The 72089-nt window shown below is 36.1% G+C and overlaps 1 protein-coding gene across 1 annotated transcript; it reads right to left on the bottom strand.

The window, feature by feature from the left end:
* Positions 1–7713: 7713 nt before the first annotated feature.
* On the bottom strand, positions 7714–53138 carry LOC138698279 (cytochrome P450 4C1-like). The gene is made up of 11 exons (XM_069824068.1): positions 52935–53138; positions 48654–48760; positions 46310–46400; positions 41982–42167; positions 31388–31457; positions 26847–26973; positions 23633–23705; positions 20851–20960; positions 18923–18991; positions 10292–10460; positions 7714–8602 (listed from the first exon to the last, which is right to left on the bottom strand). Exons 1-11 carry the CDS (start codon positions 53104–53106, stop codon positions 8247–8249), a joined length of 1530 nt encoding a protein of 509 aa, XP_069680169.1. The 5' UTR covers positions 53107–53138; the 3' UTR covers positions 7714–8246.
* Between the last annotated feature and the right edge of the window lie 18951 nt (positions 53139–72089).

A 72089-nucleotide genomic window follows, 5' to 3' on the forward strand; every position in this document is an offset into this window, starting at 1 on the left:
CAGACTTTACAGATCGCCATCTGTTGCTACGACGTTCAAGTTATACCGTACACGTTCTCAAGTTCAGGTTGAACGCCTTGATTAATAGGCAACTTCTCTGACATAAAAGCTGAAGCTCGCTTCAAACCGCTGACTCACAACAGTGACGTCATGACACACTTTGAAATGGACACCCAGTACACGTTGCATGGCTTACGTCAGTGATATGAAAGCATGCGCATTTTTCTGACCTTGACGTCGTGCGCGGGCAGCAAGCGCTAAGTATGGAAAGAAGAAGGGTTGTGTATATGAATAAGCAACCTTTTGGATTAAGAAAACAGTGGTGCACAAACTTCAAACGGAACGAGAAATTTTATGTCGTTATTTTTATATGGCTTCTTTCTGTTTAATATTATCTATATTGTTTGTAAAACAAAAGTACTAACACTGATTTCTTAATATTGCACTTGTGTTTTAAATCTTAATAACATAATAGTGTTAAGAAGGAATATTCACTTAAATTCCATAGTAGTATAATATTATACCGTATTAAGTGAATGAAACACATCATTCATAAAGAAAGTGATATTCCAAAGAAAGAGATTGAGTATGACATGATAAGTTGGAATTTATATTGATGGTATCTTTAGCCTTACAAAAGTAATCAATAAACTAATCAAAACAATATTACCGTACGAAGCGAAGTTACCTAGGTATTGTATCTGTCTGAAGTGTAACTAATATTACATAACAAAACTCTTATCGCATTATGCTTTTAAGGTGATATTTGAGAGCAACTTCCTATCATCAGAATATTAAATTATTTTCTCGAAATCTGCTGAAGCTATAGAGCTGAAATTTTTACAACACATTGGGCAAGTATCTTTTCCTTATGATGTAACAGTAGTTGCTTTGTTAATTCATTTCCTTACAAACAATTTCCATGCGAATATTTTCAAAATTTTCAATACACTATCTTAAGTAATACGTATATACGGTATATTAGATTTACGAAAACATTCTGTAAGGCTACTAAATAAATAGGCCTATACCTGAAAATTTCACTTTTCTATACGAAAAACTGAGAAAATATTTCTTTTGAATAAAAAAATCAAACTTGTGAAAAATGAGCATTAAAATTAAAACTTACATTCTTATAATGCACTTATACTTCTCAGGCAAATCTAAAAATTAACATGGATACAGTTTTAATAAGTTCTCTTCCCTTTATCCATTGAATCAGTGCTGGCCATCCCTGAATATAGCTCGACCATGTGACATATACCACCTCTTTCGTCTGTCTCCTTTCCGCTGTGAAGCGATCAGGCTCTCCTGGGCTCTAAAGCGCGCGCTTGCTCCTGTGGACATCAATTGCATGACTGGCTTATGTTATTTGTTATGTAGATTTATTAACCTCTTTCTTGTACTGATCTATCAATTTCTTTTTATTTCTAGGTGCTTCCAGTGACATAGTGAGTACAGTCCATCCTTTTCAAGAGTGAAACGTAATGTGCTACTGTTATTTCTACATTAATCTTTAAGGATATTAGCGTTTATCGTCCATACAAATTATGTCTATTTTTAATTTGATTTTAAGAACACGTGTTTTAATCTAATGCTACGTAAAATATTAAATTGCTACAGAGATGGAAACATCTGTTTTAAACGTTTTTAATTGTATGCAAAGCAAAATATTAATATTCAGAGCTTTAATTCTGTGGCGTTGATCAGAACATTATAACTTCGACCTTTTTTAGCTGAAAGCGCAGCTCTATATATCTAAAAAAAATAGTTCTCTTTCGTTTGGTATACCCATCGAATTTTATATTATTTTCACTTAAATTTGTTGTAAACTAGAATTATGATTTGTATAGGAAAAGTGAAAATAAAAATGCTTGTATCTCAAAACAGGCTTTTGGAGTTATCTTGTATATAGGCCTATTATAAATGTTAGAGAATAAATTTTCAAATGCGACTTTATTCAAATCTATATTTTATTCCTTTTTCCAACATAGAAGACTAATTTGAGACGATACTCATAACCTGTGTTGTGATTATTTTTTTAATTATTTGCATTATAAAATATTAATAGGCTATTCAGATTTAATTATGTACTTATATAATAGTAATGGGAAAGAACAAATTTTCGAATGTGACTTTATTCAGATATGTTTTACTGTTTGCTTACAACATACTACAAACACAAGGCTTATACGAGGCCAGTAAAATACTCAAGGCCTGTGTTGTGCTCAATTTTTTTTTTTCATTTTTTAAAATATACAATTATACGATTATTTAATATGTATATATAATAAAATTAAAAGGGAATAAATGTTCAAATGTGACTTTATTCATTTATCTTTTTCTTTCGATTTACTGAGTAAGCAATCCTTCGCGCGTCCGCGCTTTCACGGCTTACGGCTAGTCGGCGGAACCAGCTGTTAAGTCTCCTGCCTCAATCGCGCAGAAGGTCGTGTCAGGCGTCAGTGTGAGTTATACTCTTGCAAGACAGGCACTTGTTTTTTTACGCGACATAGTACAGTGTCTGTAATAGACATGTCTTAGACTTTTTTCATGGAATTTTTCAAAATAGGATGATTTCTAACAAAATGTCCTGCAGTACTTCATAGTGGACATTACTGGCTATCATGTAGCCCAGGTTTAAACACTTGCGACTATTTCCTGCAGGGATTGCTTGAGAGCAAAATTTTCAGTCAACAAATCACAGGATATGTAAGAATATCAACAAAGAATATTGGAAGTTTGCTGATCTATTGCTGAGGACATATGGTGTAGATTTGTTTCTAATTTAGCTCGCCCTCTGTAAGTAGTGCAGCAGTGTAATGGTGGTCACATCGAACATTTTGCAAAGTTCAAGTTGTCTTAATACAGTGGTTCCCAAGTGTGCTCCGCGGATCCCTGGGGATCAGCCAACACTTATGAGGGGTTCCGCGGTTGGTAATATATATTTTGAAATAAATAACATCGATGGCTTAGTGCACACATGTGAAGGGTACACGGGAAAAACGAACAATGTCACAATGCTGTTAAGGGTGATGTCTTTATCTAATTCACTGTATTACTACAAACTTTAGTGTTATTTTTACCAAAAGTGGTAAAGGAGAATTAAATCCACGGATACAATCATCATTTCCTTCGTTTCAAGTAGAAACATCAATAAATTTTGCAGTAATATACTGAAATAGATCACTATCTCACCTTTAATGGAAATGTGACAGTGTTCGTTTTTCCCGTGTACCCTTCAAGTGTTAAGTACACTTTTTGGTCAAATTGAGTTAAGTACAAAATCGGAGTCCTCTGAGGTGATCTTTATTGTGTACAAATGTGGGAAGTGAATTCTAAGAGTGTCCTATATTTCTGTGTTGGCAAGATGTTGGATTTACTCTAGCTCACGTGCACAAATGCGATAAATGCGCTTGCCACTTCTGTACATTTAAGAACCAATAGACAAAAGTGTTAAGTGCACAGTTACAGCATTTGTGTTATTAAGGTTAAACCATTGTACACTTTTTCAACATTTGTGATTTGATTGGTGTCATTTTCATTCATTGTTGATTTAACTTCAGATGATTATTTTCAGTTCTAAGCTTTATTTGTAGTGCAGTGTTACTGAATTTAATACAGAGACAAACAGCACACAATCCAACCCCTGAAGAACAAAATCTTCGTGTAAAAACTGTCATTGATTCATTTCCTCGTTTAGAGTCCCATTACTGTCGTAAAGATTCTTGAAAGCTGTATTTAGCACATGGTTTGAATTTGGCACTTATCTACCGCTTATATCGGGACCAATATCATAATGGAAAGATTGTCACACTTGTCTCTGAATTCGTTTATCGAAGTATTTTCAAATCATAGGATCCACCACTGTCCTTTCATATTGCAAAGAAGGACCAATTCTCTAAATGTAACGCACATCAAACAGCCAGTAATAAAGAGTCCTTACAAGAAGAGTGGGACAACCACAAATAAACCAGAAGATCAGTCAATACAAATGAAATCAGAGGACAAGAAAAGAGCCATTAAAGATGGTATACCCTTCAGATCCATCACTTTCGATATGCAAGCTATTCTCAGTGAACCTCATGCAGGTGATTGTGACATTTACTATAAACGTAAACTAAATAAAACACTACCGTTTTTCTCGACACGATTGTACAGTACTGTACGCGACTGTACTTGTGAAAGTTAGTAAATCGGAAAGGTAGAAGACCAGATCTCACCCTTGCGTGAGCTGGCCTTCGAACTGTTGTAAAAACCACGACTTTCAGTTAAGGTAGTCAATTCTATTGAAAATTTTTGTCTGCTTGGCGAGGGTGGCGAGTTATTAGTTCTTATCAACTTGGTGTGTGTGAATGTTTGGAGTTTTTTCTCTCGAGACCAACAGTGTAAGAATAAGTTTTTGTAAATGTGCTCGGAGACTTAGGGCCGTATTCATAAACATTTTTAGCGCGGGTTTTGGTGGATGATCAGCGTTTTTCGTATTCATAAACCAGTGTTAGCGATAGGATATGATATGAATTCTGTGCTAGTAACCAGTGGATAGCCGGGGCTAGCTTAGTACGCTCGTAGCGCGTGCTGCGAAATGTCTATGGATAGCACCCTAAAATGTCTTAATTGTAAAATAAATTTGATTAACAATGTTATTTAGTCAGCAATAAATTTTGACACGTATTTTTAAAAATAAATGAATTTCGTCCATTGTTGTGCACGCGTTGTTTCTGCTATTTATATTGTGAAGTCAGTTTTTATTCATTCAGTACGAGCAGGCTTATGTAAGGTGTATGTGTTAAACGGTGTGTTAATAATCACGTATTAATAATAATAATAATAATAATAATAATAATAATAATAATAATAATAATAATAGTCTAATGTGTCCCTTGAAGGGCAAAGGCCTCCTGCTAGAGGGTAGCTCTGTTTCACTAACGCGGTGAGCTACTCCGCGTTAGGTTGTGTCTAGTGTTTCTTTGTCTGGTTGGAGTTGATTTCGCTGTCACTTTGATTAATTTGATTTCACTAACACTTTGATTATATTGAATGCACTTTCACTGAGTCAACTTGGGATGTTGTTTGTGGCTGGCACTGTCTTCGTTTGTAGTCGACTTCCAATTGTTCTCCATGTTCCCCTGCTTCTTGCTATTCTGGACCATTGCTGGCCTGCTTGTGTTGTGTATAAGTCTGCCCACCTCTTCCTTGGTCTGCCTCTGTGCCGGTCTCCTGTGCGCGGGTCCCACATGGTGGCTCTGTATGTCCATCTTTCGTCTTTCATCCGCGCGATGTGGCCTCCCCACTTCCACTTCAATTTGTTTGCTCTTTGTGTGACGTTTGTTGTTGATGCCATTTGGGACAGCGAATCATTGGAAATTCTGTCTCTCATAGTTATTCCCAATATCTTTCGTTCCATTTTCCTTTGGCATATTTCTAGCGCATTCATCTGTCTGTTTGTTGTCGACCATGTTTGGCATCCATAAAGTAGTGTTGGGTAGACGCAGGTTTGTAGTACTTCGAATTTGAGTCTTCTGCTGATTGTCTTATCCAGAAGTATGAAGTGGAGGGACCAGAAGGATTTCCAAGCTAAGGATATTCTTCTTCTTATTTCTTTTCCAGTCTTGTCTTTAAAGGAAATTAGTTGGCCTAGGTATGTGTATTCCGTTGCATATGGTAGCGTTGTTCCGTCAGTTGAGATGGGGATTTCATGTCTGTTTGTCATCAGCTGTGTTTTTGTCATGTTCATTGATAGACCTGCGGTTTTGCTTTGTGTACAGAGTTGTTGGAGCATTGACTGTAGTTCTTCTGGTGTTTTTGCGAACAGGACTACGTCGTCCGCGAATCTTAGGTCTGTTAGGTGTCTTCCGTTTATGTTTATTCCCTGTTAACATATTAATATTATTAGAATTATATTAATAACATATTAATTTAATATTACGAATAATTTTAATTTTCATATTATATAGTGTCATCTCAATGGATCAGTGGCTAATAAAATACAATAAAAATAACAGTTCTGCAAATTCAGAAACCAGTCGATCATCTTGTGATATAACACACCTGAGTAGGCCTACTGCTAATTTAAAAACGGGTGAATCAACCAAAAAATGAAAATATGATAAATCATATTTGGCTCTTGGATTTACGTATACAGGCAATAAAATTGCTCCGGACGCCCTTTGTGTGGTATGTATCAAAGTGTTAAGTATTGCATCAAAATTTCGTCATCGCCTGTTTGCCACATCGCCCCCAACTTGAAAGAAATTTGTGAGACGATGTAGTAACACCATTCTTCCACAACAATTTCTATCAGGGACTGGAATGCTTTACCTGCGGACTTACTAATGGGTTTACCAATAACCAAAAATGTATTTAAAAATAGGCTTAAGGACTTTACTAATAGACGGCAGTATAGTATATACACTATTTGTAATTTATATTTTGTTATTTGAAGTGTTGTATCAGTGAAGAAGTGTGTTGTGCCAGTGAAGTGTGAAATGTGTAGTGTCAATGAAGTCTTGTGTAAGTGTAGTGTGAAATGTGTAGTGTCAGTAAAGTGTGTTGTGTAAGTGAAGTGTGTTTGTGTCAGTGAAGTTCTATAGTTCATAGTGGCTATGCAAAGTATTTGAACAGTGAAATGGTTTTGAAGTGTTAGTGAAATCAGGATAGAATCAGTGCAGTGAGTGAGTTGACAGCGAAATAAGTGTAGTGCCGAAAGGTACTTGTGCAGGTACCTATCATACTCGTGGCTCTTGTTCGAACTTAGGGTTAAGATATAAATAAGATTTACTTTAAATATTATTTTAAGTGATCGTGCTTCATTTAATTTAGGCTGCTCATTATTATTATATTATTATTATTATTATTATTATTATATTATTACTATTATTTATTTATTTATTTATTTATTTATTTTATTTATTTAACCTGGTAGAGATAAGGCCATCAGGCCTTCTCTTCCCCTCTACCAGGGGATTACAACTACAATATAAAGAATACAATTACAATTATAATTACAATCAATATTAAATTTACAAATACAATAAAAATCAAGGCACTAAAAGATTAACTGATTAATAAAAGCTTAAGAAGAGAGAAACACTTTTTTATATTAATTAAGTAAAAATTAAACATACTCTACGCAGTAAGAAAATGCTTAATAAGCTTGCTTTTGAACACTACTAAATTCCGACAGTCTCTGATGTCACTGGATAGGGTATTCCACAAGCGCGAGAGCGAGATTGTGTATGATGATGAATAAGATGATGTCTTATGTGTTGGTATGGCTAGTATGCGGCTATTTTGCGTGCGTGTGAAGAGATTATGATATGATGACAGGTAACTGAAACGGGAGGCAAGGTAGGTAGGTATAGAAGTGTGAAGGACTTGAAAAAGGAGAACAAGAGAATGAAAATTTCTACGTTCGTTAAGCCGTAGCCAGTTTAGAGTTTGGAAGGATGGGGTAATGTGGTCGCGGACATCGCAGACGAAGCGAACACAAGAATTATGAACACGTAATTTTTTCGATGATGATGATGATGATGATTATTATTATTATTATCATCATCATTGGTATTAATTATTATTATTAGTAGTATTAATTATTGTTATTAATATTAATTATTATTATTAATTACTATTAATATTGATTATTATTGGTATATTATTATTAACTTATTATTAATTGTTTTTTATTAGTTGTGTTTATTATTAATTGTCATTATTGAGTGTAATTATTACCACTGCCATCGGGTAATATACCCATTTGCAGTGTGAATAAATACTGTACATACATACACATTAGTCATTTTAAAGTATTTTTTAATAATTATGCATGTAATTACTGAAAAAGTACACGCAGTTTATAACCTCATGACTGTGCCTGGTAATTAATGTAGCCTAGTTGTAAACATATTGTCGACGTTAAATACGTATAGAATATAAATAAAGAGTTATATTAAATTGACATCTATATTAATGTAGTGATTAATTTAATTTAATTTAATTTGAGGTACCGTGAATATTTTTTTCGAGTCGAGAGGGATCGGCGATCAAAAAAGTTTGAGAACCACTGTTTAAATTTAATTAAAATGAGTAAGTTACGCTAAAATGTGTTTCTAAATTTTAAAAGCAAATTTATCATAATTTCATGGACCACTGTGTATAAAAGTTACCATTTGAAAAACTTGTTGCATATATATATAGCTACAGAATTTTCCTTTATATTATCTGCAGTGAGTCTGACGATATGATGTTCATTCAACCTTCTTGTTTTCTCTTGGCGTTAGGGATATTCTGAACCCATACTTTGAATTCAGTATAATCTCAAGCAAAAGCACCAAGTCCTCCATTTTGTCAACAGAACGTACTTCATAATGACGTAGAATACTCGACAGAACCGCTTTCACTTCCAGCATAGCAAACCTCTGACCGACGCAGTTTCTGGGACCAGCACTGAATGGAATATGTGCATAAGGATGTCTGTTGGCAACTCTGTCCGGAAGAAAATTGTCTGGATCGAATTTTGTGGGATTAGGAAAAGTATCAGGATCATAATGCACGACAAATGTTGGTATGCATACGGTAACGCCAGCTGGGATCGTGTAGGGTCCTGTAACGAACAGAACATAAAATGATGTTAATTTTATTGTCAAGTGAATATGATTTTCACTAGCAAGTAAGTTGTTTAATTTAATAATTATTATTTAAGTATTTAAGTAGGATATATTCAGAAAATATTAAGGCGTTAGGTACAGCTTAGAGCAGTAAAATTTTAGAATTATTCTACATTTTTTCATCCATTACTGTACCTTGTACAATAATAAAAATTAGTATGTTTAAAACACTCTCCTTCTGCTATATGAAAAAAATATATTTTCACAATTAAAAAAAATTACATTTTTTTTTTTTTCAAAATTCAGTTCACTGTGTAGTGATGAAGCGTTTCCTACATAACTAAAAACTATCCAACATTCTGTGATGAAATTTTTGTGTGTATTTATGCAGTCATATCTACAATATGCTGCAAGATCACTTCTCTCCCTTTGATAGGTTGTCTGATAAAAATAAATTCATTTAAAAAATGATCAAGTATCAGTATTTTCTTTTAACACAAAATAAAAAAAAATATATTTATTAAGGAATGTAGTTGAAAGAGCATGATATTGTAAACATGAGTTTCAGCAATAAAATAAAAGAGAGAGAACATGGAAAAGTTAACAAGTTTATGAGTTATGAGGGAAACGCTTCATCACTACGCAGTGAACTGCCACCATTTTGAATTTTGAAAACAATATATATATATATATATATATATATTTTTTTTTAAATCGTAAAAATATTTCTTATATAGCAAAAGGACAGTGTTTTACACATACCAATTTTCATTATTGTACAAGATACAGTAATGGAAGAAACAAACGTTGAATATTTCCAAAAATTTTACTGCTGTAAGCTATACCTAACCCCTTAACCAAAGAGAAACTTGAACCAGAAAGTTTCCCACTGTTACCAAACCCACTAGATTTAGAGGAAGTAAATCACTGTATACAACTCCTTAAGAACATACGAAATAGAGAAACTAAACCAACTGAAATAAAATTGTCAACTCTAGAAACAATGAAAAATAGGAGGGCCGGATTTAGGTATAGTGCAGCTCCTAGGCAGTGCTAAAATTTGCTGCCCCCCAACTCCCACAAACAGTTTATGAGCAGCTATTATATAGGTCATATTTAATTTAAAATGGTTTTAAATGAAATGTTACAATAATTAAAAAAATAATGAATTACTGGAATCAAAATACATGCATCTTCCTGTAATTTTCAGCAAAGTGTTCATTGACTTTCAGGCTGAAATTGGGGAGCCGATCTTGCTACCAAAAGTGAACTAAATCCATAACACATTTCTTAGACCTATGCCAGATACAATCAAAAGAACACGAGGAAAACAGAAGAAAGAATTTTTAATATCACATCAACAAATCTATTTGTTTTTTGCATAAAAATTTTAGCATCTTTATTTACATATTCATGTTTAAATCTAGAATTAGCCTTTCCATACGTAAAATCGATGTTCTGCTGAAACCACTACATGATAAATCCATATTTTTTAAAAATAATATTTGTGATTTTATAGCGCTCTGAATGAAAATTAAAATTAAGATTGAATTATATTTCATTTAGACAGTGTCATGACACTGGGGCATTATCCCTAAAGCCGCCCCTGTTCCGAAGTACTATCGGTATAATTTGGCATCCTATATAAACAGGATAAATTAAAATTAATAATATTAAAATATTACCTAGTTGCAAATCGCGAGTAGTCTGTCTTCCGATTATCGGGGCACTTGGGTATAACCTGAGCACTTCTTTGATAACCATCTTCAAGTATTGCATGTCCTGCAAATCCTTCATATTCGGTGAACGATCAGAGTCCTGGAAAATATCTCTGAGTTCCTCGTATACTCTGTCCTGCGAAAAATGAAACTGTCAGTAATATATGTTCACATAACAGCAAACTTTACCGGCAAGGCATTCAGTAGGTGCAAATTGAGTCTGTTAAATTAAAATTGAGATAACACAATGCAAGAACTGTGAAATGTTCTCTTGAGAAGAAAGAAGCAAGAGTGGATGGAGAATAAAGGAAGAAAATAAATATTACATACAAATAGTGAATAAAGAAAGGCATATGAGAATAAGAATAGAAGAGAATTGAATCATTAAGGAGGACGAAAAATTACTAGGCAGAAAGAAGATAATTTCATCATCATCATCATCATCATCAACAACAAGATAGGCCATTTGGCCTGTTTCGTCTCAGAAGTTGTCTTCCCAACGACGCCTAGGTCTGCCGATATCACGGACCCCTGTTGGGCGATATTGCAGAACCTGTTTTACTAATCTTTCATCCGGCATCCGGGATATATGTTCCTTCCACTGAACTTGATTTTCTTCAATTCTCTTATTCAAACAAAAAATATTCAGATGTGCTCTTATATCTTCACTTCTAATATGATCTCTAAGAGTACAGCCAGCGACATATCTTAAGAATCTCATTTCAGCTGTCTCTATTATTCTTTTATCACTTCTGTTCATGGCCCAAGTCTCAACTCCATAAGCCAATACTGGTACTGCCATTGTTTTATAAAATTTTAAAACCGTGTCTCTTCGTGTTTTGTTTTTTAATGTTCGTTTTATGGTGCCACATATACTTTGAAATTTATGCACCTTTTGTTTGAGATCTCGCTCCTCATCGAAAGATATATCACACCCCAAATAATTAAAATGTCGCACCTGTTCTAATATATTATTGAGGATAATTTTGGAACGTATCTGATATTTCCCAATAAAGGCCATGACCTTCGTTTTTTCATGAGAGACAGTTAGATTGTACTTGGACATTGTTTTGTTTAGCTGAAAGAGAGCTAGCTGCAGTTTGTCCTCCTTGTCAGCAAAGACTACTTGGTCATTGGCAAATAGAATAGTATTTAAAATCGTCGATCCTACTTTAAAATCATATTTCAACTGCGCTTGCCATTCGGCTATTGCTGCGTCTAAATAAATATTAAAAAGTGTAGGCGACAATGGGCAGCCCTGTCTTACTCCTAAATTGACAATTTCTTTTTTGACATTTAAAATATTTTTAAGATTTCCTTTATCTATACTGATGACCGTCCCTTCATACATTTGCCTTATCATTTCCACTAGATGTTGTGGATATCCTTTATGTAATAAAATGTCCCATAGCTTTTCTCGTAGTACCTTATCAAAAGCTTTTATATAGTCTATAAATAGCAGGTGTGTCTCTTGATTGAATTCTCTTCTTTTCTGAATTATTTGCTTTACTATGAATATGCAGTCTGTACATGCTCGTCCTCTTCGGAATCCATGTTGTTCGTTATTTAATAGAACTTCCGATATGATATTTAGACGTCTTGTTATAATTTTAGCAAAAATTTTATAACTTGTATTTAGAAGGCTTATACCTCTATAATTTTTGCATTCGACTCTTTTGCCCTTTTTAAATATTGGCCGTATTATAGCTATTTTCCATTCACTTGGAATTTGCAAAGTGGACCAGCATATATTTAAAACATCTAGAAAGCGCATTTTTAATTGAGGCGATGCATATTTAATTAACTCTATATTCATTTCATCGCTGCCTGGAGTTTTATTAGCTTTGAATGTGTTTAATATATCATTTAATTCTTCCATTGTAATATTATCTACTTCATTGTAGGCCTATTCGTTACTTTTTTGTTGTGGCTTGATATCAATAGGGTAGGTCCAAAGCTCCTTAAAATATTTTAGCCAGTCATCTTCAGCGATATTATTTAATTCTACTGTATCCTTTTCCGATTTATTCAATTGTCTCATTATCTTATATGCCGATGTTTGAGCTCCATGAACATCATATTCTAAATTGCTGATATATCTGTCCCAACTCTGTCTATGTAGTTTTCTTGTTTCTCTTTTAGCAAGAGCACTTCGTTTCCGATATTCAGTTAAATCACTTTCAGAGTTCGAATTTAAATATTTTAAATATGCTTCTTTTTTATCTTTGATTAGTGATGCAATTTTTTCATTCCATATACTAAGTCCTCTCTTTGTTAATTTCTTATTTCTTTTTCCAAGAGCTTCTGTTGCAGCTTGTATTATGATTTGTTTAAGGTCTTCCCATTCTGTATTAACGTTTAGGCTAATTCCTCGCTGATCCAAATATTTATCCAAACGTTGACAGTATAATCTCCTTATACTATCTTCTTTTAATAGATATACCTTAAATGTTTGTTTCTTACTTCCATTTTCTTTCTTAGTTCCTAACTTCAGCCATCTTTTCAAAATTTTAATTTTGGTCATTAGCATAAAGTGATCTGAAGAAACATCATAACTTCGGTAAACCCTTGTATCTAGCACTTGGGACGATAATCTTTTATTTACTAAGATGTAATCTATTATACTCTTCTGACCTCTGCTAGTCCACGTGTATCTGTGAATATCTCTATGTCTGAAAAAGGAATTTGTCACTTTTAAGTGATTAAAAACAGCAAAGTTTCTCAAACTTTTGCCATTTTCATTCAAAGTCTGTTCTCCATTATTCCCTATTATATCTTTCACTGGTGACTGGCCAATTCTTGCATTTAGATCTCCTCCCAATATTAATTGATCATTTTTATTGACCGTATCTAAATGTTTTTGTAGGTCTTTGTAGAACTGTATGCTTTCTTCTTTTCTCCCTTCTTCAGGGGCATATACACTTATTACTGTTAAATATCCACGTGCTATTTTTATTCTAATACTGAGTAGTCTTTCATTGATTATTGTATAGCTATGGATTCTATTCCTATACTTCTTTAGAATTAAGATTGCTGTTCCTGCAGCAGCTCGTTTCTCTTGCGGCACACCACTATAAAATAATATATAATTGTCCAATTCCTTCGATCCTTGAAGTTTCTTTTTTGTTTCAGAAATTAAGGCAATGTCTACATTGCCTCTCATTAATTCTTTTTCCAATTCAGCCTCTTTATTACATATCCCCCTCACATTCCAGGAGGCTATGTTTAGCTCTTCGTCAATACCTTTGATCAATCTCCTTTTTCGCGCTTGTGTCGTCATCGTTGGATCCGTCCGGCTATTCCCCTTCTGAGATTTATGAGTAATTAATTTTTCTATGGGTGGGTTACCAGCCCGACCGCAAAACCCCCTTCGAGGAGGGCCAGAGTTTGATTTTGGAGTACTTTCTCCTAGATGATTGCCTTCCTAGGCTTTGGAGTCTTCATCTCCCCCTCTATTGTATATCCCCAATAGGAGGGTTGCCTCTTCCACCAAATTTGTCGTACCGAATTAATATTCTCCGCCAATTTGCTGTTGAGGTCTTCACCCGTATCCCTGGGCAAGGGTTTCGTGTTATACCCCACGAGACTGGGTCCTTGGCAGAACTTAGTCACTCCTAAGAGCGTCCACCCCCGCGACTAGGACGCGCCTGCCAAGAATTACTCGAATATACTCAGTTACAGTTTTAACCCCCTGAGCATTTCGAGCCAGGTTAATAGCCCTGTATGAAACCAGGACTAAAGGCAAGAAGATAATTTAATAATAATAATATTTATTTATTTATTTAATCTGGCAGAGCTAAGGCCAATAGGCCTTCTCTTCCGCCCAGTAATTCTAATTGAATACAATTGGTTACATATTTATTACAATCATATTTAGACAGTAAACTTACTTACTTACTTAGACAGTAAAACAACATGAAAGTGAATAATGAAAGTAAAAGTCAATAATGAAAGTTAGATAAGTAATGTTAGTGAGACAAAAATAAACATTGATAAGAAATAATAATAATAATAATAATAATAATAATAATAATAATAATAATAATAATAATAATAATAATAATAGATGGGATAATTTAAATATTTATTCTGTGATATATGTATATATATATATAAAACCATTAAACATTGAAAAACTTGTAACAGCTACAGTATATTTGTTAACGAAAATTGTTTGAAAAATATTTCCTTAATCTATTCTTAAATTGGTTTGATGTCTCATAGTCTCTGACATTGCTGGGTAGGGAATTCCAAACTTAAGGAAGAGCCATAGAGGAAGAAGATGAATATGAGGATGTTCGGTGGGAGGAATGGATAATATTGAGGAGTGTTGTGATTGTGTGTCTATAACAGTTTTCGCTGTAAGAAAAATCCTAATGTAAACATAATCACGTTGTTATCATACCCGTGTCCACACCTGTGCAGTAACGGTCAGCGCGTCTGGCCGCGAAACCAGGTGGCCCGGGTTCGAATCCCGGTCGGGGCAAGTTACCTGGTTGAGGTTTTTTCCGGGGTTTTCCCTCAACCCAATACGAGCAAATGCTGGGTAACTTTCGGTGCTGGACCCCGGACTCATTTCACCGGCATTATCACCTTCATTTCATTCAGACGCTAAATAACCTAGATGTTGATACAGCGTCATAAAATAAAATAAATAAAAAATTGTCATACCCGTGATTGGCTCCCAGTCGAAACACTCGCATGGCGCAGGAAAATATAGTTCGTATTTGGAAACCACAATCTTGTATTATTTGAAAATAAAACATTGAATTCTAGTTGTTAAATACGATGAAACATTTAACTTTACTCATATGTAAAACGCTATGTAAAAGAAAAGCTACTTTTATATTTTGTTATGTACTATGAACGCGGATGAATACCAATAGTAATACCGAGGTAGTCTGTTCTTGTAACAAGCTGGCGTCATTTGAGCTCGTAGTTGTTCACGTAAGCACGTGGTACTGAACTATGGCTTTTGCATCCTCAACTGTCCATTGTGAAGACATAAGACTTAAAAATAATTTAATTACAGTAATTATAAAATAAATATTTCCTAAGCAAACGATTGCATAGTAGCGAGGTTAGACCTACTTGACGAGTAACGGGAAATGTTTAACATGAAACAGAATGTACAATAGTAGTAAGTGGAAACACGTACTGAGAATATATGGCGCCAAACAGCGGCCAATGAAGCCTCACTTCAGTCACGTGCTATTGTTTACATTAGGATTTTTCTTACAGCGAAAAGATTATAGGTTATGGTGGGTGGATAAATTTTGAAAACGAGACGCAAGATAGGCGGGAGTGGAGAAATGCAATATGTGAAAGAGGAGGAAAAGACAGTGGATTTTCCTACGATCTTCTAGACGGAGCCAGGACAACATTTCGAGGGATGGTGTTACGTGATCAGCCCGGCGAATATTGCAGACGAAAAGAATGCACATATTAAGATGTGAGTGTGGTTGGAAATGAAGGAAGGAAAACGAGGAGGAAGAGATTATGGTTATGAAAAGAAGAACGATAGATCAATGTAAAAGAAATAAAAAAGAGAATTGGAAGAGGGAAGGAGAAATATGTAAATGTGAAGAAAATAATAGGGAAAAAGAGAATACAGTAGGAGAATTATGATAGTGAGAAAGGAAATGGTAAGAAAATAAAGTAGGGCAGGAAAATAAAGTATCTACAGAAGAAAGAGAGAACATGGAAGCAAATAAAATAGAGGAAGAATGAAAATTTAGTTAAATGACGACAAAGGAAAAGTAAGGTTGAATGAAAAAGGAATAATAACAGAGAAGTACGCAGACAAAATTGGACAAGAAAGGGAAGGGTTGGGAAAAATAAAGGGGTGATATGTATAGGTGGAAGAATGAGGGATAGACGTTGTTTATCTTACTTACTGGCTTTTAAGGAACCCGGAGGTTCATTGCCGCCCTCATATAAGCCCGTCATTGTTCACTATCCTGAGCAAAATTAATCCATTCTCTATCATCATATCCCACCTCCCTCAAATCCATTTTAATATTATCTTCCCATCTACGTCTCGGTCTCCCCAAAAGTCTTTTTCCCTCCGGCCTCCCAACTAACACTCTATATGCATTTCTGGATTCGCCCATACGTGCTACATGCCCTGCCCATCTCAAACGTCTGGAATTAATGTTCCTAATTATGTCAGGTGAAGAATACAATGCGTACAGTTCTGCGTTGTGTAACTTTCTCCATTCTCCTGTAACTTCATCCTTCTTAGCCCTGAATATTTTCCTAAGCACCTTATTCTCAAACACCCTTAACCAATGTTCCTCTCTCAAAGCGAGAGTCCAAGTTTCACAACCATAAATAACAACCGATAATATAACTGTTTTATAAATTCTAACTTTCAGATTTTTTGACAGCAGACTGAATGATAAAAGCTTCTCAACCGAATAATAACAGGCATTTCCCATATTTATTCTGTTTTTAATTTCCTCCCGAGTATCATTTATATTTGTTACTGTTGCTCCAAGATATTTGAACTTCTCCACCTCTTCAAAAGATAAATTTCCAATTTTTGTATTTCCATTTTGTACAATACTCTCGTCACGAGACATAATCATATACTTCGGGATTTACTTCCAAACCTATTTACTTGCTTCCAGTAAAATTCCCGTTGTTTATACGGAAGAGAAATACATACACAGTGATGATATAAGGAAGAGAGGAAAAAGTGATACAGATAGGATAGGAAGAAAGAAAATCAGAGCCTAAGGCAGGTAGGAAATCAAATTAAATTGAGAACTTGAGGAGAATGCAGGCGAGGTGCATGTAGTTGAGTAAGATTAAGAGAAAGAAAAGTGTAGCCTGTAGATAAGTAAAATTCATCATAAAATAGAGTGTGATTCATAAAGTAAGGTAACAAGAGTTATCAGGGTGACATATTCCTCTCTTGTTCAATTTTCCGTCAGGGCCGCAGCAGCAGGCCACAGCTTTATCACACAGCCATTAGATGGCACATATGTTGCATCAGACCATCGCAATATCAGTTGTAACATTGATGAACGCACCGGAAATATGGTGGAACGAGGAAGTGCGTAGTGTAATCCGGTTTTGGTGTCTGCTTCTGTTAGACATTCGAGTAAAGGAATCCTGAGCAAGGGAGTCCAGAAAATGGACATGAAAATTTGTCTGTTGGAGTTTTAGAATGTGGGGTTTAGGAAAATGGATTTACCAAATGGTTCGTAACGTTCTTCAGCTACATCGTTAGTCTTATAGCCAACTAAGTGTCTTTGAATAGCTTCAGAAATGTTTTAAACATATGTGTGTGTGTGTGTCTAATGTCTACTAACTTCACTTTGCGTGATTCGGGTTCCGCATACTGCGGATAGATGACAGGACTGTGATTAGAGATGGGATTCGACTGTAACTGTTTCATGAACGAAACTGTTCCAAAATAACAGTTTCAAAGAAACAGTTTCATAAGAATATGTCTACAACATCATTGCCAACTGTTCCAATTGTTCCAGCTGTTTCAACCTCTCATCTGCTTCGGGAACATGTTTCAAGGCCCTTGAATCGCCTTTAAAAGACCTGTTCAATGTATTATGACAACGAAAGATAGTTTTCGTATGTTACTAAGTAAATAACTACAATTCAAAATTAATAGATTTTAGTAAAAATAACGCATATAACCCTAGGAGAATTTAATAACGATTACATTAGCCGATGATGTTTTTCGCGGTATATTAATAATTAACACTATGTCAGGGCACCATGAACATATTCTCCATCAATGGACAGGTAGTAATTTATTAATATCAGATTTATTAGGGAATTTGATTCGTACAATTAAATTGCGCGATCCTACTACTGTTGCACGAAGGCCATGTGGAACATGGATAATATTATATATACTTTCGATTGAAGGTCAATGATAGCGCTACACATGGCCTTTGCAGACAACAAAGAAGAGGAAAACTGTTTAGGAACTGAACTGTTTATCTGTTGGAACCATGTGGAACGCTGAAGTTATCACCGGAGCAGTGTAACACTCTTTGGAACAGTTGGAACAGGTCATATCACGAAACTGTTTCTCTAACTGTGACCCATTTTCAAATTGCACATCACTTCTTCGGACCACGTTATGCATGATGTATATCTGTGAAGAGTTATGTCGTGTACTAGGGTAAGTGTATGTTAAGTGTTCGTGTAAGTTTAGTGTAGGGAATGGGCGAGGATGATGATGATGAAGGTGAGGAAGGGAGAAGGGGAAACAGTGCCGGCACGTAGCCTAATCCTGTGGAATAGCACTAAGGGGCCCGCCAGGCTTAACGTCCCCATCTGACGGACAAATGACTATCAACAGTGACAACAGTGATATATGTACTGTGGAGAGATTTGGGATTTAATCCAGGCATATTGGTGCACAATTTAGTAATTAGAAGCTGTGCACCGCCATCTCTCCTTGTCTCGAGGTAGAAATTTTACAAGAAAATTTCTGACTCCGCCGGGAATCGAACCGGTCGGCTAGTATGGAGGCAGACACGCTACCACAGAGGTAACTCGGCGGACTTGTTTTAAAAATATCATTGTCGTTAAATTTATACACAGACGTCACGACAATCTTACCTGTATTTCTGGATGCAGGCCCAACAGGTAGAGCGCAGCGCTAACTGCAGACGATACTGTGTCATGACCCTGAGGACAGAGAAACAAATGGTAACCTTCTTAGGTAGGCTGTTTTGGGTATCTAGCATTAAAAGGTGATATAATTGTAGTGCAAAAACATCTAGCGCTCGCGACTTGTCTAGCAAATGTTTCAACCGTTCGGTTATAAATTCTCGACTGCATGCGCTCGAGCGAATCATTTCCCGGCTGCCTTCTTCACAAGCGAAGACTGATCGGTGAGCTCCGGTCGGCCGTTTCCGTGAGATTGCAGAGGTCTAATTGCCATGAATTAAAATGAACTGAAAAGAATGGAAATAGGTTGTACATTTATTCCCTAAATGTTGACGGTATTTACTTGAGCAAAACGTGTTTCCTGGAGAACGCTCTGTATTATTACTACTACTTCACATACTAAGTAAACAAAGGTATTACGCATAGATTCGCAGGTGTAGGCACAAAGAAAGTTATGATAAAGACATTAGTTCATCGTTAGAGATGCTTGAGTTTAGTGCTGAGAGGAATGCGGTTCCGACTAGTCTAGCGCGGTACTGGAGTGGGAGGTGACAGTGACAGCGGCAGTCTGGAAGGAAGTACAGTCACACTGAAAACATTCGCCCAATTTACGAGAGCAGTATGCCTATAGTTTTCTAACGTATTTTTGGCGAGATAGAGATACAACCATTCGTACTTACGTGTTCAGAGAAGGAAAGTATTGTAGAAAATTTTATTTATTTATTTACATATTTATTTATTTATTTATTCATTCATTCATTCTGGTGAAGTTAAGGCCTTCACACCACCAGAAATACAAATGCAATAAAATAAATAAAAAGAAAAATCATAATACAACTACAATAAAATAAATGAAAAGAAGAATCATACTATAAAATTTAGTGATTAGTAGAATTGAATTAAATTAGTAAAGTAATCAATTTAAATATACTGTACTGCTGAACTCACTTGAGAAGTATAACTACTTGATTTTGTATTTTAAGATATCACCAACAAATGATTTTCGCATGACATTATAGGAAACTGTTTTTCACGATACCAATCACACATATTCTAGAATTCCAATAGAATAAAACCAAAAACTTTTCCATAGCATGTTTCCTTAAAAATGACTTGTAACGGTGAAATATCTAATATGAGTAATTCATATAATATTAACATAGCTAACATCAGGAAAATGTTTGAGCAAAAATTGCAACAATATATTTAATATATTAATAACAAAACCATATAGGCCTAGGTAGACAATATGTATATGAAATATTTTAATACTGCCACAGATTCCGAAATGTAATTATGATATATTTCTAATAGTTGCCACAGGTACGCCTGTATAAGGGGTAGCTCGTTCTGTTGCACGGGCCAGGGGAATATTCACAGTATTCAGCCTCTTTTCCTGGTCACATATCTTAATTACACTCGCGATTATATTACGCGCTTCGCTGTGAATTGTTCTACCTTTCTTATTCACCATTTCACTCGTATATGGAATACCTAACACGTGCACACAGTCACACACTACTACAAACTGAAGATTGCATATTTTTGGACGATTAATACTTTCCACTCCGCTCGGCTCGGCTTGACTGTAGCAACAAAAGAATCTATCTGGAACCCCCCCGCACCGATGGCAAGAATAACTCAGGTCCCAGCGCTAAACTCGTCGGAGGAAGACAGTAGTTACGTGAATGACTAGCTATCAACTTTAGCACAATTTCAATGCTTCCTATATTCTCTATAATTTGTATGACAATAAATTCAATGATATATAAAATATAGGGAAACTTTCCTGGGTAAGTCTGTTTTCATATTTGCTTAATAAAAATGACAAAAAAGAAAGAATCTTGTCTTCGATAGCCAAATTTTATTTCACTCACCCCGAACATAAATGTGTTGACTTCATATTGTATCTCTTCATCTGTTATTTCCATACCATTTTCAGATGCTTCCAGCAACATATCCAGAAAAGCTACACGCCTCTTACATCCTGGAAAAGTGAATATGCAATAGAAAAAAGACAACAAACCAGTATTGCTAGTTGTGATGTAGAATACGTCTTTGAAATCGGTCCCGTATGTGGGCCCATCTTGGAATTGACGTGGTGTGAAATTAGTGATAATTTATAACAGCTATAACTCATCAACTATTCAGTGGGTCCCTTTTGAAAGTGAAGAAACTTCCAGAGCTATGAACAGGATATAGGAGGGATGGGCGTAACGGAGGGGAGGTAAATGTGATCCAGTTCACGCCTTCCAAAATATTTGGGACGTGTTTATATCTATGAACTTGGCTTCTTTTGCACTTAGGGCTGTAAAAAATCTAATGCAGCATGCCATTACATATAACATTTGGAAAACAACTCATATATAATACAGAGGGTCGTACTGGAAGTCATGAGCAACGCATTGCTATAATTTCAACAATGTAACAAAAACGATTATATGATCATAATCCACAGACTTTACACTATGGTTTGGCATATTGTGACGTCATTAATTTCTATCGTGTGACCACAAGCAATGTTTGCAAAATGGTCGACAACGATGGCTCGTTTCGGCAGCGTGCTGTCATTAAATTCCTTGTTAAAGAAGAAAAATCTGCTGCTAAAATTCACCTCAGAGATATTTTCGAGGGCGCCAGCAGTGTTAGATGTGTGAAACATTTCGAAGATGGGAACACGAGCATCCAAGATACGGTCGTAGCGGTCGCCCTCGAACTGCCTTCACGGAACGTAACAAGAAAAGAGTTAATGAGTTCTGGGATGCATTTTGATTGAATTTGTTGAACCTGGAGAGACAATAATGCTGTCCGCTATATTCAGACAGTTTTGAAGCTCCATCGTGCATTGCGCGAGAAACGCCCTGGAAAGAAGATCATCCTGCAACACGATAACGCGTGGCCTTCCACTGATCGTGTCACTGTGAAGAAAATCAGAACATTTGAGTGGAGAACTCTTCCGCAATCTCCCTACAGTCCCGACTTGACGCCCTCCGACTACCATCTTTTCGGTTCTGTAAAGGAGCAGCTGCGAGGCCAACGCTACGAGACGCTGGAGGATATTCGGAAAGCAGTGCGTCAGTGTCTGCGGGAAGATGAAACGGACTTCTACAACAAGGGAATTTTCAAACTTACAGAACGGCGGGAAAAAAGTGTGCAAAGAAATGGAGACTATGTTGAAAAGTGACAGAAAAGTCTGTAGATTAAGTTGATGTACCTGGTTTGTCTAAAAAATAAAAATAATAAAGATTTATAACAAGGGTTGCTCATGACTTTCAGTATGATTACAGTATAAGCATTCTGTGTTCACTATAGCTTAGCTCTTATTACAAATAATCACTTACAAAGTCTAGATCGCCTATACTGTTTGGTCAGGACGAGTCTGTCTATATTAGGATGAATAATATTACTACATAAACATAAAACAGGTGCAAGATGATAGGCTGTTAGACGTGTACGCACAATATTTTTAATCAGGTTCATTTTAGAAAAAAAAAAATTGTTGCAGACATAAATGCATTCAAAGATTGCCAGCATCTTAGCTGCGAAATTACGTAAGTTCGGAGACTTGTCTTTAGGAATAATTCATACAATTCCTTGCTGGTTTTATCTGGCATTTGTAGAAGGGTATTTTTCTCTATGACTTGCCTATGTGTTTGAAATGCGATAAATTGATCGGACTGCATTTTCAGCTAGAAGTGATTATGGGTTGGCTTTTCCATTAGGCCTAATAAATTATTCTTGTAGATTCATGAAAACTTTCTCACTATTCCAACCTGCACTTTATAAGTATAATAAAACGCTACTGAAAAGAACTTTCCTTAACCGAAAGAGTGAGATAACTACACGTCCCGAATTTTTTGGATTATTACAGGCACATTTTTCATATGAAAATGATGTCTAAAATATAACTGCGTCTTATGTTTCGAAATCTGTTAATTAGAGGCCTGGATTTCAATAAAAACAACCGACCGCGGATCATGACAGGACGCACGGTCGATCGGTTGCTAAATACGATACGCAGCGGGCTGGCTGCCGCGTATACCCACTCCGCATGAATGCAAAATATCCACCCGAAGCATCAGGGTCGACTGATCGTCTCGGTCCTTTCAAATATATCTTAGGCTAAAAAGTATTTTCGATCAATGTGTTTACATCATGCGCTATACTATGCTGCCATCTAGTTGTTAAATATGAAGTCACGTCACAACTCCCATTTGAATTGCATAAGCGACTGTACTGTCATCTCGTGTTCGTTTACGGTGGACGGGTGGCGATCCTAGAGGTTGTTCTCTTGAAAGTGCTACCGATTTTAACACAGGGATGAGCAATCTAGGATATTACCCATGGATTATCCGAAAGAAAATGTCGTTATTATGAAAGGCTTCGTCCCTTTAGTTTGGATGTAGTGCATGCTATTGATAGTATACTAGTTTGAGTTACAAAGGGTGTATGGTACCATCAAATCAATTCCGCGAAACTAGCAATTTTTCTTTTTTATTTTTATACGTAAGAGCTCAATGTACTTGTGCATTTTTTAAAATCTGAATACATAATTTGGAGAAATTCTATTCAGTAAATATAACAAAGAAATTATTTCCAAAATGTTCCAATGACAGAGATAGTAGTTAATTAAATCTATATAAAGCAATTTGCTCATACCAAAGGCTATGTCCTCGTCTGTTAATTTCTTTTGGGTTGTTGTCTTACGCTGCTCTCTGCGATCTTGGATGACCTGAAATCAAGAAGGGTATTATTTTCGTTAATTAACGAAGTGGCGCTTCTCACCATTGCCACCTTGTCCGAAGACAGGTTTGAACCCCATAAGTATCACCGATAAGGCATCACTCATGAGACACCTAGGCCAGGAGATAATGGGATAGGGTGGCCAGTTCCTTTCCCCCCCACTGTATACATCGCCGATTAGCTACATATTCCACTAATCAGATTTCAGATGCATACAAACAATTGTTCTTCCTCTGACACATACCGTCAAGTGAGATGTATTGCCTGATAATAGATGTACATATCAGCCAGTACCTCAATCAGAGGGAGCTGAATCTTATTAAGAAGTAAATAAGTTTTTAAATATTTCTTTAAAATCTGAGAGCAGAAATATGAAATATAAATCAAGAAGGCTTTTTCTTTAGCCTTCTATTTCTCTAACTGTTATGATATTTGAATCTGGGCAGTTCATCAGTTCTGTGAAACCCTGTATTAATTTCACTTTGTTAGTATGAACAATAGAAATTTATTTTAGCATTCGATTTCGACCTTACTTCAGAGCAGAGCAGTTTGTTGTGTTGATGGATAAAAAAGAAAGCCGATATGCTTTGGAGGAAGTAAAATAATTTAGTCGTCGATGTTTTTAGCAACATTGCTGGAGAAGTAAGTTCAAACGATGTGCAAAGCAGCAAGCAAAAATTGAAAGATGAGCAAGCTCGCGAACTTTCTCGATTGTAAGCCAACCATTTCTCCTGCCATGACATTCCTCCTGTTCTTCTGAACGTCATAAAATCTAAGAAAATATCTTGAATATCCCCTGAAACATTTACAAGCCTAACAATTGAATCGGTCATGAAAAACGCGAAAATGAGTTAAGAGTACCATTGCTTTCTCCAGATCTAGACACACATTTCCATACAGAAATGGGACAAATTTGCTCATTCTCAACGCAAAGCATAGTACCATAAGCAGCGCAGTCATTGCAGAAAGGGGACAAGTCAGCGACTTACCTTCTTTCTGCACTGGCTGACGACGTGACGCAACTGAGTGCCGCGGATCTAATAAGTTACGCGCCCATCAGCTGATAAGGAAAATGATAGATAAGCTAGAAGTAGTAAGTGACCCAGGGGAAGAAAACATTATTATTAGTGGTAAACGTAAACGCAATGAAATTAACTACTGCAGAAATGTAAATAAGAAAAATAAACTGAAGGCATTGGAACGTCAATTCCATTGGGAACTCTGTAGCAGCCCGTACGACAGGAGAACAATGTGGGTAAGAAACTACTCATTTTTGTTTAGACGCAACTTTGGGTCATCAATTTTCAACATTCACAATTTCAAAGACCATGCTGCGCACTTCTATTCCTATCATGAAGGTATAGGCCACAAATCTTCAAATGAAGTGTGTTCCTTCTGAACTACATTGAAAATAATGTCCCTTCTTCCGTCAAGGAATTGTATCTATTCTCTGATAACTGTGGAGGGCAAAATAAAAATCATACCTCAATTCGATTGTTGCTTGCACTTACCCAAATGAGGAGATTTAACAAAATCATTCATTATTTTCCACAACGAGGCCATTTATTTATTCCCTGTGACCGCTCCTTTGGTGTAGTGAAGCGCAAACTAAGGAAGACGGAAAGGGTATATGTGCCAGACCAATACAATACCTTGATCCACCAGGCAAACACAAACAACAGATTTTCTGTAGAATCAGTTATCTTGAATTTTAAATACTGGTGGCCAGAGTATAAGAAGAAAACCACCTGCTCATTAGACACACTGAGGAAGAAAGGAAAAGATAAGAATTAGTTTTATTCAGCACAATTCAGTGAATTTGTTTACTCTAAAGATTATCCAGGATGTGTGACTGCCAGTTTGTTCATTGGTAGTGAAATGAGGAAACACAGATTCTGTATGAAAAAACCAGGTTCTGGACGCATAGTAATGCCTACACAAAAGCATACAATGGGAAAATTTCCATTAATACGAAAAAAAAAAAAAAAAAACTTGGAGACGTGTCGAAAGTGAGGCAACACATTCCATTGGAACACACTTTCTTTTACGAAGAGATCATGAACTGGCCACCTTGTGACAAGGACTCTACAAACGACGTGGTTTCCAACGTCTAACAATACACTCTATATAACAATTGAAACAAATGATTTTGTGTAGTACTTTAGTGTATTTTTATTGTGCTCTCCTATATGCAATAAGTATTAGTTTAAAAGTAGACTTTTGATTTAAAACTGTGATATAAAATCACATATTGGTACATTTCTGTACTAGGAATAATGATTAAAATGCAAAAATAATTATGTAAATAGTGACAGTAATGTAGTAATTACACATAAAAACATCGTTATCATTGTAATTACTAACATTTAGTTTGATTTCAAATATTACATTAGCCCAAAATTGTAAGTTATATTTTTTTCTTTTATATTTAACAATTCCTTGCAGAAAGGGGATAAGTCATGGTTCGATTAAACAACTTTAAACAAAAGTGTTTAAGATGTCAGATGTCTCACATGATGTATTAGACTTCACTATTCATAAATAAAGTAAGAAGAAAATATTTATAATGATTACTCCAGTATTGGAAGAAGAAAACAGTTTTTATTGATTATCTCAAAAGTAAGATTTTATGACTTCTCTCCTTTCTGCAATGACCGATTCAATTCTTGTACCATGCGATTTTTCTGGGACATCCTTGGCTTCGTCGATAATGTAAGCAAAAAAGGAGCAATGTTTACATCTTTGTTAATGACATTGGATTTCTTCTTGAATATATTCGGTTAGTTCATTCTGAATTATTTTTGAAAGTTCCCTAAGGTAGCCCATTTTGCCCAGCGTTCTTTAGTTCTACTTTTCTAGTTATTTTGAGGAAAGGTCGGCTCGTGGAAGGAGAAGGCCTGGAAGGTCTAACAAAGGTGAAGATATCGAATTCTGATAAATACAGGCTTGAAGACACAATGAGGAAGGCAGAAAATAGGAAAAACTGGAGAATGCTGAGTTTGTAGTAAAAGACCTGCCCTTGGGCAGAACACTATAAATGAAAAGCTTAATATTAGAGTAAGAAGAAAACAGTTATTGAAGCTACGGACCTTAACGTATCGTTTCGAATGTGCCCTAAATAAAAACTCACCTTTTTGGTAAATCCATGTATAGTTCTGATGCACTTCTCTTGAAGTTTGTTCCACTTGGTCAGCTTGAAAACGAAGTCAGAAAGTAGGTAGGGTTTCGCAAGTCTTTCGATTATGACTTTCTTCATGCTGAAACATTTATGGTGATGTTTCAAAAGGTGTAGTAACTTTTTTGCTAGTGGCAAAGGTTATGATTCATACAAAAAACCAAAACTATAATCAGCATGTCGAATTTGAAAGTCTTTATAAACTCAATTATTGAGTAAATTTTTGTAGCAGGAAGAAGAAAGTAGGCCTGAGCTTAAACCGTGCACTGTATGATGATGGTGGTATTGATGTTGATGGTAGTGGTGTTGACGGGGTTCGGTGCTAGTTCACACAAAGAATATTCACACAAATGAAATTTTACGCATGGACGATTGACGTATCGGAGGGACGATGTGTATCTGTGTGTGTGTGTGTGTGTGTGTGTGTGTGTGTGTGTGTGGAGATTTTGTAATAGTGCGCTACAGAATAACAGACCACTAACTTAACGACTGTATCTCCTATGTTTCATAATAATGTAACGTCTGTATTCATCCTAAAGTACTTTAAAAGAATGAAAGTATTTAGTGGAAGAGAAATTCGACTTCAATTGCCATGGAAATCATTACTTCATATCCGATAAACTACATTACTATACACAAGGCGAGTTCAAGTTAAGTTAATTCAAGATTTGGTGAAATTATTATTGCCACAAATCATACTTTCTCGCATTCCCACAATTGTTCCCTATTTCCTATATCAAAACATTTTTGAAAACATTATGAAGAATTCACTGTTATCGCTATCATTAATCATCATCATAATCACCAACATCATCACCATGAACCGAACAAGGCTAGTCCGCAGAATGGAAGTTGGCCAAAAAGAAAATTCACCCAAAAATATTAATCCAGGAATATTCGCCCGAAGTTGACGTACCTAACGGTTTTCATTCTCACCCTCAGTTACTGAAAATTCACCCATTGCGATAAAGTTTAGTTTCTTTCATAATAAATACGAATAGCTATTTGCTAAAAGGGCCAAAGTGACATTTTTTTTTTCGAAAATCTCTTTTTCAGCTTATAATGTTCTTAGAGCATAGACACATTGATTTATGTTAAAAGAACCGACAAATGTGCACTGTGAGCGGCAACTAGACGGGATTCAATATCGCGATTTTTGTTAAAAGGACGAAAGTGTAGGACATGTTCCTTTTAACAAACAACACACTGCACTTGGAAACTTAGATGTTGGCTTAACGTCATCAATTAAGTTATTTTAGTTAATAATGAGGCTTGTGGAGTCATTGTTGTAGTACATGTATTCCAGAACACATAGCTTTATAAGAAGTATACTTACTCACTTACAAATGGATTTTAAGGAACACGCAGGTTCATTCCCTCCCTCACATAAGCCCGCCATCTGTCCCTATCCTGTGCTAGATTAATCCAGTTTCTGTCATCATATTCCACCTCCCTCAAATACATTTTAATATTATTCTCCCATCTACTTCTCGACCTTCCCAAAGGTCTTTTTCCCTCCGGTCTCGCAACTAACACTCTACATGCATTTCTGGATTCACCCATACGTGCTACATGCCCTGCCCATCTCAAACGTCTGGATTTAATGTTCCTAATTATATCAGATGAAGAATACAATACGTGCAGTTCTGCGTTGTGTAACTTTCTTCATTCTCCTGTAACTTCATTCCTCTTAGCCCTAAATATTTTCCTATGCACCTTATTCTCAAAACACCCTTGATCTCTGTTCCTCTCTCAAAGTGAGAGTCCAAGTTTCACAACCGTAAAGAACAACCAGTAATATAACTGTTTTATAAATTCTAACTTTCTGATTTTTTGACAACAAACTAGATGACAACAGCTTTTCAACCTAATAATAACAGGCACTTCCCATGTTTAATCTGCGTTTAATTTCCTCCCGAGTGTCATTTACATTTGTTATTGTTGCTCGAAGATATTTGATTTTTTTTTTACCTCTTCGAAGGATAAATCTCCAATTTTTATATTTCCATTTCGTACAATATTCTGATCACGAGACATAATCATATACTTAGTCTTTTCGGGGTTTACTTCCAAACCTATCGCTTTACTTGCTTCAAGTAAATTTTTCGTGTTTTCCGTAATCGTTTGTGGATTTTCTCCTAACATATTCACGTCATTAGCATAAACAAGCAATTGATGTAACCCATTCAATTCCAAATCCTATCTGTTATCCTGGACTTTCCTAGTGGCATATTCTAGAGCAAGGTTAAAAAGTAAAGATGATAGTGCAGTGAATTGGAATAGTATCAGGCAGAAACTGGCCTATACGGACTCTGCTGTAAGTTTTACTGAGACACATTTTAATTAATCGAACTAGTTTCTTGGGAATACCAAATTCAATAAGAATGTTATATAAAACTTCTCTCACATGTTATTAGTATTATTAATATATCATTACAATGAATTCTGATAGTGAAGTAGACGCTGTAGTTAATACTAATATTAAAAAAGTTAAGGGGCTTGCAAATCCAGACATCTACACACCTAAATGATGCTTCCAACGGAGAAGCAGCTACAGAACTAGCTATTCATGTCACGAAGTTACAAATCTGATGTTAAATCAATCAGAGGCCACAGTTTGAGCGTTGTGACTGATTTTGCGATTAGCAAACGAGCTTTACAGAAGCATGGTCGAATTTGCAGTATATGGCAACTGATTTAAATAATTACTTTTAGCACTTATTTCCTCAAATTTGCCGTTGTGGCTGGTGGCAGAAATATTACAAGAAAAGTCTGTGGAGAAAGCTAATGCCGAGCGTCATAAGAAGGTGTTCCTTTGCTTTCGGTAATTATCGCTTTATTTATGACAAGGAGGGTCTATGAGTTATTATTGTCTTACCATTCATCAGTGGGTGTACCACTTACATCTTTGTTTTGCGTCATAATTCGCATACATCTATTGAACTGCCTAGTGTCATTGCATATCCAGAAGGAAAACTTTTGACTTAGAAAGCAAAAACTTGATGACGCAAAGAAAGTAAAATCATATATTGAGGATAATGTTAAAGTATTTTATGAGCCGATCAAACAGTGAACCGAACACTGACGTGAAAAAATCAAGCAGATCAATATAATTAATTATATTTTCATATTCCAAAAAAGCTAATTTCAAATTGCTCAAATGTATGATAAAATTATTTTGTATACAATAATACAGATTAATGTTTTTTCGAACAAAACTCGTTTTTATTATATTTAAACAAAAAAATCTGGTTTACATAAACACATACACATTATTTTATTATGTGTAAGCCTACATAGTTGCTTACACCAGATTAAATTTCTGTCACGAAGTTTTTGCCACGTTACAGTTTGTTATATATCTACCCGGGGATTACATGTTACAGCTATGCCTGTGCTGCAATGAGAAACGCCACAGAGCTCGTTGTGTTAGAGGAGTGTCATATATGAAGGACACTGTACATTATGAAAGTTAAATTGATATGAATATCTATAATCGTCGCCATTTATGTTTCACTGTCTTGGTTATCATAGAAATGTAACCTTACTGTTGTAGATTTTAAGATATTAAATTTGTTTGTTAGAATGAAAAGAGGCAAATATTGCACGCAACTTAGGAAGGAAAATATGCTTACGGTCATAAAAGATAAATATTTAAACATATTGTGAATTTTATTAGTAACAACAATGTAATTTATTCGTCACAACAATAATTCCTTTCTACAATTCGCCTTAAACGCTCTCGTCAACAATTGGATTTTCACTCAACACAGTATTCGTTATAGCACTCCACCGACGACAATGACAATTTACTTGGACTAGTACGAACAACAATGAACTGTTAATCTTAACTAATATTTACAAAGCACTATTTACAAATCAGAACTATCAGTTCTCAGTTCACAGTTCTTCTATCTCAGTCACTCGAGTTCACAGTATCTCGAACCACAGACCTTCAGAGACAGTTCACTGTCCTCGAACTCGGGTCCCTCCAACTGCGGTCCACTGCACTCGAACTCAGGTCCCTCCAACTGCGGTCCACTGCACTCGAACTCAGGCCTTCGGATGCTGACGCAGATGCGGACGCACACTCGAGTCGAACTCCGGTTGGCTTGACTGGCTTGCTTGCTCTGGCTTACTCAGTGACTGAATAACTGAAAACTCTGCTCGAGTTCGCTGGCGCTTCTTCTTTTATAGCAAAATCATAGTTGCGAGAAATTTCTACAGGTGTGTAGAGAATTATCTGAATATCTCCACTTCGACGGACTTCTCGAAGAGTCGGGAAGGTCCGTTCCCCATTCACTGCGTACGCAGCAGTTGCGCGCGCACTCTCGCTCCACTCTCTCGCCGCGTTGGCCCTTTCCCCTCTCCGCCGCGCGCCATTCCACCGTGCTCCGCGCGATCTGCTTTCTTGCGGGACGCTGGTCGTGAGTTCGAATCTCACGTCGCTGTCACAATATGTTTGAAATAAAATGTATTAATTTTTGTTTACTTACTCATATACAGCTTTCACATACTCTGAATCTTCGGACAGCTGTGCATTTATACACGTCCCCATAGCAGATTCTGTGAGTAGAGAAAATAACATATGTAAGTAGTACATTTGTTAAGAACAGAGGACGCAATACATAGTTTTGTAGAATTTTTAAGCACAGGGAAAAAGTATCAAACAATTCTTTAATTAATGAAAGATTATTGCCTTCCACGTCATCAGAATGGACATCTAACAAACATGTGTCCATTATTTCAATCAGAGAAAGAGGGACGCAAGTTAATCAATTGTCCAGCATAAATGGAAATATGGTAATGACCTCTTTCAGTAGGCCTATTTAAGTGTAACTTCTCAACACAGTTTAGAAGTCGAAAGGTGTGAAACAAATTCATTAATAAAAGGGGAGTCCACACCTGTGGAATAATGGTTAGCGCTTCTGGCGCGAAACAGGTGGCCCGAGTTCGAATCCCGGTGGGGACGAAGTACCTGGTTGAGGTTTTTTCCTGGGTTTTTCCTCAACCCAATGTGAGCAAATGCTGGGTAACTTTCGGTGCTGGACCCCGGATTCATTTCACCAGCATTATCACCTTAATCTCATTCAGACGCTAAATGATCTGAGATGTTGATATAGCCTCGTAAAATAACCTACTAAAAATAAAAGGGGGAGAAAATAGGAATTATCAATCAAAAGGTACACGACGATAATCGCGTCTTTTCTCTTTTGGGACTCATTTCAAAAATTTATGTGAGCTCCTATTCTAAAGACTACTTGTCCCACTTCATTGACACTCTCCCACTTAAGGAAAATATGCACAATTTTGAGAGGAAAGGCCAAAAGGCCGTTAACCATTAGAACTTTAAGTGACTGGATAGCTGAGCCAGCCGCACACTAGTACCCGTAACAGCATAGACAGCTACTATTGCTGCATCCCATTGAATCTCTCGACGATGTCGTCGAGCTGAGGAAGAAAAGTGCCACTGCCAAAGCTAAGTCCCCAACGGGACTGCCGGTGTTTTAAGAAGCTTCTGTAATGCCAGGATTCTGTTGTCAGTCGAAGATATATGAAGAGCAAAGTTTGGAAATCCGAAATATATAGTGGTGTGGTGTGACTAGAGAGTGATAGGTCCTTGGCTCAATTCTTTAAGGTCTAGCTACGACATTTTAGTCTTAACGCCTTATGGAAAGCACGGGTAAACTACAGACAGGATGAAGGATCTCGACTTAGGAGAACGAGGCAATTTACATCACTAGAGCTAGGATGTTGGTACCAAGACTGTTAAGTTGTGTGAGCTACCGAGTGAAAAAGTAATAGAGCGTCTCTCGGTGTCAGTGAAGCAGAACGACTAACATGTACAGCCGGGTGGTAACCAAACACGTGCAACAGATCCGTACTGAGGCATGCGTATCATCATTGCATGTGTTCAATATTACAAGACGTTCTGAAAATAATTTCACACATCGTACACTGGAGCTCGAGGTACTAGTCTCTGGTGCAAATAAATGAATTCCGGAGCAAGGGAAATCAGTTTTTTTATATAGACGAGACCGGTGTGAATAGTAATATGATATTTCGAAAATATTGGCAAAATGAGAATGTCAGTGTCCACATGAACTGAGAAGAATTCTGTAGAGACATTGAAAATATAGAAAAACACAGGGTATTGTGAAAAACATGAACTCCAATCATATATGATTAATTTGGTTTCTTTTGTACAGACTGTAAAATTTTTCCTTTGTCAGAAGAGCGCCAATTGTTGATCCATAGGTTTGTAAAATGAGACTTTACTGAAGCGAAAGCACTGAATAGAGATATCACTTGAAGAGGTCTTGGTTGAAAATATGTTTTGTAATATTAACAAATTTCTCGTTTCCAGGTATACCACAATGACTAGGTATCCATTGAAATGTTATTTCAGGTCAGAATAGGTCACATTGTCACTCAATTGTATCTACACCAATTTCACATTTCGGATAATCCTACTTGTCTGTGGTGTAATAATCATGATGAAGATCTGGAACACATTCTTCTATACTGTCCATCCATAAACCACAAAAGAAGTAAATTAAAATCATTAGTACCAGTTGCAGAAGAAACAGCCCTGCAGTATATATTGACTACACCCCAACTCTGGCTACTAGCAACAGGCATTTATAATGAACACCGATCAAAATACCCCTCATTTCTCGTAAAAAAACAACTGAATAGACTACAGTGGACTATAATGGACTTCATGTTGTCAGCAAACAGCTGGATACATTAAGAAGATTGATTGATTGATTGATATATGTTTAATTAAAGTATTAGGTTTGTAATGTTGGGGACCGAGTATACAAGTTGACTGCAGTATGGTACATAGCCGGGGACGTGGGCTAGTACGAGGACAATGACTTGGTTTTGCGATCGATTACACAAATTACAAGGTGCACATAAACAAATCTGGACAGATCTAAAAATAAATATACGCTACATAGCATTACAAAGATATTTTTTTTTACGTACCTTTCGTTATGTGCAGAAGAATTATCATAGAATTATTCGTGGGTTTGAGTTTCCTCCTTAATTTTCTTGTGCTACATTGGTTCTGTATATAACATCGCTTGTCACCTCGTATAATTTACATGTAAGCCGTTGAGAGCAGAAGTGGTGTAAGTCAAGAATGGGTACTGAGGGTTAAAGTAAACATTCTGTAAAATACAGCGCAAAGTATAAATTAATATTGTATTTATTTCAACTATTAGTTTTTTTACTTGGTTATTTAATGGCGCTTTATCAACTATGAGGTTATTTAGCTTCGATGGGTTTGGTGATAGCCAGATGATATTTGGCGAGATGAGGCCGAGAATTCGCCATATCTGACATTTGCCTTACGGTTGGGGAAAACCTCGGAAAAAATCCAACCAGGTAATCAGCCCAAGCGGGAATCGAACCCGCGCCCGAGCGCAACTCCGGATCGGCAGGAAAGCGACTTAACCGACCGAGCTACGCCGGTGGCTTTCTAAACTATTAGTAGTCAGTGGGCAGCACGAAGGCTATATTAATTGCTATTTGCTCTATTTTACAGAATTTTTACTTTAAGCCTCATTATCCAATTTTGACTTACACCACTTCTGCCCTGAACGACTCATATAATGTTCCCGTCATTCACTTCAAAACTCTCAACAAATTCCGCTGCAAAAATATGCGCCTTAGAACCTTTAACCTTCGGCATTATTATTCAGCTAGTACACTGTTTACGCATGCTACAGTAGTGATGGCGAACGGAGTATTCAGCAGGTACACTGTTTACGCATGCTACGGTAGTGATGGCAAACAGAGTATTCAGCAGGTACACTGTTTACGCATGCTACTGTAGTGACTGGCGAACGGAGTATTCAGCAGGTACACTGTTTACGCATTCTACGGTAGTGATGGCGAACGGAGTATTCAGCAGGTACACTGTTTAGGCATACTACGGTAGTGCCTGGCGAACGGAGTATTCAGCAGCTACACTGTTTACGCATGCTACGGTGTGATGGCGAATGGAGTATTCAGCAGGTACACTGTTTACGCATGCTACGGTAGTGATGGCGAACGGAGTATTCAGCAAGTACACTATTCATCATGCTACGGTAGTGACTGGCAAATGGAGTATTCAGCAGGTACACTGTTCAGCATGCTACTGTAGTGACTGGCGAACGGAGTATTCAGCAGGTACACTGTTCAGCATGCTACGGTAGTGACTGGCGAACGGAGTATTCAGCAGGTACACTGTTTACGTATGCCACTGTAGTGACTGGCGAACGGAGTATTCAGCAGGTACACTGTTCAGCATGCTACGGTAGTGACTGGCGAATGGAGTATTCAGCAGGTACACTGTTTACGCATGCTACGGTAGTGATGGCGAACGGAGTATTCAGCAAGTACACTGTTCAGCATGCTACAGTAGTGACTGGCGAACGGAGTATTCAGCAGGTACACTGTTTACGCATGCTACTGTAGTGACTGGCGAACGGAGTATTCAGCAGGTACATTGTTCAGCATGCTACGGTAGTGACTGGCGAACGGAGTATTCAGCAGGTACACTGTTCAGCATGCTACGGTAGTGACTGGCGAACGGAGTATTCAGCAGGTACACTGTTCAGCATGCTACAGTAGTGATGGCGAACGGAGTATTCAGCATGTACACTGTTCAGCATGCTACTGTAGTGACTGGCGAACGGAATATTCAGCAGGTACACTGTTCAGCATGCTAAGGTAGTGACTGGCGAACGGAGTATTCAGCAGGTACACTGTTCAGCATGCTACAGTAGTGATGGCGAACGGAGTATTCAGCAGGTACACTGTTCAGCATGCGACTGTAGTAACTGGCGAACGGAGTATTCAGCAGGTACACTGTTCAGCATGCTACGGTAGTGACTGGCGAACGGAGTATTCAGCAGGTACACTGTTCAGCATGCTACAGTAGTGATGGCGAACGGAGTATTCAGCAGGTACACTGTTTAGGCATGCTACGGTAGTGACAGGCGAACGGAGTATTCAGCAGGTACACTGTTTACGCATGCTATGGTAGTGATGGCGAACGGAGTATTCAGCAGGTACACTGTTTACGCATTCTACGGTAGTGACTGGCGAACGGAGTATTCAGCAGGTACACTGTTTCCGCATTCTACGGTAGTGATGGCGAACGGAGTATTCAGCAGGTACACTGTTTACGCATGCTATGGTAGTGATGGCGAACGGAGTATTCAGCAGGTACACTGTTTACGCATGCTATGGTAGTGATGGCGAACGGAGTATTCAGCTAGTACACTGTTTACGCATGCTACGGTAGTGATGGCGAACGGAGTATTCAGCAGATACACTGTTTACGCATGCTACGGTAGTGATGACGAACGGAGTATTCAGCTAGTACACTGTTTACGCATGCTACGGTCGTGATGGCGAAAGGAGTATTCAGCTAGTACACTGTTTACGTTTACGCGTGCTACGGTAGTGATGACGAACGGAGTATTCAGCAGGTACACTGTGTACGCATGCTACGGTAGTGATGGCGAACGGAGTATTTAGCAGGTGCACTGTTTACGCATGCTACGGTAGTGATGGCGAACGGAGTATTCAGCTAGTACACTGTTTACGCATGCTACGGTAGTGATGGCGAACGGAGTATTCAGCTAGTACACTGTTTACGCATGCTACGGTAGTGATGGCGAACGGAGTATTCAGCTAGTACACTGTTTACGCATGCTACGGTAGTGATGGCGAACGGAGTATTCAGCTAGTACACTGTTTACGCATGCTACGGTAGTGATGACGAACGGAGTATTCAGCAGGTACACTGTTTACGCATGCTACGGTAGTGATGGCGAACGGAGTATTTAGCAGGTGCACTGTTTACGCATGCTACGGTAGTGATGGCGAACGGAGTATTTAGCAGGTGCACTGTTTACGCATGCTACGGTAGTGATGGCGAACGGAGTATTTAGCAGGTGCACTGTTTACGCATGCTACGGTAGTGATGGCGAACGGAGTATTTAGCAGGTGCACTGTTTACGCATGCTACGGTAGTGATGGCGAACGGAGTATTTAGCAGGTGCACTGTTTACGCATGCTACGGTAGTGATGGCGAACGGAGTATTCAGCTAGTACAGTGTTTACGCATGCTACGGTAGTGATGGCGAACGGAGTATTCAGCTAGTACACTGTTTACGCATGCTTCGGTAGTGATGTCGAACGGAGTATTCAGCAGGTACACTGTTTACGCATGCTACGGTAGTGATGGCGGACGGAGTATTCAGCAGGTACACTGTTTACGCATGCTACGGTAGTGATGACGAACGGAGTATTCAGCAGGTACACTGTTTACGCATGCTACGATAGTGATGGCGAACGGAGTATTCAGCAGGTACACTGTTTACGCATGCTACGGTAGTGATGGCGAACGGAGTATTCAGCAGGAACACTGTTTACGCATGCTACGGTAGTGATGGCGAACGGAATATTCAGCAGGGACACTGTTTACGCATGCTATGGTAGTGATGGCGAACGGAGTATTCAGCAGGTACACTGTGAATGCATGCTAGAGTACTGACTGGTGAACGGATAGTCAACTTCAAGCCATTGTAAAGCACCCTATCGGTCCCCAACATTACTTACTTACTTACTTACTTACTTACTTACTTACTGCCTTTTAAGGAACCCGGAGGTTCATTACCGCTCTCACATAAGCCCCCCATTGGTCCCTATCCTGAGCAAGATTAATCCATCCTCTATCATCATATCCCACCTCCCTCAAATCCATTTTAATATTATCTTCCCATCTACGTCTCTGCCTCCCTAAAGGTCTTTTTCCCTCCGGCCTCCCAACTAACACTCTATATGTATTTCTGGATTCGCCCATTCGTGCTACATGCCCTGCCCATCTCAAACGTCTGGATTTAATGTTGCTAAATTAGTCAGGTGAAGAATGCAATGCGTGCTACTTAGTGTTGTTTAACTTTCTCCATTCTCCTGTAACTTCATTCCTCTTAGCCCCAATTATTTTCCTAAGCACCGTATTCTCAAGCACCCTTAACCTATGTTCCTCTCTCAAATTGAGAGTCCAAGTTTCACAACCATAAAGAACAACCGGTAATATAACTGTTTTATAAATTCTAACTTTCACATTTTTTGACAGCAGACTGGATGATAAAAGCTTCTCAACTGAATAATAACAGGCATTTCCCATATTTATTCTGTGTTTAATTTCCTCCCTAATATCATTTATACTTGTTATTGTTGCTCCAAGATATTTGAACTTCTCCACCTCTTCAAAAGATGAATTTCTAATTTTTATATTTCCATTTCACACAATATTCTGGTCACGAGACATAATCATATATTCTGTCTTTTCGGGATTTACTTCCAAACCTATTGCTTTACTTGCTTCCAGTAAAATTCCCGTGTTTTCCCTAATCGTTTGTGGATTTTCTCCTAATATATTCACGTCATCCCCAACTTTACAAGCCTAATTATTTTAAAATTAAGGGGGCTTACGACAGTGATTGTGAGAGTGATAACATTAGTAATACTGATGACGGTGATGGCAGTAGGGATAGTAAAAACAGTGACACTGCACCTGAATGTGGTGCTGACGACTTGCTCAACTGCTTCCGCCGTGAGGTAGGAACAGAACATAATTCTTAGATACCTGGTAGCAGGCTAGCATTACTAATAGGGGTCACTATCGCGAACTGTAGGATCGCGTCGCATTCCTGTCACGTTCCGAGATTAGAGTTTTCGACAGGTTTGACAGTAAAATAGCAAGCAAGTCACTCGACCCTTCGGGCCGCGGTTTCCTAAACTGCATTATTAGCAAGATAAGACTCACAGTTCTCGGTATGTAATAGGCCTATACTGTTGGAAGCTGTTTTTCTCCAGTTTACCATGCGCCCTTCTGATATGCAGCCGTTTGTTTCAATAAGCCCGCTGATACCTTCCGAAAGAGATTCGTTCCAGTCTGCACGGTTCATCCGGGCTATTCCGTATGAAATCGATCAGTAAAAAACCTCGCATTTTTTTATACTCTAATTTTTTCCCTCTTTATACAAGGTGTTGAGGAGAGTGCACTTTCAAAAATATACTATCGAAAGTCAAACGGTTTTCGTATTATTGAGCGACAAATTTAGCGTATTTTATAAAAACAAGCCTCTTTCAGCGCTCAGAACTCTGGAACCATTTACTGCAGAAGATTGAACGAGAGCTCATTTTGAAGCTGACATTTGGTAGGTTACGATAAGAAGTAATCCTTATTTATATTGTATACAGAGAGATAGATAATCTGATTTTACTTACTTTTAGGCTTTTTGAAAATTTGTAAAAATGTAAAAAAAAAAAAAAAAAATTGAGAAAAAACCTTGCATTATTAAGAGGGATTCGCCATTGTTTGGTTAGTAGTACGGCAATAAGTTTCGAGGGTATTAAATAGATTATTTTCACACGCATAGACTTGAACGGCGCAGTACCGCACGCACTGGCCGAGAGCTGAAGATAAGCAAGCGTTGGGCGTCATTTTACTCCTGTGTTATGAAAACCTGTGATAAAGCTGGCACAGTCATGACTGCTACACGACGCATCACATGTTTATGTCTCCTGGCCTTGCTTACCTCGGCTAGCTCCCGTCTCACAGTCAGCTGGTTATTTCTCGCGCGTACTATTTATTTTCTCTATTTGATATTTTCAATACTTTCTTATCAATATCTTTCAAAATATGTGTTTATTTGTACTTTCAATGCGGAATCTAACTATATATTTTTTAAATATCTTTTCCTTGGCAAAGGCGTCTTAATGAGGAAAAATCTAAATTTCTCCATTTCCATAAAAAGTAAGAAAATCTGTTTATAGGCCTATGTCAATATAAACTTTAATTTCTCAGCATCAAAATAAACCATGATTTTGATCGTTGGGTGAAAGGGTTTCGGAGCTACAACAGTTTAAAGTTGAAAATTTTATGAAAATACGATAAATTTAAATATTTTTAATTTAAACACTATAAAGTTATGATTCCTCAAACGTTGCACAAAGCATTGTATCAAAATTCTCTATGTACAAAAACGTTTTATTGTGTTTAGAAATTGTAAGGTCAATTTTCTCTATTCTCTATGTACAAAAATTTTTTATTGTGTTTAGAAATTGTAAGGTCAATTTTCTCTATATTTCTGTCGATTTCAGATGGAATAGCTCATCCATTCGTTATTATTGCGTGAAATGCTGTTCGTGATTGTTATTGTGACAGTGATTGGGATTGTAAGAATATTTGTGACTTGAAATAAATTTATTATTTTCATTTCTGCCTTTATTCTCCCAACATTTGAATTTAACAAGGCTGGGCCCTCCCTTTAATTACTTCATAATAGAGGTGGGGCGTTGCAGTGTTTTGCTGTCACAGCTCCGAACTGTGAGAAGTCCGGAAAATCGCTGTTATAAAAATCATTTTGTGGCAGTGTGATTTTTGTGTTCGTATGATTCTTGGCTATTGTGAGGCACCATTTCCTATCTGTACATTTCCAAGTCGTCTAAAGCTCAATAACACTCCCATCTACTTATCTCTGAACAAACCATGAGAAATACTCAGATTCTTCATTACGAGCCATAGGTGTGATATTTGAAGGGTTAAGAACCATAGTGGGCCAAGCGCCAGTTACTAAAACCGTAGAAAACAAGGGTTAAAATGAAGTTATTACCATAATTCAATGGAAACATATAGCAAGTAATATAAAGTATACACATTATAACCAAATGATATATATGAATTTTCATTAAACTATGGTATTCATTTAACTTTAACCCTCGCTTTCTCCGTTTTTAATAAATGGCGCTTGGCCCACTATGGCTCTGAACCCTTCATTTATCGCTCTTCTGCGAATTGAATAGATAAACGGTGTCATGTCTTATATCAACAATAGTGATTAGAGCGGTATTTACCTTGAAAACAAAACACGCTCTGAGCTGTTATCGTTATGTTTGTGCGCGGAGGCTATATTCGTCCAAAAATGTTTACGAATTATTAAATCAATCGCGGATGAAGATAGAGAGTGCGTGCATTTCGAAATGCAATAATTATTGATAAGAAAAGTAAAGATGAAGACATTAGTCAGCAGTCCTTTATTATAAGGAACTGTTTATGTGTTGTTTAACTAGTTGCGCGAGGAGGAATTAATTTATTTTAATTAACTTCAAAATGACATTTTCCAGCTTCGATGAATTGTATCATACTCTGAAAAATGCCTTCAGAAAGAATGTATTAACGTAAGACTGGCTATACATCCAATAGAATGTTTTCTATAATATTTATGGCAAATTAATCCCAATAGTTGTATGCATTTAATTGTTGAAATGAATAAGTAATAATAAGTGTATTTAATTTCGTATTCACTTTGGAGAAAATATATTACTGTACGTATATTACCGGTACTTTAGTAGAAGGGGATTAGAAGGAATTATCAATAATAAATAGAGTTTACTGGAATGAAATGTGTTAAGGTTGCTGTTAGTTTTATTTTCAGAAACTGAAATGTTATCAGTGTTATCTCTTTTTATTAAAAAGTACACAGAGAAAATGAATGAAGTAAAAGGTAAATGTCATAAATTAAAATAATTTGAGTATTATTGTATTATTATTGGATGTACTCAATGTCTTCTTCTTTACTTTTCTTATCAATAATTGCACTAGTACTGCACGGTCATTAGCATCTATGGCGACTGTTCCGTCCGTCTTTTATCCGCTCGTGTGGCCTCAGAATGGTGCGGCCGCCGCGCGACTGCCGTTCCGCAGACATTCCGCTCGTGTGAACCGGGCCAAAAATCTTACTTTCTGCAATTTTAGCTATTTCAGAAATCGCTGGTCCAAGTTTGATGGTGGCCCAAAATATGGGAAAGAAACGGAGATTATGATGGAAGAGGGGAAAATGTAAATGATGGGAAAATGAGTTGAACTTCAAAAGTTACCTAGCAATCCTGCTTTAATTGATGGAGGGAAAACCTAAGAAAAAACCTCAACCAGGATTTGAACTCGGGTCGCTCGCTTTACGATTAGATGTGGTAACAGTTACAACAGAGCTGTGGACAATTCACGATACATACCGCAGATAATGTCCATAGCGCAAGAAGAGACGTAAGGGTAAACGTCGAAGACCTTTCCTCCAGCTTCCTCCTTCAATATGTTCACTAGAATATCAGCTTTTCCTGCAAATATTGGGACGAAGTTTTCCAGTATCTTGAAGTGGAAGGATGGTGTGATGATCTTCCTGTGTGTGTGCCATTTTATCCCTTTGAACATAAGAAATAAAATTCATAATTTATTTTATTAGCTACTAAATAACGGCATGAATTCTCATCTAAAATTGTATAATAATGTACGACGTTCCTTCATAAAAATCATGCTTTGTGTACAGTATGGTATACCATGGCATGATACAACAACAACAACAACAACAACAACAACAATAATAATAATAATAATAATAATAATAATAATAATAATAATAATCATCATCATCATCCGTGGCGCCATAGCCCTTGAAAGGCCCAGACCGACCAGGCTGCTGCTGGTCTCGCGTTCACATACCGAAGCAGAGGTGACCGATCATCCAACCAGAATGGAGGTATCGTGTGGTTAGCACGATGATCCCCCCAGCCGTTGTAGCTGGCTTTCGCAACCGGATTTCGCTGCCTATCGTAGGTCCCCAAGTGCATCACGATGTTCGGTGGGCACCGGACCCATACACTGGCCGAAATTTCATGAAAAAATTTCTTCCCTCATGAGGACTCGAACCAGCGCGCATTCCGTAACGCGAGCCCTAGGCAGGATACCTTAGACCACAATGCCACGACGCGAGACATATATTATTACTATTATTATTATTACTATTATTATTATTATTATTATTATTATTATTATTATTATTATTATTATTAATATTACAAAAAGGTGATCCCTTCGGGTATAGAGTCCACACCTGTGGAGTAACGGTCAGCGCGTCTGGCCGCGAAACCAGGTGGCCCGGGTTCGAATCCTGGTTGAGGTTTTTTTCTGGGGTTTTCCCTCAACCCAATACCAGCAAATGCTGCGTAACTTTGGGTGCTGGACCCCGGACTCATTTCACCGGCATTATCACCTTCATTTCATTCAGACGCTAAATAACCTAAGATGTTGATACAGCGTCGTAAAATAATAACCCAATAACCTTTGGGTATAGATAAAATAGAAACACCGTAAAACATTTACTACAGAACTTTATTTGTTGAAACTTTGTGCATACAACACTGAAAGATGGAAGATTCCTCAGAGCTCAACATAACCCCATTGCGCACCTGCGCAACTCATAACGGTGATGGAATTCAGCCCATGTCCGTTGTAACATAAGAGGGGTGATTTGTTGAGAAGCTTGAGTAATTTTTACGTTTAGATCATCAATGTTCCTGGGTTTCTGTGAATAGACAATGTCTTTAACAAAACCCCACACGAAGAAGTCTGGGGAATTTGGGGGCCAAGCCAAGAGATAGCTGCTTCTCGTATTGGGTTCCGCCTGCGACCTCCTGCATTTTTTAAACACAACCTGTTTCTACAAATGTTGGATACTACAACATTATGGAATCGTATTTAGGTACATTACGCACACCATACTCACGTCGAAATTCCCTTTGAACTCTTTTAACACTCTGAAATTTAGTATACCAAAGAACACATTGTGCCCGTTGTTGATTTGTAGTAGCCATTTAATCATCCACGATTTTCATTTGTCCTTTCAAATTATGCATTATTGATTGTCATATATGGAAACATAGATTTTTTGATCATAATATAACCAGCAAGACATTTTTCCTATCATAATAACTTCATAATAATAAATTAATATTATCCATATCTAAATGGATCAGAATGTAGTATAATATAGTGCATTACACTACAGTATATTATAGTATCGTTTGTCTAACGACACAGATACTGGCCAAAACGGAGATGGGGAGATTGCTACGCACCACAAGCAGGTCCACAATGGTCCAGCATGGAACAGAAATACATGAAAACATCTAACGTCAATTTCGTAACGTACAAGTAACATTGATGAACAAATGTGTAACAAAGTGTAGCAATCTAAACCAATCGAGTGACCAAGTGTAAACAGTGAATAAGTGATACAATATAGACAAAATACAAACAGACCATCATAAAACCTTCAATAGTGACATGTTGAGATTCTTTTCCAAACTTTGCACACTGAAAGGTCCTGTGAAGAAAAGACATATAACAAAAAATTAGCCCGTTACCTACACTGCCAAGCCCTTCTTTTGGAGGTAACATTATCGGTTGAAATACGTTGAGTAGCCTCATACTATGTAGACACGCACGCAGTTCGCAAGCACATGATGTCTACGTTGCACCTCAATGATGGGAAGAAAGTTAGGGATGGAAAGTATCGCTGAACTGTTTACTGGAAGTCATTGTGATATTATATTTGCAAAATGTTGTCACAATCGTCATTTTAAATTTATAACACGATATTATAAAAAAAAAAAAAAAACGAAATAATATTTTGATCTAGTAGATCCATAGATCTATTTTCTTCACTCAGTTATTACTAGTATTATTATTGTTACTAACTTTATTATTATCATCTTTATGTGACCTTTTTTCGTAAGTATTTTGTCTACAAAGTATGTATATTTATGTATGTTTCTACCTACTCTTCTTAAGAATGTGATCTTAGTGCAAGAATTTTAAATGTTGTTTTAGAAACAGTAGAGATTCCTATTTTTGTGAATTACCGGTATGTATAACCTGTGTAGGCCTAATCAGAATCTTAAATTTTAATTCAGAAAAAACAGATATGTATGGTGAACAATGTAAAATTGTATGTCATTTTCAAATCTTTCTATCAAAACGGAACTGTCCCCGAACAAGAGCTTTGCTCTTTCGGGGTACTGTCATGTAGCGTTTTTTATGTATACGTTATTATTAAATAAATCTAAATCTAAATAATGGACATCCATTACATGACTGCATTTACACAGTGATACAAATGACGTAAATACACACGATAATTAAGAGTATGAAACAAAATAATTGAAACAATACTTTATTATGTACGGTAATAGTTAGTAGAATTTGTGAATTTATTTTTTTACACTCTTTTCACTTTTATATTTCCAACTTTTGCTATGACAACCTTTACTAATTACAACCTGTGTGCCGCTGGTGTAGTAAAGGTTGTTCTCAATGGCTGCTCTATAGGGTCTCATAACCACTTGCCATCGCTTTATTTTCAGTATGTACTGTAAGGCAAGTTATAGTATGTTTCGTACTACTAATGTGCTAATTCATCCCTGCCATCCTTCTTGTGGTGTAAGAGAGGAAGGATATCGGTGTCCGCGAGCTCGACTGTTCACATGGCGGGCGACTTACTCATAGCGAGCTAATTCTGACATGACTGAGTTACAGTGTCTTTACGCTTATTTTCAGTTTTAGATCAGCCCCGTAGTGCACATAGCAAAGATGAAAAACTAATAGTTTTAAGGTTGACGATAACTATTGTTTCAGAATCTCATTTTATCCACCTCATCATTTCAAATCGTAAATAACTGTATACAGGGTGAGTCAGGAGGGAAGGTACATGGTTTGAGGGGTGATAATATTGGTGATTCTTAATACAGATGTTTATATTTACATATGTCCTGTTCTTAACGGTTTCGGAGAAAACTAATCGAAACAGTGAGGAACGGTAAAAGTGCAGATGAGAGTAAATTAAAATATTGTTACCTTATTTCTGTTTAATTGTGTACTTTTCTTTACAGAACATGTTCAAAAAGTCCACCGTCAACTTCAATGCACTTTGCAGCTCTTGTAGACAGTTGCTGTGTAGCTGTCTTGAGTTGATTAAGACATTCCTTTACTTGAGCACAAACATGTAAAATGCGAACGAGAAGTTCCTTCCTTGTTTCCACTTTGCTCTTGTAGACTTCGCTCTTAAACCAACCCCACCCACAGTAATTCAATGGAGTAAGGTCGGGTGATCTCGGTGGCCAAGAAATGACTCCACAGCGACCGATCCAACACCCATTGCGCATTGAAATGGCCAATAATATCGTTTTGATTGTGTCCATATGTGAGTTCTGATGAAGGACATGAGACTGAGGCCCATGATTTTCAAACAGCTGTATGTCAGAACAGGGCAAATGTTCATATAAACTTTTTTGTTCAAGATCACAAATATTATCATTCCTCACACCATTTACCTTTCCTCCTGCCTCACCCTGTGTGTACAGATAACAGTCGTTCCAGAAATCAGGCGTAAGTGCTGTAAAAGGCCTATGTAGTATGAGTAGCGAAAGAATGACAATTTTGAGACCTGTCTAAAAAATTAATTGTAAAATATAATTAATAATATATTTGTGGATACATCTTTCCATACCTGTAGAAGTGAGTAGACCATTTCCCAGCCAAGGATGGATAATCTTGTAAATTATAGCCTTGTCTATAATCTGTGTGTTGTTGAGCACCGCCTGAAGAGAATTAATAATGAATAATATGTTACAGTATTTGGATAGGCCTACATAATATGTGTAGGCTAACTTGTTTTATAAATATAGATATTATACATGTATTAAAGGATAACGTTAATGTATTTCTCAGAAACAATTCGCCTGATGGAAGGAATCCCGTCGTCTTTATTGTTCTGTATAGCAGGCTATATTGACATAACGAGTAAAGAAATATGTTTCATTTGATTGTGTGATGATTAAGGCTGAAGAAAAGTATTCGTATCAAGGTAGTAAATAATTTCCATATACATTGTTTACAAAATGCGTACCGTTTTTGGGTATCTCTACTGTCTGTAAGGAGTATGGAGAGTGAACATCCGACACTCCTCAATAGTAGACCTGCGTAAGTGACGTGAGGTTGTATCAGAATGCCGAAACAAAAATCCAACAAAGAACAGATAATAGGGCGATTCTGAACACGGGGAAATTGTGTTCGACTTAATTGATAAGAATGCTATTTTTTGTAAATATAATACTTGTTCCGAGTTAGGCCAAATTAATATGAAACACAAATAATCGAGTAATTGTAAATTCTATTATGAGTTCATTCATACCGAGCGGACTGTAGAAACAGCTACTACTGTGACTAGTCGAGAGTGCACACAAGCATTTTTTAAACACAGAGCTGTATATACGATGCAGCTTAGCCTATAACCAATATTTTTTTCAGCCCTAGTAATGATATAAGGAAAAGCTTTTAATGATTTCATATCCTTATGATTGAAGAGTAAATTTTAAAAAGAAATCGCGTAATCCTGGTAGAATTTAGACCTTACTTACTTACTTACTTACTTACTTACTTACAAATGGCTTTTAAGAAGGTTCTTTGCCGCCCTCACATAAGCCCGCCATCGGTCCCTATCCTATGCAAGATTAATCCACTCTCTATCATCATATCCCACATCCCTCAAATCCATTTTAATGTTATCCTCCCATCTACGTCTCGGCCTCCCCAAAGGTCTTTTTCCCTCCGACCTCCTACCTAACACTCCATATGCATTTCTGGATTCGCCCATACGTGCTACATGTCCTACCCATCTCAAACGTCTGGATTTAATGCTCCTAATTATGTCGGGTGAAGAATACAATGCATGCAGTTCTGCGTTGTGTAACTTTCTCCATTCTCCTGTAACTTCATCCCTCCTAGCCCCAAATACTTCTTAAGCACCTTATTCTCAAACACCCTTAACATCTATTCCTCTCTCAAAGTGACAGTTCAAGTTTCACAACCATACAGAACAACCGGTAATATAACTGTTTTATAAATTCTAACTTTAAGATTTTTTGAGAGGAGACTGGATGATAAAAGCTTCTCAACCGAATAATAACACGAATTTCCCGTATTTATTCTCTGTTTAATTTCCTTCCGAGTATTATTTATATTAAGCTCCAAGATAATTGAATTTTTCTACCTCTGCAAAGGATAAACTAACTTTTTTATATTTCCATTTCGAACAATATTCTGGTTACGTGACATAATCATATACTTTCTTTTCAGGATTTACTTCCAAACCTATCTATTTACTTGCTTCAAGTAAAATTCCCGTGTTTTCCCTAATCGTTTGTGGATTTTCTCCTAACATACTGTTCTCCAACCAGGAGATCAACCGTGAAAGGAATGTGCTTACTATTGCCTCATCTGTTGGAACGAAGTAGATAAATAATATTACCGTTATAACGCCAGTTTAAAAGCCATGCGCTCTCCTGCATATGTTATTTCCTGTATGAAGAGATTAAAAGACCAGGAGATTAACTGTGATCTAATTTTGTAACTAGGGTAGTATCAATATGTCTGTATCAATGTTATGGTTTGTGCTGTGAGAGATAGCCAATAGAGATAAGAGTACCCACGTGTGTGACCTTATGACAGCAACATTCATTCACAGCATTACTCCCCTTCGTCTCATCTGGCGGAGATTTTCTCGTGGTTGGAGCACAGTAGTCACGTCATCCGCATAAACAAGAATCTGATGTAACCCGTTCAGTTCTAAACCCTCTCTGTTATCCTGGACTTTCCTAACGGCCTTCCATCCCCATAATACATTAAGTAATCTCGTATTTGTGATATGCCATTCCCATCTATCCTAAGCTCCTGTACTCTGTATTTTCGGTATCTGAAAAAAGTATGTGAATCGGTATGTAACACCTTGAACGTATATTGAGATCTTCTTTACACGGACATTTTATAAATATCCAATACTGCAAAATACTGACCTCACTGAAATCAGGATGTACTATAGTCACTACTGGAAATGGACCGAGCCACCATTTCAGAATGGGTTTTCCTTCTACCGAATTCTTGAAAAATGTGTTCCACCTGTCTGCAACAAGAACCAAACGATTAACCGTGAGCCCAGATCATATAAGTAACAGATATGTCGGGCTTATAGGCTTTGAGATTAACAACTTTTGTCAGGTTTACTACGCTGCCATCTAGTTGTTACATAAGGAGTCACGTCATAATTCCCATTTGAATTGCATTAGCGACTGTGCTGCCATCTCGTGTTCGTTTGCGGCGGACGGGTGGCGATCCTGGCGGTTGTTCTCTTCTAAGTGCTGCCGATTTTAACGTAACGAGGAGTTATCTGTTACATATATGATCTAGGCCGTGAGCTACCGGTACTCGATTTAACACGTGATTTGTGTTACGCATGGAGGAAATCTGTAGTGACGTCACCACAAGGTCACAACAAGAGTGTAATGTGTCAAAGAATAAGAGCGGTAATGTAGACGTGTGTGGTGTCTGCGAAAGAAATGAAGGCAACGTGAGACAACAGCAGGGAAAGGTTAATGTGCAAAAGAAAGACGTTAGGGATAAGAAAGAGGGGTTAGGGGTAAGAAGTGAAAGTATAGAGAAGGTAAATAGAGCAGTTAGAGGAAATAGGGCGGAGGGCAGCAAGGACAAACCATCATACAATCTAAGGAAATGGTGTGTGAGTGGAATGAGGGATTAATTAAGAGTGCAGTGAATATGGGTGAATAGTGTTTAAGTATGAGAAGGGTCATGATGAGTTATTTAATTAGTAGGAATGAGTAGGACGTACTGTAAATATAGGAGGAGTAGAGGAGCTAAAAGTAGGACTAGACTAGATAGGTATCAGTAGGACAAGAAGTAATATAGATAGATGTAAAGCAAATAATAGAGGGTAGGCCTAGTTAAGACTATAGTACAGTAAAATGATTGTAGTGATTTGTAAATAAGTTGGATCTGTGAAAATGCAGAGTAAAGAAGTAATTGTTATGTTGTTATTAGGAATAGGAAATATTAGAAGGTAGGATTAGAGGGACAGAAGGAATATTTAATAAACGCAGAAATATAGGAAGTGTGGTGAAAGAACATGAAAGACATAGTGGGTGAACATTAAATGATGAAGAGGTGTCGGTCATTAACATCGGGTATTGTGCAAGTTGTAAATAGTATATGGAAGGGACTGCTGGCCCGAATACTATAATGTGAAAGGCCAGCAGGACCAAAGGTTTGAGTGAGAATAAACCATACCATATCATACCATGATTTGTGTTAGTCTGAAGATATTTGGAGATAGTTTGTGGTGATCAGCATTCCACTTTAAATACAGGGACATCATTTTATTTTTACTAACATTTCTAATATTAACCTCGCTATACCTTTGGCTTAACCGCTCAGAACCGGAAACACCGTTTGTTACCCCCTTCCACGAATGGAGTTCGATGATACTGGCGTAAAATACAAACAAATCACTTTACTAGGTATAAGACGAAAGGAAAGTAGTTAATCCATTTACGTAAATTAGGAAATATCGCGATTTTGAGTTTGATAATTTTCAAAATACAGTACTGTATTAACAATAAGTGCTGAGCTATTCATTCAGATGTATTCATTATGCAGTGTACACTATATTGTCTACAGCACATAAGCGTACAATGTAGAGAATGAAGTTAAATTGAAAAATAAACATAATATGAATATTTAAACGCATTGTTGAAAATGGTGGCCGTTCATTTCATTACAGGCTTCAGTCCTTTTGTTCATATTATCGCACTATAGACTATTGTACCTAATTCCAATTACCAGTTTCGTACTTCGTACTATAAACTCATGTTCAAATAACTTGTACCTACTCTACAAAAAAAAAAAAAAGTACCTTACGTACCGGTACTGTAAATTTAATCTTCACTTCTGCTCGATCCGAAAAGATAAAATTACTCAGACATGCTATCTGTTGTCCGTCCAAGTTGTTTTGTCGCAGGGTCGTAGAAAGGGGGGAAATCATATGACAGTTAATTACTTAACGAAGCCCTTTTATTTAAGTTATTTTAAACAGTTGTATAATATTAACGTAGACGTCCAATTCCTAACGGAAATCAATGTTTTCAAAAAAGAGCTAAGATAGTCCAGCCACTAGCCTTTACAGAGGGGTGAGCAGAAGCGGGTGGGGGAAAGCAGGATGCGACGTATTCAAACGAACGACAGTATCATTGCGAAAATATGATTCGATATTGAAAGCTCTTTCGTCATTGGAAAACGCGAAAATATTTCTGGAACATAGTATACTCACTAACTCAGTACTGTTTACTATGACCGTAAGATGACTTTGACTGCATACGCGGCCTTGGTTCTGTGTGGAGGACGGTTGGAAGTTTACTAGTAGAGGGGTTGGGAGTGAAGTACATTAAAAAACTCAGGTACAGCAAAAATTGAAGTGAAAATAAAAAGATGTCCCTGTATATAATAGGAGACATTGAAGTCGTCCGTCCGTGACCGGGCGGTTAGACTTTGCTTTCAGCCGTGGCGACCCAGGTTAGATCAAAGTCTGGTTCATGAAGAAATTTGTGGTGGACAAAGGTGATTTTTCTCTGAGTTCTCCCGTTTACTCTTACCACTACCACTACCATCGCATTTTTTAAATTGTTTGAGTATCACTCATATGTAGGGGCTATACAAGAATACATACATATGTTGTGCAGGGTCATCAATTTATTTTTACTTCAATTTTTATTGTACCTGGTTTTTTTAATGTACTTCACTCCCACCCCTTCTACTAATGAAGTTCCAATTGTCCTCCACACAGAATCAAGGTCGCACATAGTAAACAGTACTGAGTTAGTGAGTATAGTACGTTCCAGAAATATGTTCGCGTTTTCCAGTGACGAAAGAGCTATCAATATTGAATCATATTTTCGCACAGGTACTGTCCGTTTGCCTACGTCGCATCCCGATTTCCCCCACCTGCTTTTGCTCGCCCCTCTGTAAGAGCTGGACTGTCTTAGCTCTTTTCTGAAAACATTAATTTCTGTTAGGAATTGGACGTTTAAGTAATATTATACAACTGTTTAAAATAACTTAAAATAAAAGGGCCTCGTTAAGTAATTAACTGTCACGTGATTTCCCCCTTTCTACGATCCTGCGACATAACCACTTAGACGGACAGTAGATAGCATGTCTGAGTAATTTTATCTGTGCGGGTCGGGGAGAAGTGAAGATTGAATTTACAGTACGTTGGTACTCTTTTATGGAGTAGGTACAGAATTATTTCAACATGAGTTACTAGTACGAAGGACGAAACTGGCAATTGGAATTAGATGCAATAGTCTATAGTGCGATAATATGCACAAAAGAACTGAAGTCTGTATCGAAATGAACGGCCACCATTTTCAAAATTGTGTTTAAATATCCATAGGCTGTTATGATTATTTTTCAATTTAACTTCATTCTCTAAATTGTACGCTAATGTGCTGTAGACAGTATAATATACATTGCATAATGCATAGGTTCGCATGGATAACTCAGTTCATGAGTAAAAACACTTAACTTATTCTTAATACGTACTGTATTTTGATTAAACAAAAAACCTAATGAAAATTATTAAACTCAAAATTGCGATATTTCCTGGTCTACGTAAATGGATGAACTACTTTTCTTCCCTCCTATACCTAGTAAAGTGATTAGTTTGTGTTTTACGCCAGTATCATCGAACTACAGTCGTGGAAGGGGGTAGCAAACGGTGTTTCCGGTTCTCCAATGGTATAGCCAGGTTAATATTAAAAATGCTAGTAAAAATAAAATGATGTCCTTGTACAATGTAATTGAAAAAGTCATGAAACTACATGTGTGAAAAACAAAGAGAACACAAGAATTTATTAAAGAAAGAAAGCAAAATAATAAGAAATAATAAGATAACATAAAGTTTTGGGCAGAAAGAGGAAAAAGTTTGAAACAATGAAATAAATAAATCAACTGAGAATTAAAATAAATAATCTTCCCAAAAACGTATTTTTAAACAATTCTCAAAACACCGGCAATTTAATAAAATTGTACATTCTAAAGGAAGTTGTTTAAAAGTTGTTTCTAACGATAGAACCAAAAAATATGGCCCTGTCTATTGTTTTTAACTAAGTTCTCGTTAGTTTTGTTGTCACTGTCGTCTATTAATAGTAAAATTACGATATTACAGTGTAATATCACGTTACCTACTACTAATAACATTTATTGTCTTTATTAACTTTGAAACTTACCTTCTGCCTTTAAGAATATATATGGTAGGGTGCTTCCCAAAATTGGATAACTTGGCATACCAGGTAGTTTATCCATCATTCTCTTTGTACGCATTTTATCTGGGTCTCGTCGACATAGAAGAATCAATCCTGTGATTAGAACAGCGATTAGCAGTAGTATTGTAAGGTCCATTGTATTTTTACCAAAAGATTGTCTTGAGAAAACTTCTATCTTCTCTATAGTACCAACCTGTGTGTCAGAAAACGCGAAACTATATTAACTGTTGCTCGGTGGATTATAACTATAGAACGGATTGAATAATTTCAAGGGAAAGATTATTCCGCGGCCGGGTATCGATCCCGGGACCTCTGGTTGAACGTACCAGTGCTCTACCAAATGAGCTACCTAGGAACTCCACCTAATACCGTCTCAATTTTTCCCTTTATATCCACACAACTCGCGTGGGCTGACGAGACGCCAGTGATCCATATCGAGTGCACACAACATTGTGTGACTTGGAATCGTGGCTTTATGTTAACGTTCCTACAGACGGTGTCGGGTGGAGTTCCTGGGTAGCTCAGTTGGTAGAGCGCTTGTACGTTCTATCCGGCCCCGGAACAATTTTCTCCTTGAAATTATTCAAATCTGCTTTACAGGGAGCTTTACCTGAAAAAACTAGATTGTTATGTATTAAAAGTTAATATTCCAACTATACTCCGCGTCAGCAGAATATGCATCTGAAGGTCACACTTAATCGGTACCCCCGTCGTCCCGCGAGTCCTAAAACTTCGTGCGATGTTGGAAGTCAATGTATTATCTGTACCTCCGCTCACGCACGTCTTGAATCAGCATATGTGACGCGGTGTCAAATGATGGTGCTATATGGTTATAAAGAAAACATCAGTCTTTTACCGATAGCCGTATTCAAAGGAGTGTGTTAATATTGTGCAGTACCATTGACCTTTCAATTCGTGTCTATTGTATTGTTTCATTATTTTTCGTTTTTATTTAGCTAATTTTGTTTATTGCTCATTTTGGCATTATGGAGGGTAAGGCTGGATCATCTGACATCTACAGTACACCTGTTATAAAACACAAACGAAAGGGACAATGTGATTTGCGAAATCACAGCAAAAAGGCTGTTTACAGTGTTATAACTTTCTTAAAGATCTTGCAGAACATCCCGAAAAAATTGCCAACATCGATTTTAGATAATCTTAAGATCTCACTTCAAACATGTGTGAAATTGCCAAACGAAATGTAGGCTAAACTAGGTTTCGAGAAAGAACTAAAATCTACAGAACATCTTGCAAATTTTTTCTGTCCTAGAAAAGCAATGAAACGACATCGTCATGTGACACATCTCAATGACTTCGATAAGGACATATTGCGCTGTTGTATTGCACTGGGAATAAATATATTTCATGCAGGCATATTAAAGTGAATACATTTTATTTTTCCACGCTCGCACGTGAACAGCTGTGCTGTGCTCTGCCGTTACTGCTCTACGCCCGCAAGCGTGGAAAGATAAAATTTATGCACTGTATATTTAACATGTATGAGCCAATGTTTTCATAATGGGTATATTTCTCATTTATTCAAAGAACGGCTATATTTTATTGAGATTAATCTATTTTGCACAGTCATATTATACGAATATTTAACATATTATATGGACGAATATCTTGAAAATATATACTTCTGATATAAAGAATGACTGTATTGTACTGGGCGTTAATCTATTTTGTGCGAGATCGTGCGAATTTGCTTGTTTTCCGCACAGAACCAATACGCTGTAAGTATGAAATACCACATTCAGTATTCCCAACGTAACACATAACAATTTCCCTCTTCTTACCGCTTAAGCGCGACATTCACTTTACTGCTTTAGGCCTTTAACATATTATTTTTTAGAGACGTTTAACATAGTAATAGTTATAAATTGGAAACTTACCACTGCAATTCCACCTAAATTGCAATGTTAATTATTGTTTTTAAATATTTGCAAAAATTAAGTAAAGTCTACTACTCCACGAAACTTATTGCATTCCTGATACAAGTAACATTAAGGAAGTCGTGAAAAAATCAACAAGATTCCAGATGCGGATATTATTACTGCAATATGTTAAATAAATGATATTGTTAAAATATTAAAATGAAAAATAAATCATTACATAACCTTACCGTTTGTTTTAAGATCGCATTTATAGACTGAGGGGGGGAAAAAAAGACGTATATCACGGCCTGCTGGAGTATAGTAAACACAGAAAACATTTTATAGCAACAATGTTGAAGAAAGATATTTTGGTTTTCCGAAGTTGCCGTCATTAAAGAGAAACCAACATGGAGATTTCATTGCAACTAATTAGAAATTCGTCTTTCAGGTATGTAATAGCCTAAACGATCTTCGCACAAAATAATGTACGATACAGGAGCGGTATGTTTGTTTTCATGTTCTCGGAAATTAAAAAAGCTCAACTACGTTTCGCTTTTTCAATCTTTTCCTCGAACATGAAAACGTCAACATACCGCTCTTGTAACGTATATTACTATTGTGGAAGCGTATATTAAACATATATGAGCCAACGTTTGCATAATGTGCATATTTCTCATATTTTAAAAAATGGTTGTATTAAACTATTCAACTATTTTATGTAGATACATGATAGAGTATTAGACTTTTGGGTTAATGTTTTCATAACGGGTACATTTCTTCAAGGACAGTTATACTGTACTGTTTATTAATCTATTTTATGCAGGTGTCACTATTGTAGTAAAAAATATGTAGGTTAATGTTTTCATTCAGGGCTATAGCGGGCTTTGCATGAAGTTCGCTGGAAATTATCTTTCCGTAGGTATCTTGTGACTGAACTGAAGCGGCAACTATGCATTGACCTTGAAGTGCATATTCAATTGATGCAGATTATAGCTATGGTTATAAGACGAGCAAGAAATGCCCTCTCTCTGGTATTAATAATGCCATTTTGTTTGAAAGTAGTAGCCAATTGTAGCGGTTGGCGCGAAGTTTGTCTTTGCTGTATTATTGACAATGTTTGTGCCATTCACTATTAGCTGCAGTTTCAGTGACTGATACTAACTTGTAGCTTGATTTATTGTGTGGTACTTGCAACTGAGGCGCCAGTTCAGCAGAAAGGTCTGAAAAGTTAGTTGCAAATTAGCAAGCTCGCGTCCACACCTGTGGATTAACGGTCAGCGCGACTGGCTGCGAAACCAGGTGGTCCGGGTTCGAATCCCGGTCGGGGCAAGTTACCTGGTTGAGGTTTTTTCCGGGGTTTTCCCTCAACCCAATACGAGTAACTTTCGGTTTTGGACCCCGGACTCATTTCATCGGCATTATCACTTTCATATCATTCAGACGCTAAATAACCTAGATGTTGATACAGCGTCGTAAAATAACCCAATTAAAAAAAAAAGCAAGCTTGCTTCACTCGATGCATTCTCCACCCTCTGTGAATCAGGTTTCCTTTGTTAAATTTCAGATTGCTGTGATTTCAGCTGTACGAACACATTTTCGAACTGGTTGGAACCACTGCCGTCTAGATACGTGTTTGAACTTTCGATAGCAGAATCAATTAATTAAAATATTGTAATACTTCAAATTGTTGAGAGAGTTTCTCTGTTACATGGCGAGTTACACGGAAATAATAAATTCGCTCTTATTGTACCTAGGGATACTATGATAAAAATAAGTTAAATTTTAGGGCCTGTCTCTTTCCTCAAATAATTTCAGCATGCCTAACTCATCCCCACTGGATATTTATTCCATATCTTTATCACTAGAATTGTTTGAATCAGACATCTAAAAGAACAATTACAGCCCTAAATTAGCCTAACTTCTATTTTAAAACACTTCCGGAAAATAATTTTGTTACAATTAATCTGGAAACGACTTCAGAATAATACCGCGTAAGTACATGACCTATATGCCGTTATTTCATCATTGGTGCAAGATATCTTTTTTTAGGCACATTTATCTGCCCTTGCACCACCAATAAAAAAACAGGTGTTTAAATTATTTTCAATTTGCAAAGTCTTGCTACATTAGTACTTACGCGGTATTCTTAGTATAGCGTTATTTTTAATTGACACAATCGTTGTATAGAAGTACTTACGCGGTATTCTGAAGTAGGTCTATAGCGTTAATCTTTATCAAGAGCCTTAGTCATAATCACAAACTGTGGATTTGCTTTTAAAAGTGAACTAAAATAAAAACATTAACTTCGTCTATGCTATATATTGGTTTTATAAATTAAATAAAAATAGCTTGACATGACGAATCCAGAGAATTAAATGTTACAGCTATTGAATAAAAAATAATAGTACGCTTATAACTTACGCGGTAAAAGTTTAGAATAATACCTTCCTGAAAAATGGCAATTATACAAAGACAACAGTACTAAAACACAATAGATTATTTATTTAGGGCGTACTCATATAGGTTATGTTGTAAATAACATGCAGTTAACAATGGCAGAACTATAATTATTTTAATGCGCATGAGTCATCTGTGATTTGAGATTGGTTTGCACTTAATTCGCAAATCAATTCTGACTGTCAGGAATCAATGTGTGACAGTTTGACATGCTGTACCAACGCGTGACTATTAGTCAGAAACACTCAGAGTGTGAAGTTTGCGCTGTGCGAACACTATAATCCATGTGCGCATGATCGGAACTGTTCAAACCAGTTTGGAACTGATGTGCGAACAAACCTAATATCGATCTCGCGATCTTCCTGGTATAGCTATTTGGCTTGCCTGTTCTGCTTCTACCAGTATTTCATTAGGAATTTAAATGCAATTTATTTCTACAAATTAATCTCAGACAAAATCATGTATAGTAAACACTTTTGTTTTATTTTCCTACCATAGTAACCGATTATGATATTTTCCCTCAAGGCTTCTAAACTTCTCATAGGTTGCATTAGTATCGAGCTTGTTGGCGAGGGATCGACGGGGAAAGGAGAGCGATTCTGACGTCACAAGATAGCTGAGCGCGCCAAAGATCAAACGCTTCAAAGCAGTACCTCGTGTTTTTTCTTGATTATGTTGTTTTGAATGCATTATGCCAGATAAAAGGTGCGCTGTTGCGGTATGCAACAATTCTAACGATAAAAATAAAGAGTTGTCTTTCTTTGTCATTGCTAAAGATTTAGGAATTAGAAAAAATGGGTAATTGCGTGCAAAACACAAGATAGATCCAATCTTGATACAAGCAGAGTATGTTCTGATCATTTTAAAGATGACGATTTTGTTTCTGATTTTCAAGCAGCATTAATGAAAATAAAGCCGAAACGACCGAGAATGTTAAAGCCTACAGGTAAGTTTAAATAAATCTCATAGGCCTGTATAAGTAGCCTGTATTAATACCAGCTTTGTATAATTAGATTAGGTTCATCTATGTTAACCTTCAAATTATTTTGTTTCTTTTGTAATCTCTGCTGGGTCGTACATAACTTACAATTAACAAAATAATCATGCTACTTATACTAACAGTTGCATACCAAAGGGGTGGAGGGTTAACGATTGATACCAGTAATGTTTTTTTCACTATAATTCTCATTATATTGATTTTATACTAACGATTTATGACATTTTGTCCTTATGGCATATTCAGTGGATTAATCCAGAGTATCACAGTGACAGGTCTGCTGTTGGGGTCCCGAGGAACAGTCCCTAAATTTTTTGTGACGTGGAAAGGGAAATATAAATTAGGCACAGATATTCGAGACAAAATTGTTCAAAACATAATTAAATAGTCAGTCGCCATCTTAAAAAATCACCTATATGGTGAACACTGTACATAATTTTATCTATATATATTTCTTTTCATTTGCCCATTCATGTACAACCATTGTTGTAAATTGCATGTTATTCTGTGTCTATAGGCAAGCCTTAGAAGATCAGATATTAAAAATAAAAAATAAATCCTCCAGTGACAATTCATTCTTGAGTTATAATGATTATTATAAATGAACGTGTTGTTGACATTTCATTACCGGTACATGCCCCTTTTTTCAAACTTTAGAATGAGATATTAAAATCATTCAATGTTAGATTTTTTTATAAACATACATTTAAAACAAAAAAAAAAAAAAAAAAAAAACACCATCTTCGTCCTCTTTAAATTTTAGTACATTATTCTTTCTTTTGAAGGTTTAACCATGCCATCACCAGCTTGGCTAAGTAGTTTCAATAATACTGAAAAATTCTACAGTGAGTTTCATGGCAAGAACACGATTAAAAAGGGGCGGAATATTATAAAAAGAACCAAAGAATATGTGGCAATATTCGTACATAACGTTCCACGTGAATTTTTTTTCTTGATTGTACAGTCAAAACTAGGTTCTTTATACGACTCAAGTATGTGAACACAAGACTGGAAACTAGCAGACGAAAACGGACGGCAGACACTCAGAGCAGACGAATTGTTAAGAAATACATAAAAATAATGCAGTGACAATGTAAGTACAGCTTTTATATACGCGGTATAAACACTTTAAACGTATTTATTTTATTCCATGATACTTACACACTTGGTTTATATCCCTTGTAATGTTTTTATTTGAGGCCATTGAGGCTGATCAATTTGAAAATAAAGGACCAATCAGCATGCACTCTTCGCGCGTCATACGCCAATTAACTATTTGATTGACTAATGAAAAACGAGATAACCTATTGAGAGTATAGAAGCATCCCGTTTAGCTCTACCGTAAAAAATCTCGGAGTGCATTTCGAATCTAATCTCAATTGGGATACGCATATTAAATATACATGTAAGAAGGCATTCTCTATTCTCCGTTCACTAGAAAGATTGCATCATTATCCACCTAAATTAAAACAGACGCTGGTACAGACACTCATTCTACCTCACTTCGATTATTGCGACGTTTTGTTCAGTGATCTCAGGATTGATTCCGCTCAGAAACTACAGCGTGTTCATAACGCTTGCGTCCGCTTCATTTGTAATGTTCGATACTATGATCATATCTCACCTTCTTTCGAGAAGTGATCATGGCTTAGGTTACATGAGAGGAGAAATCTGCACTCACTTTCTGTCTTATATCGAATTATGCACACTTCATCCCCCTATTATTTATTCGCTCGTTTTCATACTCTCTCTCGCTATCGTAATATTAATACTCGATCACAACGCGATAACACGCTAGAAATTCCACTTCATACATCATATCTGTATTTCTCATCTTTCACTGTTGCTACCTCTGGTCACTGGAACTCTCTGCCGTCTGAAGTCAAGGACTGCCGAACATTGAAATCTTTCAAATCCAAGTTAGAAAATTATCTTATGATGAGTTGCCAAAGTAACTTACTATTATGACAAGTGTTGTATTGCATGTTTCCACGTATTCACATTTTTTCTGTTCTAGTGATATTTAACTTATTTTATATTTTTGTTTTCATATTTTCCGATAATGGTATATCTATAATGTGATAAGTTGAGCTATATATAATCATAATTTTCCTTACTGTGTGTACTTAAAAATATTTTATTCTTTGTATGCTTTGTACTGCACTATTTTATTACTATTATTATTATTATTATTATTATTATTATTATTACTATTCTTATTTATTATTATTATTATTATTATTATTATTATTATTATTATTATTATTATTGTCAATAATTGTCTTATTTTTTATACTTTGTATGTCTCATTTATTTTGACCTGCTGTTCACATTTTATTATGCTTTCTCCTTTCTTTCTGTATGTTATATATTATGTCTGATTTCTACTTACTTGTTGTTTACATTTTATTATTATTATCTTATTCAGTTTTGTGTGTAAAATTGTAGTGTACTTTGTAAATTTGTAGTGTTTTTTGTAACGCAGTTTTACTCCTGGTTGAGTGTTAGAGAAGGCCGTATGGCCTTAACTCTGCCAGATTAAATAAATTATTATTATTATTATTATTATTATTATTATTATTATTATTATTATTATTATTATTATTATTGCTCCTGCAACTACTAGTGTTCCAGTTGAATCTAGGGTGAATGCCTCTTAGTTGACTTAACCATCTTACAATGTGCAATTCAAGTAATCATCTTGAAATATTTTATCAAAATGTCAGAGGTTTGAATACCAAGACTAATGAATTTTTCGAGAATATAGTGAGTAATAATGATGACATTATCTGTCTCACTGAAACATGGTTATCTGATTCAGTTCTATATACAAATTTATTTCCAAACAATTATACTGTGTTTCGTGCAGACAGAATGTTTTTAGACACAAATAAAACAAGGGGTGGTGGAGTCTTAATAGCGATTAATAACCATTTGCCTTTTACATATCTCCGATATGATTTAGAAATTATTAATGAATGTGTTTGGGTTGAAATTAAAATGGCTGATGGTTATAACCTGTTAATCGGAAATCATTACTTCTCACCTGATACAGATCATAATCATTTAAAATCTTATCTCAGTTTCATTGAGAAAAACCTTGACACCCATAATTTTAGAATCGTCTTCCTTGGGGACTTCAACGCTCCTGGTATGGACTAGTCTACTGGATTCAATCTTAATGGCATTCATTATTACTCTAAAATTAAATCAATTGATCTATATTCCTCGTCTTGCCTTCTTGGTTTAATTCAAATCAACTTAACTGTTTCTTGCAAAAATTTACTTGATTTGGTTTTCACAAATATCTATAATAATTCAGTTAAACTCGCTGACCACTCTCTAGTTCCTGAGGATAATTATCACCCATCTATATCAATATATCTTGAACTAAATTTATCGTTACCTGCAAATTATCATAATAATTGCAATAATAGTTCCTACTTAAATTATTCTCAAGGTGATTACCTGAATCTCTATTATATTCTGAAAAATTATGATTGGAACAGTATTTATCAGATCACTGATGTAAATGCTGCCACTAATTCATTGTCTCAAGTTATAAACAATGCTATATCTCTGTCCGTCCTGATCACATTTGTTAAAAAGTCACGTTATCCTAAATGGTTTTCAAACAATTTACGTCAACTCATAAAAAAAAACAAAGCGCATCGGAAATTTAAAAAATACAAAACCGATCATCATTATCAAATTTTTCTAATCTTAGAAAACAAGTCAAAGCTATGATTAAATTGGACAAATTTAAATGGTTACAATCGATTGATGATAATTTAAAGAATGAACCAAATAAATTTTGGAAATACGTCGCGCCTTTTCGTAATACTAATAATTATCCTACTGAATTATTAATAAATGGGGTTCACATCACGGATCAAATTGAAATTGTTAATGCATTTGCTAATCAATTTAAATCTGTTCAACAAAATTATAACTCTAATTTCATTACTTACGTTTCTTATATTACTGACTGTTTGCCTCTACCTAAAATAACAATTACTGATGTAACTAAAGCCATTAAAAAGATGAAGCCTAATAAATCTAAAGGTACTCATAACATTCCTAATTTTGTAATTAAGGATTGCTCTGATATTCTCATACCTGTTTTAACTTATTTATTCAATCTTAGTTTAAAAACAGGAATTTATCCTTCACTATAGAAAGAAGCATCTATTATTCCTGTCTATAAAAATGGTAATAAAAACAATGTTACTAATTATAGACTTATTTCTATCCTGAACAATTTTTCTAAAATTTTTGAAAAAATTATACACAAACACATTTCTTTTCATGTCAAAAATAAGATCAATTCAGCCCAACACGGTTTTACTAAAGGAAAATCTACAACTACTAATTTAGTTTCCTATCTCAATCTCATTATGCCTGTTGTCGAAACTCAAGGTCAAATTGACTCAATTTATTTTGATTTTAGCAAAGCATTTGATGTTGTTCCTCACAAAATTTTATTAAATAAATTAAGTAATTTTGGTCTCTCCACGAACTACGTGAATTGGTTTGAAAACTATTTAACAGATAGACAATCTTGTGTTAGACTAGGTAATTCTCTCTCGGATCCATTTAATAGTTTATGTGGAGTCCCTCTACTTTGGGGCCTGTCTTATTTTTATTATTTATAAATGACATAAGTAAAAGAATAAGTTCTAGCTTTCTTTTATTTGCGGATGATCTCAAAATCTTTCTCAAAATTAGTAGTTTGGCTGATTGTCAAATTCTTCAAAAGGATATCAATTCAACTGCACTTTGGACTGTTGAAAACGGAATGAAAATTAATCAATCCAAAACTTTTGCTATTTCTTTCACACGTAAAACAACCTCCCAAAAATTTAATTATACTCTTAATAATGTCATAATTACTAGGAAAGATACTATCAGAGATCTTGGTGTCTTACTTGATTCTAAATTATATTTCCATGATCATGTTCAATATATTTATACCCATTCATTAAGAATGCTTGGTCTAATTAGATCTATAACTTATTCTTTTTCTACTCTTATGTGTTTGTTAATTTTATACTATACATTGGTCAGATCCAAGCTTGAATATGCATCTGTAGTATGGAACTCTATTACCTCCACTGACTCGGCTAAGCTTGAGAATATTCAAAGAAAATTTATTTCCCTTTGTTCTTATAGATTTTTACCTAATTCTGATGATTATAAATATGAGATTAACTGCAAATATTTTAATTGCTGTAGTTTATTTTACCAGAAGTCAAGATCTTGATTACTTATTTTTTGTAAAGTTCTTAAGGGTGATATTGATTGTGAATCTTTCCTAAGCAATATCAGTCTTCGTATTCCTGCTAAGGGTTTAAGATATCATAAAATGTTTTACAATAGACATTCTAAATCTCTCTCTCCGGTCTGCAGATGTATAAAATATGCTAATTTGCATGGATCAAGCTTGGATCCATTTAATGTGTAGTATATATTTTGAAGTTTTATATCAGTTTTCATTTATATCTTTGTTTAAATATGTATTTTAATATTATTCTCGCTCATTATGCTATGTAGTTTAGTCATCCATTTTATCCCGTCCATTCATTGTCATTATTGTCGTTGTATTATAATCTTGTATATCTTTGTAATAATATTTTACATGATTCCATTCTTCATTTATGATTCCATTATTTCATTTGTAATTATCATTTTAATTAATTGCCATTAATTTAATTATTTCTTTGTACTTTTATTGTAAATTATTGCTAATATTATTTGTGCTGAACTGTAATTGGCCTCCGGCTGTTGTACAGCACATTAAATATAGGTAAATAAATAAATAAATAAATAATAATAATAATAATAATAATAATAATAATAATAATAATAATTATTATTATTATTATTATTATTATTTTCCCTATCATGATAACTGATTAAGACGTTTCTCAGTTGTTATTTCATCTACAAATTCTCAATAATTTCTGGTCCAACAACATGCAAAATACAATAATTATTAATTTATTCTCTCTTAAGATGTACGATTCCAAATACCATAAAACATTGTACAATACACGGCCGCTATAAGAACTCGACGTGTTCACTATCGCTCCTTTAATTAAATTCCATGCTCGCATGCTAAGTTCTACAGAACGGTCTTGTAACGTAAATAATTATTATTACGTTAAAGCTTAACATGGATTTGATGTGAAAAATTAAACAAGTTCTTTAGACTTACCGTAAGGCTATCAGTGCGATGGTTGCGAAGTGTGGCTCAAGTGTAGATACCGTAAGTAGCAAGTGTAGCCTACATCAACATCAAGTTCACTTCTGTGTAGTTCTTTAAGAAGACCAGAGAACAAAATGTAATCTTACCTAAGTATGTCGAGGCATTAATGTTGTATTGAACTTCCCGTAATATTCGGCTATATGGGCGGGGCATGCTACCAGGATTTCAGCTTGAAGGTTACAGGAAACACGATTTTTATGCGTGGAACAGAAGATGTGTTGTTATTAAAATTCTAACAGCTCCCCCTTCTTTCCTGTCGAGTAAATTATTATTTATCTGCGAGGAGAGATTTTTCACACAATTAGTTTTCCCATTACAGAAAATGCTGTATAATAGCTTCTTAATCATAATATCAATCAGGGAAGACTTTTGTTATAATTCCAAAGATGTCGGACGTGAGTTCATTATAATTGTGTTGCTAGAAAGTCATTGAGAGTGGTAAATCAAACAAATTCTCGATTAATAGTTCAGCGATATAACAAGTTCAATTTATTTATCGTCGTTTCTGTCTCATCCTGAACGGTGAACAACACAAAGTTGTACACTGAAGATTATAACTTAAAACAAAAGAAACGTTTTTGGTAGGTACCCAAGACTTGAAGACCAATAGAAATCCCTCATCAGGTAAACTTATTCCTGTTAAGCTCTACGTCTCAAAAGCCTAAGATAAAGAAATATAATACATATTCCAGAAAGCAGACAAAAATCAGAGGACGTCTAAATTTAAGCTTAGGTCAAATATCGCTTGAAAACTTATCTTGGTTTCTTGAATCTCCTATGGAATCCGTGGAGTAAAGTTTGGGGATCACTTCCATTGTCTACAACTTGTAAACCTATCTTCTTTCAATTTTCCTTTCAAAATTCTATTAGAGGGACATCATTTTATTTTTACTAACATTTTTAATATTAACCTGACTATACATTTGGATTAACGATTGAGAACCGGATACACCGTTTGCTACCCCCTTCCAAGGCTGAAGTTTGATGATACTGCGTAAAATTCAAACAAATCACTTTACTAGGTATAATAGGGAAGAAAAGTAGTTCATCTATCTACGTAAACTAGGAAATATCGCGATTTTGAGTTTGATAATTTTCATTAGGTTTTTGTTTAATCAAAATACACTACTGTATTAACAATAAGTGTTTTTACTCATGAACTGAGCTATCCATTCGGACGTATTCATTATACAGTGTATATTATACTGTCTACAGCACATTAGCGTACAATATAGAGAATGAAGTTAAATTAAAAAATAATCATAATATGGATATTTAAACACATTTTAAAAAATGGTTGCCTTTCATTTCGATACAGGCTTCAGTTCTTTTCTTATATTATCTCACTGTAGACTATTCTACCTAATTCCAATTTCGTCCTTCGTACCAATAACTCATGTTGAAATAATACTATACCTACTCTATAAAAGAGTACCTTACGTATTGTAAATTCAATCTTCACTTCTGCCCGATCCGAAAAGATAAAATTACTCAGACATGCTATCTACTGTCCGTCCAAGTGGTTATATCGCAGGATCGTAGAAAGGGGGGAAATCACGTGACAATTACTTAACGAGGCTCTTTTATTTAAGTTATTTTAAACAGTTGTATAATATTACTGTATGTAGACGTCCAATTCCTAACAGAAATTAATGTTTTCAAAGAGATCAATGTGTTTATTTCTTGAACTGCACAGACAGGGAGATATGAATAATTCAAGAAGAATGTAAATGAGGGAAAATGCAGGTTCATTTGGTTTATAAGAACACAGGAAAGGTGAGAGATAAATCACGAAACGTGGAAACAAGATAAAGTTCCTCACTTGGTTAAGCTATACAGCAAAAGAAATAAAATTTGAATGCTGGCGAAGAAACTGCTTCATGCACACATTCAATTAAATATGAAATCTAGCAAACTTTACGACGTCTTTAGTCCCTGTTTTACTCGTGGAAAATGTTTAATAAAGTTTGTTCTGAGTAACATGCAAATCTCCAAATAGATTGGCGAGTAGAAGCGGGTGGGAGAAACCGGGATGCGACATAGGCAAACGGATGACAGTACCTGTGCGAAAATATGATTCAATATTGGAGCTCTTTCGTCACTGGAAACTAGAACATAGTTCTGGAACGTAATATATTCACTAACTCAGTACTGTTTACTATGACCGTAAGGCGACTTTGCATACGCAGCCTTGGTTTTGTGTGGTGGACGGTTGGATGTTCACTAGTAGAGGGGGTTGGAGTGAAGTACAGCTGTCAAAAGAAAAAGTGGCCGCTCTCCTGAAACAAAGTTCCCTTCGGGTATCTTCGCTACAATTCGGAGACAGGCGATGTTACATGTTGTTGGACCACGTTGCCTGATATCTACAGTTATAATTGAATTATTCTGTGTGTTATTCGATAGCGTAATGGTAGCGTTCAGGCCCCCATATTCATGAGGTCCTGCGTTCGACTACAACCTCGTGCTTTTTATGTTCTTTTTTGTTCTGTTTTTGAGAGAGACAAACTATACATAATGGCTCCTTTCTCTTTTACGATTATTTTAGTAATTAACATCAGGTTCATTAATATATTATGCCATGACTTTATCATTATGATATTGTGGCTGCAAATGGAAAGAAAAAAGATTTTATTCTCAATAAAAATATCTTTCGTGGCATAAACAAAACAAATTTCCTGGCGTCGGCCTTAAAACATTCAAACAATTAAGCGTTCAAAAAACAAAACAAAAAGCCACAATTCAATATTTAGTCTATCTTCCTCTTGTCTTTGAAAATAGCGACTGTTCTTAGATACGATATTCCAGGCATTCTGAACATACATACATAAATGTTCTGTCCATGGGCAGGTCTTTCATTGCAAACCCAGCAATCTCCAATCTTTCCTATTTTCTGCCTTCCTCTTAGTCTCCGCATATGATCCACATATCCTAATGTCGTCTATTATTCTTTTCAACCAGAGACCCAACCAATTCATTTTTCTCTTTCTAATCAGTTTCAGCATAATTCTTTCTTCATCCACTTTTTCAAACACAATTTTATTTCTTATTCTGTCTGTCCACTTCACATGCACTGTTCTTCTCCACATCCACATTTCAAATGCTTCAATTCGTTTCTCTTCATTTCGTCGTAATGTTCACGTTCCTTCCCCATACAATGCCACACTCCACACAAAGCACTTCACTGGTTTCTTCCTTAGTTCTTTTTCCAGAGTTCCGCAGAAGATCCTTCTTCTTCTGTTAAAAGCTTCCTTTGTTCATGTTTGCAGTTTTTCTTGGGAAGGATAGGCCTAAATGCGGTAACATCCCGTTGCTTTCCGCACACCACTATCTCTTTCGCATCTTATTAAATTCCAGGGGGCCCAAGCGTGGAGATGAGGAGAGTGGATTTGACTAATTGGGCCCTCCGGACTTCACCGAAAGTCACGGCAAGGGTTAAATATTAGTTCTATCAGGATGTTTGACTCGATCAGAGACCGGGAAATCTCAATTAGCCTTTGCCTCCCGCATCCTGGACTAGCTTCTACGAATCATCAGAAAATCTTAGAGTATGATGGGGCCAATTTTTCCGAAAATGTTTCCACACTTTTGCCCTCGTAGCTCAGCGGACGAACGTCGGAATTTAGATGTCAACGTCTCAGGTTCAATTCCTCGTTACTCCTTTTCATTTTATTGTGGTTCAAGATAGTACTCATATAATGTAATAATACAAAAAGAAAAACTAATACCAGTATTATACAACTGGATTTTTCCAAACCTAATATTAAATTTATGTTATTTATATCGCTAAAGAACGATTACAATATAAATAACTTGAATATTATTTATACAGTATCACTAAAGAACGATAACAGAATATAAAATATGATAAATATAGGTTTGTTTAATTAATGTAAGACATTATATAATATGTATTTAATTATCTAAATAAAATAACCTATTTTACAAAGAAAGATGGTTATTTGTGTTATAATAATTACTTACATAAAATACAGATTACTTATATTGCGAAAGAACAATAACTATATAAATAACTTGAATATTATTTTATAATGCTAATGAAGGAAAACAAAATATAAATGATAACTTGAATATTATTTATGTCGCTAAAGAACGATAACAATATAAAAAGCGTGAATATTATTCATATCGGAATTTCACAGATTTATTACAGATGTATTAAAGAAATTGTAGAAGAATAGTAATTAGTAACAATGTCCTATTTATTCTTCTTGGAGCCAAATTTGTAACTTTTAAAAGTGTGGTTACTATGTTGCAGTGTATGTGTTGCAACGGATGCTTGATTTGTTATGTATGTGAGTCAGTTATGGGATGCTTGATGTCGTCGCAATGTCGTAATTATAGTTTGATTGTGTTTTTGTATGGTACGGTACGGAAATCTGCATATTTGTGTTATAGAAGTGTTACGTATGTGTGTTGTTAATGTTTTTGTATGTTTCAAATTGATACCTGATGTCGTCCACACCTGTGAAGTAACGGTCAGCGCGTCTGGCTGCGAAACCAGGTGGCCCGGGTTCGAATCCCGGTCGGGGCAAGTTACCTGGTTGAGGTTTTTTCCGGGGTTTTCCCTCAACCCAATACGAGCAAATGCTGGGTAACTTTCGGTGCTGGACCCCGGATTCATTTCACCGACATTATCACCTTCATATCATTCAGACGCTAAATAACCTAGATGTTGATACAGCGTCGTAAAACAACCCAATAAAATAAATAAAATACCTGATATTTGTTTTGCAATCGCAATGCCTAATTTACGGATTGTTTATGTTTTGTTTACATCGCGTAAGCTAATTTAATTTTCTTTTGCATTTCTCTTTATGCGTATCTTTTTTGTGTATAAAACTATAGTCCTAACATACATATGTAAAATAGGGCTAACCCCCATTGGAGATACAGTACAATAATAATAATTATTATTCATATCGTTATAAAACGATAACAGAATACAAATTATGACTTGAATTTTATTCATATCTCTAAAGAACGATAACAAAATATAAATAACGTGATATCCATAAAGAACGATAACTGTATATAAATGATAATTTGAATATCATTTGCATCGCTAAAGAACGATTAAAAAATAAAATGAAAACTTGAAGAAGGGCCGAACCCACAACCTTTGAATCATTAAACAAGCACTCTACCGCTGGTCTACGAGGCGCAGATATGAAACACTTTCATAGTTCCGGAATTGCTTGTACAAGCACATGCATCGTGTAACATCGTCGCGACCCGAAGTGGACTTTCAAAATATTCGTTGTTCACGAGTGCGGCCACTTTTTTTTTGACAACTGTACATTTAAAACCTCAGGTAAAATAAAAATTGAAGTAAAAATAAAATGATGTCCCTGTATAGTGCATTTCATTGATTTTTGATCTGAGAGGAAATACATTAATTTGGCCCCTCTAGCTCCAAAATGAACATAGTCATTTTCATTTCTCTCAGATGATTTTATTTTAGCTAATTTTTTGGGCTATGGAATCTGAATTTTCCATTCCTTGCTAGCAATGTTAGTATCTAGAGCAGGGATGCAGAACTGGGGAAGAGAGGGTGTGGAAGCATGGGGAAAGAGTTTGTTCCCCGTCCACAATCTGTGACGTCCGCAATACGTGTTTCCTCTCCCCTACCATATCCAATGGCATGTGAGGGTGAAAGGAAGGGATGAGTCACTTGTTACGGCTTGTGACTTATGCCACAATTGGAGCATAGTTTTGAGTTCCTGATCTAGAGTACAATAGTATATCAAAATTTTATCAGTTTTCACAGTTTTGTCCAGAAGGTTGTAGTACTGGAGATGTAAAGACTAAAGTTAATTTCTTCTTGATATTTATTACACTTGTAGTTTTGAAAACTTCGAATAATTTTCTCGGTGCTGCAAACGTTTATTTTTACTTTCTTGCATATTTCACAAACACTTATCTGTCGAATTTCCCGAAAAAATTCCTTTCTTCGTTGGCTGAAATCGCTTAAATACAGCATGTGGCATATTGGAAACTATAGTATATTCATCTTAAGTTCTTTGTTCTAGTGTCCTGCAATGTTCGAACATGAAGGGTGCAATTAAAACATTACAAATTTCGTCTTATTTCATATGAAAAACTAATTACAAGATCTGTGCTAAAAATTCTTTAAAACATGAAAGGGTGGCAGTGGAGGACAGAAATTATTTTTATAACCAGTGAAACAAACACAACAAGCCTTCTTCTGCAGAGCGAACATCTGCGAATATCGAACATCGCCATACTCGACTAACTGGAAATGAACATAGCGCCTGTAATGCACGACGCTAATTTGTACCACTTTAAGACTGCCGCACGAAACAAAGAGTTTTAATTAAATTGTGCTGTAAGTCTTCTGTGAAGTTGAGCGTTACCGGTTTCTTCCGAACTGCGAAATTTGATAATTCGTTGTGTAACAGTATTCAAGACCCAACTATCTTCGATAACTTAATATTTATTTTTTCCCGTCAGCTTTTGACAGAAAGAAAATGCGGGCAGTGAAAACATAAAAAACTTTTATAATAGGTCTAGCTATAGGCTATGGGCTAGCAAGCAAGCGTAAAATTGTTATGGATAAGGAAAATGAAGTCCGAAAAAAATTGGTTTCTTCCACATGTAAGAAATAAAATTATTCGTAACACTCGAAAATAACTGAAATTTTACGGCGTGCGAAATGTATAGCGTAATATGAAAGTATGTGTAGCCTTCGCGACTTGCTTTCTCCTACATATCTGAACCACATGATATGAAGCCGACGTCAATTTTCAATTTTATTTGAGAGCTATATAATCTAAGATTCCATGAAATGGAGTAGCAAATGTATTTTTTTAATATAAAATAATATTTAGTAGACAAATTCTATAAATATTAGATATTATTAAATTTTAATTTGTAATTTTCCTTTAAATTATTCTGAACGGATATAGAACTCAATTTCTGTGGGATTGAGTAACACGTTTTATTAACAAAACTTCATGTGATGAGAAATTTTTAAGAATTCAATATATCTCGTGGTTTTTGCTCTACGTTCCATTTCTCGTCTTATACAAGAATGCACTGGGGAAAAAAGGTTAGGGCAGAAGAAGATATCAGATGATAGATAACATATGAATATAGCCTATGGATCCTTCGCGGAGACGAAGAGGAAGGCAGAAAAGGGGGAAGATTGGAGAATGCTGAGATTGCAGTGAAGAGCGTACCCTTTCGCAGAAACAATGAACATTCCAAATATTCATTTAGTGTTACGCTATTGCGTGGCTTGCACTTCTACGTTCCTAAGGAATACTCGAAATATATTATGTAAAGTCATTATAATAATTTAATAATTTATCCTTCGTCAAATGAAAAATGAATCAAATACGATTTAGGAAGATTGAGATTATATAAATAATGATTGAGAAAAGAAAACAGTTCAATCTACCGACGTATTTCATCTTCATCGACTATGAAAAGGCGTTCGATAAAGTGAATAGATATAAACTATGGAAAATATTGAA

The sequence above is a fragment of the Periplaneta americana genome, chromosome 4 (genome assembly GCF_040183065.1).
Source record: "Periplaneta americana isolate PAMFEO1 chromosome 4, P.americana_PAMFEO1_priV1, whole genome shotgun sequence".
NCBI lineage: Eukaryota > Metazoa > Arthropoda > Insecta > Blattodea > Blattidae > Periplaneta > Periplaneta americana.

Excerpts from the sequence above, each read along its gene's own strand:
- LOC138698279 (XM_069824068.1), bottom strand. The coding sequence starts at position 53,106 with ATGGACCTTACAATACTACTGCTAATCGCTGTTCTAATCACAGGATTG. Across the intron at positions 23,706-26,846 it reads TACATGGATTTACCAAAAAG|GTCATCCAAGATCGCAGAGA; the intron begins GTGAGTTTTTAT and ends TCTTGATTTCAG. Across the intron at positions 18,992-20,850 it reads TCAACACATTTATGTTCGGG|GGTCATGACACAGTATCGTC; the intron begins GTGAGTGAAATA and ends CTCTGTCCTCAG.